The 64,963-nt window shown below is 48.1% G+C and overlaps 1 protein-coding gene across 1 annotated transcript; it reads right to left on the bottom strand.

Moving 5' to 3' along the window:
- Positions 1-6,788: 6,788 nt before the first annotated feature.
- Zdhhc18 (zinc finger DHHC-type palmitoyltransferase 18) lies at positions 6,789-52,145 on the bottom strand. The gene is made up of 8 exons (XM_004671218.2): positions 51,841-52,145; positions 44,972-45,132; positions 14,708-14,857; positions 13,266-13,403; positions 13,105-13,153; positions 12,510-12,612; positions 9,492-9,604; positions 6,789-8,170 (listed from the first exon to the last, which is right to left on the bottom strand). Exons 1-8 carry the CDS (start codon positions 52,143-52,145, stop codon positions 8,053-8,055), a joined length of 1,137 nt encoding a protein of 378 aa, XP_004671275.2. The 3' UTR covers positions 6,789-8,052.
- Positions 52,146-64,963: the final 12,818 nt, after the last annotated feature.

Genomic DNA, 64,963 nt, shown 5'->3' with positions numbered 1-64,963 from the left:
TCGAGGTAGGTCTGACTCTGGTCCAGGCTGACCTGGAATTAACTCTGTAGTCTCAGGGTAGCCTTGAACTCATGGCGATCCTCCTACCTCTGCCCTCTGAGTGCTGGGACTAAAGGCATGTGCCACCACGCCTGGCATTGTTTGTTTGTTTTTTCAAGGTAGGGTCTCACTCTAGCCCAGGCTGACCTGGAATGCACTATGTAGTCTCAGGGTGGCCTGGAACTCATGCCTCTGCCTCCTGAGTGCTGGGATTAAAGGCATGCGCCACCATGTCCAGAAAAATTAAGAGCTCCTCCCCCGCCTCCCGCCGCCCTGAGGAAGGGTCTCACTCTAGCTCAGGCTGACCTGGAAGTCACTCTGTAGTGTTAGGGTGGCCTTGAACTCCCAGTGATCCTCCTATCTCTGCCTCCCTAGTGCTGGGATTAAAGGCATGTGCCAACATGCCTGGCTTTTTTTTTTTTTTTTTAAGATTTATTTTTATTTATTAGAGACAAAGAGAAAGGGAGAAGAGACAGAGTGAGTGTGAGAATTGGTGCACCACGGCCTCCAGCCACTGCAAATGAACTCCAGACACATGCATCACGATGTGCATCTGGCTTATGTGGGACATGGAGAATCAAACCTGGGTCCTTAGGCATCGTAGGCAAATGCCTTAACCATTAAACCATCCCTCCAGCCCCAGTTTCTTTTTATTATTTTATTTTTTTAATGTTTTTATTTATTTATTTGAGAAAGAGACAGGGAAAGAGACAGAGAGAGGGAGAGAAAAAGGCACATGAAAGCCTCCAGTCACTGCGAATGAACTCCAGATGCTTGCACCACCTTGTGCAACAGGTTTATGTGAGTACTGGGTCCTTAGGCTTCGCAGGCAAGTGCCTTAACGCTAAGCCATCTCTCTAGCTCTAGTACATTTCTTTGTCATTTGAGACAGTATCTCACATACCATAGCCCAGGCTAGAATTTGCTGTTAGCTCAGGCTAACTGAAACTCACAGTGCTTCCCCTGTCTCAGCATCCTGAGACTTTCATTGATGTACAATAACTTTATACTCCTAAGCGTCATGAGCTGTATGATCCCTGAAGCAAAATTAGAGAGGAGCAGACACTAGATACAAACAGCAGACTTCAGGAAACATCTTTTGTTCTTTTATTAAAACTTTTAGGGGGTTGGAGAGATGGCTTAGCAGTTAAGCGATTGCCTGTGAAGCCTAAGGACCCCGGTTTGAGGCTCAATTCCCCAGGACCCACGTTAGCCAGATGCACAAGGGGGCGCACGCGTCTGGAGTTCGTTTGCAGTGGCTGGAGGCCCTGATGTTCTCATTCTCTCTCTCTCTCTCCTCCTCTTCTCTGTCACTCTCAAATAAATAAAAATAAACAAAAAAATAAAAAAAAAAAACTTTTAGGAAGCCAGGCGTGGTGGCGCACGCCTTTAATCCCGGCACTAGGGAGGCAGAGGTAGGAGGATCGACATGAGTTCAAGGCCACCCTGAGACTCCATAGTGAATTCCAGGTCAGGCTGGGCCAGAGTGAGACCCTACCTTGAAAAACCAAAATAATAAAAAAGTACTAACTTATAGAGTATATCTTCCCCCTCTTTTTTAAAATTTTAAAATTTTTATTCATATTTATTTATTTATTTATTAGAGTCAGAGAGAGGGAGAGAGAAAGCAAGAGAATAGGTACGCCAGGACCTCCAGCCACTGCATATGAACTCCAGATGCATGTGCCCCCTTGTGTATCTGGTTTACGTGGGACTTGGAGAATCGAACCTGGGTCCTTAGGCTTTGCAGGTAAGCACCTTAACTGCTAAGCCATCTCTCCAGCCTCCTTTTTTTTTTAGGTAGGGTTTTGCTCTAGCCCAGGCTGATGTGGTACTCACTATGTAGTTTCATGGTGGCCTCAAACTCACAGCAATCCTCCTACCTCTGCCTCCTGAGTGCTGGGGATTACAGGCATGTGCCAGTACACTTGGCCCCTCTTTTCTTTTTTGCGGAACTGGGTTCCTGGAAGTGAGTTTGAATGGCAAACCAGCCTTAATACAGGGGTACGCCAAGCTGCCCCGTCCCACTGGGCATGCACAGTGGAGAAGAGGGCACTCTGCCCATCTTCCCTCTGCAGACAGACGAATGGTCAGATGCGCTCAGCACAGACTCCTCCCGCTCCATCTAGAGCACACTCCTGTTGTCAGCAGGCCCCGAGCCCTCATGGCCCTTTCTCTGCACTACTCATCCACCCTGGGCTTTCCCAGATCCTAGGAGAGACCTAGAGATCCCCAGACACTTGGGAGCCTGAGCATTTAAGAACTTTAAAAAAAAAAAAAAAGTTTATTTTTATTTACTTGTTCGAGAGCAACATAGAGAGAGAAAGAGGCAGATAGAGGGAGAGAGAGAGAATGGGTGCGCCAGGGACTCCAGCCACTGCACACGAACTCCAGACACATGTGCCCCCTTGTGCATCTGGCTAATGTGGGTCCTGGGAAATCGAGCCTCGAACTGGGGTTGTTAGGCTTCACAGGCAAGCGCTCAACCGCTAAGCCATCTCTCCAGCCCTTAATTTTATTTTTATTTGTGTGTGAGAGAGAGAATGAATGAGGGGGAGAGAGAGAGAGAATGGGTGCACCAGGGCCTCCAGCCACTACAAATGAACTCCAGACGCATGTGCCCCCTTGCGCATCTGGCTTATGTGGGTCCTGGAGAGTCAAACGGGGATCCTTTGGCTTTGCTGGCAAATGCCTTAACCGCTAAGCCATCTCTCCAGCCCCATTTAAGAACTTTTAAATCCGAGAAGGGCACCTTCTCCTCCTGCCTCTTTTTTTTTTTTTCCTGGTTTAATGTCTTTATTAAACATTTAATTTAGTTTTTTTTAAACTTTTATTAGCATTTTCCATGATTATAAAAAAAATCCCATGTTAATTCCCCCCCCCCCATCCTCCTGCCTCTTAAGCCAAGAGCCTGGTAGGGGTTTCCAACAAGGTCCCAGGCCTTCTGCGCACGTCACTCATTCCTCCTCCTTCACCAAGGCCAGGCTGCCTGACATGGCCCGCTCTGGCCTGTAGATCCTGACTCAGTTCCTGTCTCAGTTGCCTCCCTTTGCCTCAAGGCCTTCACTTCCCAAGTCCAGAAGCCTGGGCATGCAGGAGGCAGCAGGCCCTGGCAGAGCACAGGGCTCTACATCAGCTGCCTGAGTCAGCAGGACAGGGGCTGGAGGTGCAGTCAAGGGGGCTCTCCTCATCCTGCTCGCCACCTCCCCACCTTTCTGGAACCTCTGACTGTACCAAGAGGGTGTTGGCTAGATTCTAGAAAGAATCTACCATACCTGGCAAAACCTTCTTTTCTAGGAGTTTCCGTTCTTAGATATGATCTAATTCAACAGGTGACCAGAGAAGGTTCCTGACTGCTGTGAATAAGAGCCAGTAATGTAGCTGAGAGCTCTCTCTAATAGTTGCCTTTGGGGAGGAATACTGGACTACTTTTAGGTGATTCAATTGTTTTTCTTTCTCCTCAAGGCGCTGCTGTGTGGGGTACCCCAGTGCAGGAGATGGTTTGGAATTTGTGGAAAGAGAGTGGAATGAGGTCAGAGTGTAGGACTGCATTCCTGTTTGGTTCTAAGAGGTCTTGGGCAGGTCCCTTCCTGCCCCTGGGCTTCAGTCTCCCCAACAGTACCAGGAGACTGGCAGATGCCCCCCATTCATGACCTTCTCCAAGTTTAGGGCTTCTCTAAAACCCTACCTTCCCCTGCTCTGACTCATTCCTGGGTTAATGCTGGTCTGCCAGCCGGGCGACCTTTCCCGTGGCTGTTTCTTCATCTTCATTTAAGGTGAACAAATGGCACAGCGCTTGGCAAGCTCTGATAAACAGAAGCAGCAGTTAGGTTTCAGCTCTTTTTTTGGTTTTTCGAGGTAGGGTCTCACTCTAGCCTAGGTTGACCTGGAATTCACTCTGTATGCTCAGGGTGGCTTTGAACTCACGGCTATCCTCCTACCTCTGCCTCCCGATGTGCACCACCACGCCTGGTGGTCTCAGCTCTTTTAATTAGTTAATTTTGTTTTTTCCAAGTAGGGTCTCACTCTAGCCCAGGCTGACCTGGAATTCACTATGTAGTCTCAGGGTGGCCTCGAACTCTAACTCTGCCTCCCTAGTGCTGGGATTGAAGGCATGCACTATCGCGCCTGGCTTAGGTTTCAGCTCTTTACAGTAGAGTACAGTGTGTGGCCGCAGAAGGGGAGACTGCTGCCCTGGGATGGGCTCCATATGCACGAAGGTGATCCGGCTCAGAGTTTAACCTACTTCTGCCTTGGTCTAGGAAGGTCTTTGAGAGTTCAGAGGTTAGCTAAGGTCGGAAGGGCTCTGGGACAGCCAAGGGATTCTGGAAGGCCAGAGCTACGACTGCTGGCCTCTTGCCCTATGTCTCTCTTGGTTTCACTGGATCTTCAGGGCAGCAAGTCCCAGCTAGATGACAGCTGGAGTAAGGGTGAGCAAATGCTGGCCTGCATTCCCACTCACAGTCCCCAAAGTAAAATGGCGCAGACACTATGGCAAGAAGATGGGACCTTTATTCGGTTACAAAAGGTACAAGACAGCAGAGAAAGACCCCAGCGCTGGGCTCAGCTGATTTTCCCAGGCCTGGCCAGTTGGTTTCCTTGTGGTTCCTTAGAATATGGGGCTACACAGCCCTTAGTGCCTGGGGCCAAGGATACAGGCTCCCTCCTCGAAGACTACCTACTGGGGGAAGGGGGTGAGGCGTGGGAACAGTGTCAAGCCCATTGTGCTTAGAACAGTCACCAAACTTGTTCAACAGCGTCATCAACACCCCAGACGGCTTCTGAAGAAACCTGCTCAGCTTGACTATGGCTCTGCCTGATTGGTAGGGGGAAGCTGTGTGGCAAGATTCCTGAAGAGTCTTGACACCTCACCAATCTGAGGAAGGGGCAGCAGGGGAGGGCGAGGTTCAGCATCTTGTGACAGTATTGTGCTGAGATTGCATTATGGCTTTCTGCACTCTGGCCAGGGAGGAGTGGGAATGGGGACTACTAAGAGGCCAGCCCCTGTCCCCTGTGGGGGCTCTAGAGAGCACACAGACGGGGCAGGCTGGGGGGCAGACCCTGTAGGCACAGATGGTGGCAGGCTGGGCCACAGGTTACTACGCAGGTGAAGGTGCTGGGTGCCTGGCTCCCCCCAGGCCAGTCCTGGAGAGGCACAGAGCTGTGGTCCTCAGGAGGTCCTTCAGCCCCTGCACACACTGCAGATCCCGGCAGGATGGCAAAGAAGGAGAAGAGAAAGGGTTAGCAGGACGAATGGGAGGAGAGAGGTGGCTTGTAGGGGCCCACGGTGGCTGGTGACAGGGGCTGCTGCCACCGCACCTGCCTGTCCCCTGGAGAAGGGCCGGGGCTCAGGCAGCAGGCAACACAGCAGGAGAGAAGACAGGCGGGTGAGAGAAAGCTCAGCAGGGACAGGAAGCAGGAGCGTTAGTGCCTGCGGGCCCTGCACACCACCAGCACGCCCCAGCCCCTCAGAGCCTGCGCACCACCCTCCCCAGCCTCACCCTCTTCCCTTCTCTTCCAGAAGGAAGCTGCTCTGAGGGAAACCGCTTCCTCAGTCCAGACAAGGGCAGGACTAAGTCTTCTGCTTAAAGTCAACCCTGGTGACCTGCCACCGCCAGCACACACACCACACCACACACCAGACGGATGGATGGACTCCATGGGGTTGGTGAGGCATGCGATGAGGAGGAGACGGTGTGTGAGGGGAGTGGGCAGTGCTGGCCGACAGGCAAGATACAGTCTTACCAGCTAACCCTCTGCAAAGAGGCCTGTTAGCGCCCCTCAGGCTGTGCAGGAGATGGCAAAGTCCTGACAGGTGTCCTCCTGGGGGAGATACCAGAGACGTGGGCCCAAGTTATGAACTGCTCTTGGGCTGCCCGGGTGGGGACCCTCACACTACAGTCTACTGCCTTAAGCATTTTCTTAGCTGAGTAGTCACTAGGGTTCAGGGTGCAATGTTAGCAGGGGAGAACCACTCTGGAGACTCCAAGCCCTGGAGAAAGAGGAGACAGGTGACCCTGTGTAGTCAGCCTCCAGTGGACCAAGCTTCAGCCAGGTGAGGGGAACAGGAGCCGGGGTCAGTGAGCTGCCTGCCTTCTCTGTCTCTCAGGGAAGGACCCAAATCTGTCTGAATGAACCCATGAATGTGATTGGAGCTGGGGCCTCAGCAGAGCAAAAGCAAACAAAAACCAAACCAAAGCAAATTGGCTCTTAAAGAGTTTTATTACAAGCAGAACAAAGAATACTGGCTTGAATAAAAGACAGGCAGGTGGGAGAGCCCTTCTCCAGCCAGCTTCTTCCCTACCTCGAAGGGCCACCACTGCAGGATGGCCCGGGGCTCTCAGGGACCAAGCTGTTCTTCCCAGGAGAGACCCTCTGGGACCACCTCTTCCAAGCCCTGTCTGTGACCCACTGGCCTCTGGAGTGAGAAAGGGCAAGTTCTAGTGACTTCCTATGTCATCTTCCAAGAGCTTCAGCCCGTCGACAGTGCCAGAGGGGCAAGACTGTCCAGTCTGGTGAGAAAGTACAGCTCCTAGCAGTGCAAGGCCGTGCTCTGAGCTTCCGGCCGGCGGGCGCTCACCTGCTGACCTACTCTGCTCCTTCACTCCTTCTCCTCACTTGACACAAGCACCTTGTCCTCTAGTCCCTGGCACTGGGGCCACTCAGAGCAGAGCATGAGGAGGAGGTGTGGCTTGTACGACAGCAGGCGTTCCCCAGAGCCATCACCCCACCCACCCCACCCAAGCTCAGCTTGTCTAGGCAGGTGCCAGCTGGAAGCCTGACCTGGCTGCTGCGTGACAGAGTCCCAAGCCCCTGGTTGTCCAAGGTCCATGAAGGAAGAGTTAAAGAACGAGGGCTGAGCCCCGCGAGTCCAGGGGTCTTGTGTCCAATGCACATGCTCCCCATCCTATAGCTCCGGCTGCTTTCGAACCCAAGGGGGAAGCAGGCAGCCTAGGGGGTATGGGGCCAACCACCACACTTATACAAGGGCACACGCAAACACACACATGTGTGCGCACACACACTCACAACATACTCATTCACAGCTAGAAGGTCTCTTACAACAATAAACTTGTCAAAATCAATTAACCCTCTGGTAGCCTTTACTTGGCACTGCACAGGTAGCAATGTGGCTGACATTTTTTTCATGTTAAAAAAAGGCTATGTAGAAAAGAGGTCTATAAAATTGTGCAAAATACCCAGCATTAATAAACCCGTTTCAAGTATTGCCAGCATGAGCATAACCTGCCCACCCCCTAGCCCTGACTTGGTGACGAGATGGGGGAAGGGCTGGCAGAGGTCCCTTAGACAGCCTCCGTGGGGAGGGCAAGGTCCCTCCCTTCCCCCTGCTCAGTCGTGCTGCTCAGGACTAGAGCAGCTGAGGTTCTGGGGGTCTGATTGGCTGGTTTGGTTTCCTGATACAGGTTGCCCCATCTCCTACCCCAGCTCACTCCACTGGCACCTCAGTTCTGTACTATTGGCCAAACCCATACAACCCCCCACCCAAGCCCACCAAAAGCCCACTCTAACAATGATCATCACAAAGGGAGCACAGGAGGAGCCCCTAAACCAAAGTGGCCCACGGAGCTGTCCTCTCCACCACCCGTGATCCAAGCTGGTTGCTCAGTGGTTTCCTGAGGTCCCTGGCTCAGCAGAGGCCTCTCATTCAGTTCACACCCTCACTCACGCAGGGTTTGCCTAGGCACAGGCAGAGACTTGACACGGTCCCCTTGGTGGCCTCCAGATACTGTGGCTCTCCTTCACTCCCGCCACGGATCACCTGGGGGACCTAGGGTCCAAGGCTGTGGGAACCTGGGTTTAGGGAGCAGAGGGTACAGCCATGGAGCAATTCAGGGAAAGCCACGCAGGGTGGGAAATAAATACGAAAAGACTTGAGTCTTTGGCAGCTCTGCTTCCCTTGGATGGCATGGGGAGGGTCCCGGCAGGTGTGAAAGGTGGCAGGTGGGTACGAAGGAGTGGACAGGCCAGCAGGTGGCAGATGCTGAGCCACGTTCAGGGGTGGCCTCCTACCATGGTGGTGTCCGGCTTGGCTCCACAGGCTGGCTCATCACTTCTGATAGGCGAGGGCAATACAGTGTCAGACTGCACAAATCCTCTCCGGTCAATCAGGCTTCCAAAACACAAGCAGAGGACATGTGAGGGCTGTGCATAATGCTAGCTGACGTAGTCCGTGTACTGGCCAGCGGAGACCCAGTTCTAGAAAAGCTGGGGAAAGCAGCTGCTCTCTATTTAGGGGATCAAGGCTTTCTTGGAAGGCCCCTCTGCTTTCTGGGCATCTGTCTTTGGCCACATAATTTATTCATTGATTTGGTTTTATTTATTTTTTGTTTTTTCGAGGTAGGGTCTTACTCTATCCCAGGCTGATCTAGAATTGTAGTCTCATGGTGATCCTCCTATCTCTGCCTCCTGAGTGCTGGGTGGGTGGTTTTATTTTTATTTATTTATTTTTGTAGCTAAGGATGACACCTTTTTTTTTCTTTTTTTTTTTTGCAGTAGGGTCTCACTCTAACCCAGGCTGATCTGGAATTCACTTTGTATTCTCAGGGTAGCCTCGAACTCATGGTGATCCTCCTCCTCTGCCTCATGAGTGCTGGGATTAAAGGTGTGTGCCACCACGCCTGGCAGGATGACCCTAACTCCTGATTCTCCTACTTCCACCTCCCAAATGTTTATTCACTGTTAATTCCATCTGACCCTCATGTCTGTCTGCCAAGAAGCTAGGTTGCAGGGTGGGGAGAAGCAAGGAAGAGCCAGCATTTGGAGACAGAAAGAGACCTAATGTCCAGGTGACCTAAGTGAGGAGGCCGTGTCCTAGCAGTGCCCAAAGCACTTTAAGCCCCGTTCTGGAGCTCTGCTGCCCTCTGCTGTCAGTAGGGACAGGGAGCTTCCCAGCAGGAGTGAGCCCCCAGGATTCCCATGAACCAGGAGAGGGTGGCCACCCCATAGTGTGCAGCCATCAGCAGCAGGAAGGGCGAGTCACCCAAATAGACCCACAACATTTGTGGTATCCTTGAGAAGTAGGACTTGAGCTAGAAGCAATCTTGTCTCAGTATCCCTCCCAGGTGCTGGGATTGCAGGCGTGCGTCACCATGTCCTGTTGTACTTTTTTTTTTTTTTTCCTATGAGTACATGGGACTAAAAATGACAATTTAGCTGGACGTGGTGGCACACACCTTTAATCCCAGCACTCAGGAGGCAGAGATAGGAGGGTCGCCATTGAGTTCAAGGTTATCCTGAGATCACACAGTGAATTCCAGGCCAGCCTGAGCTAGAGTGAGACCCTACCTTGAAAAACAAAACAAAACCAACCTTCCTCAGAAGGGACTGTGGACAGAGGGTATCTGTGGTGTGGGGAGAATCCCCAAACCTACTTGAGGGGTACAGACTCACAGGGCCACCATCCCTGTGACCTCTGATATGCCCTGGCTTACCTGGGAGGTAGGGGGCCACAGAGCACAGCACAGCAGTTGGTGATAATACTTTTATGGCTGTAGGGGTTGACAGAGGCCTCCCCGCCCCTCTTGCTGGACCACGAGCCTTTGATCTGCAAGAGGAAAGTTCTGGGTCAGCTAATTCCCCTCTCTCCTTTTTACCCCTTTTGCGCCCCCTCCGCCCCAGCGCTGGGGACTGAACCCAGGACCCTATGCATGCTAAACACGCTTTACCACTGAACCCCGCCTCCTCCTGCATGGAAGGCCATCACTTGAGCACTAAGCTACACCCCAGCCCAGCTGCCTCGTGTTGCTTCGCTCTTCTAGGAAGGTGACCTAGGGGCCATGGAAAACAAGCTAATTCTGAAACCCGTTCTGGGTAGACTACTGGAGGGGACATGTCTTCAACACAGGCCATTCAATGAAGCTGTGAGGGACTGCTGGATGTACGGGAGCATGTGGCAGATGCAGCTTAGGAGCCCCAACTAAGAAGACAAAATCACAGAGAAATCTCCAGAGACAGCCTGTGAGCAATCCCTCCTCTTGCTGGCCACCTAAGGAGAAGGGCAGCATTGAGGGCAAGGGGCTGCGTCACCCTGACCCCGCCATGTACTTAGCTACATGACCCTGAACAGACAAGACGATCACTTCTTGGAGTCCGTCCTCATTAAAAACAGAGGCAGCAGGTGGTAGGGCTGATGGCCCATCGCTAGCTCTGTCAAGTCTGCTGTTGAGGGCTCAGTGGGAAAGAACCTCCCGACTAACCCACAGCGTGCTCCACTTACTAGTCTAGAACACTCCTCTCTTGCTTAAGCTCTGGTAAGATCCTGCCCCCAGAAAACCACTCTGGGAGATACTGCTGATGTCACTTCTGCTCAGACCAACCACCAGCACTGTGACGTATGTTCAGGTTTGTTTCCCCAAATGAGAGAATAAACTGATGGAGTGTCTTTTCTTTCTTTTTTAAAGTTTTATTTATTTGTATGCAAGAATAAAGAGCTAGGAGACAGACAGAGAGAATGGGTGTGCCAGGGCCTCCAGCCACTGTAAACCAACTCCAGATGCATGCGCCACTCTGGGCACTTGGTTTTACATAGGTCCTGGGGAATCTAACCCTGGTCTTCAGGCTTTGCAGGCTAACACATTAACTGCTGAGCCATCTCTCCAGCCTTGCAGTGTATTTTCTTTTCCATGCTACCACTGAATTACATCGCTGGCTCTCTTTTTACTGTTTTGTTTGTTTGTTGACTTAGGGTCTCACTCTAGCCCAGGTTGGCTTCAAACACTTATAGATCAGACCCAAACTTTCTTTTTTAAAAAATACTTTATTTTAGCTGGGTGTGGTAGCACACACCTTTAATCCCAGCACTGGGAGGCAGAGGTAGGAGTGCCATGAGTTCAAGGCCACCCTGAGACTACATAGTAAATTACAGGTTAGCCTGAGCTAGAGTGAGACCCTACCTCAAAAAAACAAACAAAAAAATATTTTCTTAAATTTATTCATGGTGAGGGGGAGGGAAGGACAGAGAGAGAATATGGGTGTTCCAGGGGCTCTAGCCATTGCAAATGAACTCCAGAAGCATATGTCACCATGTGCATCTGGCTTACATCTCTCTAGCCCTTTTTACTTTTCTTTTCTTTCTTTCTTTCCTTTTTTTTTTTTTTTTTGGTGTTTTGAGGTAAGGTCTCACTCTAGTCCAGGCTAGAATTCACTATGTAGTCTCAAGGTGGCCTCAAACTCAAGGTGATCCTCCTACCTCTGCCTCCCAATTGCTGGGATTAAAGACGTGCACCGCCATGCTTGGCTCTCTTTTTTCTTTTTTCCAAGGTAGGGTCTCGCTCTAGCCCATGCTGACCAGGAATTCACTATGTAGTCTCAGGATGGCCTTGAACTTATGTGATCCTCCTATTTCTGCCTCCTGAGTGCAGGGATTAAAGGTGTGCACCACCACACCCAGCTTCTATTTGTTTTTGAGGTAGGATCTCACTCTAGTCCAGGCTGACCTAGAACTCACTCTGTAGCCCAAACTGGCCTAGGGCTCACAGCAATCCCCTTTCCTACTACCTCAGCCTCCTGAGTGTTGACATTAGTCATGAGCCACTATGCCTGGCTGCATCCTCCTATCTCTGCCTCCAAAGTAGCTGAGATTATAGGCTTGTACCACTAGGCCTGATCAAACTCATGTGTTCTTTCTCTTTCTCTCTATCTGTCAATATCGATCTATATAGTCCAGGCTGACCCCAAACTAATGATCCTCCTGCCTCAGTCCCCTAAGTGCAGAGACTGCAGGAACACAGCACCATGCCCAGCATGGAATTGCTTTTCTGTTGGATGGTGGGTCTGATCAGTATCATGCAGCAGGCATGATGAACACACTCCTGTTTGTTTTTAGTAGTTTGGAGGATAAACTGGGGAAGTTGGGACTGGTTCAGGACAGGCACAGTGGGTGTTCAGACAATGCCACTTGGTGGTGGTCTGGACTGGCACAGTGGGTGTTCAGACAATGCCACTTGGTGGTGGTCTGGAGGGAGAAAGGCAGGAAGGACCAGGAGAGCCACATGTTTCTGTCCTGGCTGTGCTTCTCAATACAGACCCCTCCATAGCCCCCATCACAGCTCTGCTCTGTGCAGCATGGTAGAGCAGAAAGCACGACATGACTTCTGAGCACTGATCCCAGCTCTACGTGCCTGGCAGTGGGGCTCTAGGCCACATCTCTCAGCAGTCCAGTAGAGAATAAGGATCCCAGCTGTCCTGCCCCAAGCTTGGTGAGAGGCCCCAAAGAGACATTTAGTAGCCGCACACTGGCCAGACCTGAGCATTGTGGTACAGGCTCTGCTTCTGCGGGGTTGTGAGAAAGCAACCAGGGAGCCTGCGCCGAGACACAAAGCCTCTCGGGGTCAGTCCGTGAGCACCAGGAGGCCTAGCCACCCGACTCCTCCACCCTGCACCCCTGGCAGTGTGCCAAGACCGTGCTTAGCTGCCCGGGACTCCCTCAGCCCTGTCTCGGCCTTACTCACGTCTTCGTTAGTGGTCAGGTTGGAGGCGACGAGGTAAGTGTGAAACCCTGAGAGGCCCAGGATGGACCAGATGGAGAAGAAGCAGATCACCAATTCCAGCACGGTGGGGCAGTCAAGGACACGCGTGGGGTGGAAGGGAGGAGCCCCTGGGCACTGTGCTCAACCTTTCTCCCCCACCCTTCTTTGGAACTATTTCCCAGAGAGGCAACACATTTTGGGACTTTCCTGTGGCAAAGTTATCAGCAGGTTCACTTTCTGGGCCCCCAGGACTGGGAAAGCAGCCCCCTCAAGAGCAAATAAACACCAGGGTGATGGGTAGCAGAGGGAAGTGAAGATTGCAAACTCATAGCCTCGGGCATGACATGCTCCAGGGGGCTTAACACCTTAAAGGACACACTCTTCTAGGCTCCTAAAGACGGGGACGGTACCTCGTCAGAATTCTTGGTCATAACCCATTTAGGATTGTTTCTAGCCCTGGTGAGGACAGCAGCAACTGCAGACTGGATTCTAGAGGACAGACCATTCCTCTCTGGAGGCCCTGTCCCCGTGAAGGGACCTCAGTTCCCACCTATGTCGACTGTCTGGAAAAGGATATCTTGCTGGTGTCTCCTTCAGAGTGGAGAGGAAGTTGCTCCTCTGAGAGCCTACGAAGGAAGGAAAGGGGAGGACACCGGTCAGGGAGTCGGTGACCACTGCCCTGTGCTAGGGCTGACCTTCTGGCCAGCCCTCACCCACCCCTACTCTCTGCCAACTCACGCAGTGTCAGGTGGGTGACCACGCAGGCAAAGATGAAGGCCGTGAGGAAGGAGAGGGAGAGAATGAACGCGTAGAAGAAGCGGTAGTTTCGTCTCCCGACACAGTTGCCCACCCAGGGGCAGTGATGGTCAAACCGTTCTAGAATGGAGGGGAGGGACAAGATCATGTGGGTCTGCAACCTGCGCAGGTGGCTAGAGGGTCCTCCCACCCACATCAGGGGTCCTTCTACCACTCACCCTCTCCGTGTCAGCTGATTCCTGTCTGTTAGGACATACCCGACACCTAGTCCTCAAACACCCATGCCCATCCACTGTCTTACACATTCTTTGCCAACTCTTGTGTTCAACGGTAACTCTTCCTTCGGACCACATCTGCAAAGCCAGTCCCTTAAAAGGTCTCCTCTGGCCCTGAACTAGGTGAGGGTCTCCTGTCATCTTTCCTGTTGCTCCTCTTTTACACCACATTTCCAATACACAACATACGTGTGTTGACCTGGTTAGTCATAATTATGGAACTGCTTCACTGCAGTCTGCACTGGAAGCTCCTTGAGAGGCATGTGGTGGCTTCAGAGCCTGCTGAATGAGTCTCCAAGGCCCAACACAGGGCCTGGTACAAAACCCCAGAAAAAGTGCTCGCTGCCTGACCTGCTACCCCAGCTACATGTGCAGAGCCATCAACCCTCGCCCCTGCTCTGGAACTAAGGCCCAGGGAAGGGCTGGGCCACTAGGTAACTCACAGAAAGCTGGCACCAGAAGCCAAGAGAGAGGGCTGAGCTCATACCAACACTAAGTCCTGGGGGTGGGGTCACACCCAGACTAGAGGAAAGTCTCTGTGGGAATGTGGGTCACAAGCCCGTTGCAGGCCTTACGTAGGTGGGGCAGACTCTCGGGGATGAATGATGCCCACTGAGTCACCCACTTACTGCCCGCTGTCCCTGCTCAGGGTGTGCTGAGCTGGCATGATGAAGTCACTGCCCTGGGAACTATGCACTGTCACCATGGCTCAGCTCCTCTGGGTCCTTACAGTCTCCCTTACAACACTTTCCCAAGGGACCACCCTTCGTGGCCTCTGAGGAGCCAGGTGAGGGGATAAACTGAGAACTGCAGTGTGGGTGAGGACCCAGCTTCCACCTCACCTCCTCCAGATTCTCTCCCTCTCCAGCTCTCTGAGTTAGATCACTCCTTTTATGATATAACTGCTCTAGTCTCCTAGGACCACTGATCTGAGGACCAGGTTGAATGAAGCCAGGAGGCAGGTTCAAGCTCCATCTGTCCCACATCTCAGAGCTAAGGAGACTCACAGCCTCTCCCCAGTCACAGCAAAGGGTGAACCAGACGTCCTGTCCAGCCATGGGTATCTCAGACACTGGCCTCCTTGCCGCATGTGTAACCACCTGTCTCCAGGGCTCAGTCTCTCGGAGAACCCTGTGGCCTCCCACTCACCCACACAGTTGTCGCAGACGCTGCAGTGCGAGGTCCGGGGTGGCCGGAACATCTTGCAGGTGAAGCAGTACTTTAGCCTTACCATCTGCCCGTTGATCATCACCTCCCGCGTCCGAGGGGGTGGCCGGTACGTGGAGCTGCCTGTGTTGTCTAAGAATGGGAAGAGAGAGGTGGGGCTGTCCAAAGCAGTCCATGACTCTGGAGAGCCTCTGCTGGCTGCCTGGGACTGAGGAGCTGCAGGGAAACTGCTCCCAGAAACAAACAGAGGTGTGTTTGTCCTTGGCCTAATACAGGGACAAATATTACAAACTGTTACTAGGTCTAAGGCTTCCTGAAATTATGCTAAAACTTCACCCAGCTGCTGGCCTTCCTCAGCCCTGAGAAGGGCTGTCAGGGAGGAAGACTCTGGGAAGATTAGTGAGGTTGTGTGCATCCACTGAAGCCTAGAACTAGTCGCTAATGTATGGAAGGTTCAGGGGGTAGCTGACCAAGATAAACACCCTGGGGAACTATGCGACATTAGCCGGTGTGGTGGCGCATGCCTTTAATCCCAGCACCCGAGATTGAGATTGCCGTGAGTTCAAGGCCACCCTAAGACTTAGTGAATTACAGGTCAGCCAGTACTACGCAAGACTCTACCTTGAAAAACAAAACAAAAAAGAGAGAGAATATGGGACAGTCACAAGAACACTAGCCTGACCTCTAAACAAGGCCACTGTTACTTATAAAAAGTGGGTGTGGGGCTGGGCGAAATGGTGCACGCCTTTAATCTCAGCATTTGGGAAGCAAGGTAGGAGGATCACCATGAGTTTGAGGCTACCCTGAGACTACACAGTGAATTCCAGGTCAGCCTGAGCTAGAGTGAAAGCCTACCTCCAAAAATAAAAATAAAAACAGGGCTGGAGAGTGGCTTAGTGGTTAAGCGCTTGCCTGTGAAGCCTAAGGACCCCAAGGCTCGATTCCCTAGGACCCATGTTAGCCAGATGCACAAGGGGACGCACGTTGTCTAGAGTTTCTTTGCAGTGGCTGGAGGCCCTGGTGCGCCCATTCTCTCTCTCTTTGCCTCTTTTTCTAGCTGTCTGTTGCTCTCAAATAAATAAATAAAAAATACCAAAAAAAAAATTAAAAAATAAAAACAATAAGCCAGGTGTGGTAGTGCATGTCTTTAATGCCAGCACTCGGGAGACAGAGGTAGGAGGATCGCTGTGAGTTTGAGGCCACCCTGAGAATCCTTAGTGAATTTCAGGTCAGCCTGGGTTACAGTGAGACCCCACCTCAAAAAACCAAAACCAACCAACCAAACAAACAAAGTGTGTATGGGGGGGGGGGTTATGAGGAGATGGCTCAATGGGGAAGAGTGCTTGCTATACAAGCATGAAAGCTTGGAGAGGGTCTGATCTGTCCTGAGTTCGATTCTCCAGTGAGCATGTAAGTAATGCCTGTAACCCCAGTCCTGTGGGGAGCATAGACCGAAGAACCTCTGGGGCTTGATGGTCAGCCAGTCTGACTGGAAACAGTAGCTCCAGGTTCAGTGAGAAACCCGTTTCAAGGAAAATACATGGGACAGCAATAGAGAAAGATAGTGAACATTTCCCTCCAGCTTCTGCAAGTGTGAGCATGACGCAAACACAGCTGCACATACATACAGGCGCACACCTCACCACACATCACACACACACACCCATACACACCCAAGTGGTGGTATACGCCTTTAATCCTAGCACTTGGGAGACAGAGGTAGAAGGGCTGCCATGAGTTCAAGGCCAGTCTGAGACTACACAGTGAATTTCAGGTCAATGTGGGCTAGAGCCAGACCCTACCTCAAAAAAAAAAAAAAAAAGTGTGGGGGGGGAGCTGGAGAGATGGCTTAGCTATTAAGTCACTTGCCCGCAAAGCAAAGGACCCAGGTTTGATTTCCCAGTATACACGTCAGCCAGATGCACAAGGTGGCACATACATCTGGAGTTTGTTTGCAGTGGCTAGAGACCCTGGCTCACCCATTCTTTTTTTCTCTCAAATAAGCCAGGCATGATGACACATGCCTTTAATTTCAGCACTCAGGAGGCAAGGTAGGAGGATGGCCATGAGTTTGAGGCCACCCTGAGAGTACATAGTAAATTCCAGGTCAGCCTAAGCTAGAATGAGACCCTGCCTCAAAAAAAAAAAAAAAAAAGGGAAATCCTCAAATAAATAAAACAAAATATTTAAGCGGGGGGGGGGGGGTGTTAATTCTAGCTTTCAAAAGGCAGAGGTGAGTTTGTGGCCAGGCTAGGAGCTACAGAGTGAGGTTCATGTCAGCCTGGGCTAGAGTGAGACCCTACCTTGGAAAAAGAGGGAGGGGGTAGCAAGCAAGTGGTGGCCCATGTCTGTAACCCTATCACTATAGAGGCAGAGGCGATAGATCTTGAATTTGAGGCCAGTGTGGTATATAGAGCAAAATCTTACTTCAATGACCTATTGGCGATTATTGATATTAGATGGTGAGTTGGTTTGTACTAATTATTCCATATTTTCTGTGTACTTAAATTTTTCTGGGTTTCTTTGGTTTTATAATATATTTACTTTCAAAGGGAAAAACATTTAGACAATTTAAATACAAGTCCAACAGAGTTGACACCAGTCAGTGATGATGTCACAATGTGTCCTTGTTTCTAGACACTTGCCAGTGCTACCTGATTCCTCTCTCAGTGAGGAAGGGGCTCTGATAACTTTATTCATATACATCCTTCTTTTCATTTATTTATTTATTTATTTGAGAGGGAAAAAGACAGAGAGAGAGAGAGGGAGAATGGGCCTTCAGCCCACTGTAAATGAACTCCAGATGCATGCACTCCTTTGTGCATCTGGCTGACGTGGGTCCTGGAGAGTCGAACTAGGATCCTCTGTCTTTGCAGGCAAATGCTTTAACTGCTAAGCCATTTCTCCAGCCCCCCCATATACATCCCTCTTATCTGCAATGGAATCTACAATTTCTTTTTCTTTTTGTTTTTTGTTCTTTTTAAAAAATATTTATTTATTTGACAGAAGGAGAGACAGACAGAATGGAAACAGCTGCTGCAAACGAACTCCAGATGCGTGCACCCCCTTGTACATCTGGCTAATGTGGGCCCTTCGGGAATCAAATCTGGGTCCTTTGGCTTTGCAAGCAAATGCCTTTACTACTAAGCCATTCCTCCAACCTTTTTGTTCTTTTGTAAAAAATTTATTTTTATTTACTTATTTACCAGAAACAGATGCATGTGCAACCATGTGCATCTGGCTTACGTGGGATCTGGAGAATTGAACCTGGGTCCTTAGGCTTCACAGACATGCACTTAACTGCTAAGCCATCTCTCCACGACCACCACCCCCTTTTTTTGAGGTATGGTTTCACTCTAGCCTAGACTGACCTGAAATTCACTATGTAGTCTCAGGGTGGCCTCGAACTCACAGTGATCCTCCTATCTCTGCCTCCCGAATGCTGGGATTAAAGGCTTGTACTACTACACCCGCCTCCAGAATCTACAATTTCTTGTAGAGATGTTAACTTCTCTGCATCTATATCAGGAATTTCAAATTCAACATCTTCCATGACCATAATAATCTCCTCTTGGTCCACACTGTCTAAGCTTAGGTCTTTCATAAAATGGGAACTGATTGAGAGCTTTTCAGGGTCAATCGTGTCACAGAGTTTTAAAACATACAGAACTCAGTCCTTGATCCCTCTAATGTCAGAGGAGGTGCGTTGCTATACTGGTGATACTGGTGACCCTCCCTGGATCCTGGTACTTGGGTAAGCACTGAGGCCGGCTGTGTAGCCCCAGGATTCATCTGAGTTCCTGCATGTTTTTTTCTTTTCTTTTCTTTTTCTTTTTCTTTTTCCTTTGTTTTTGTTTTTTGAGGTAAGGTCTCACCAGCCCAAGCTGACCTGGAATTCACTATGTAATCTCAGGGTGGCCTCGAACTCACAGCAACCCTCCTACCTCTGCCTCTCGAGTGCTGGGATTAAAGGCGTGAGAAACCACGCCCAGCTTCTTTTTTTTCCCCCCAATATTTATTTATTTACTTTCAAATAGAGAAAGATAGAGAGGAGAGAGAGAGAGAGATATAGGGCCTCCAGCCACTGCAAAGGAACTACAGACACATGTGCCACCTTATGCATTTGGCTTTACATGGGCAGTGGAGATTCAAACTCACGTTCTTAGACTTTGCAGGCAAGTGTCTTAACCACTAAGCCATCTTTCTAGCTCTAAATATTCTGTTTTTGTTTTTTTGGAGGGGGAGAGAGGTTTCAAGGTAGGATCTCCCTCTAGTCCAAGCTGGCCTGAAATTCATTATGTAGTCTCAGGCTGGCCTAGAACTCACTGAGGGGTGCCACCACTCCCGGCTCTGTTTTTGTTTTAGTAAGGCAGGGTCTCTCACTCTAGCCCAAGCTGGCTTCTAACTAATGGTGATTCACCTACCTTAAACTACTGAGTGCTGGGATTAATGGTGTGGACCACAATGCCTGGCTATCTTTTCTTTTAAAATGTTTTATTTATTTGAAAGAGACAGACAGACAGACAGATAGACAGAATGGGCCACCAGGGTCTCTAGCCACTGCAAATGAACTCCAGATGCATGCACCTTGTGCATTTGGTTCATGTGGGTATTGGGGAACCGAACCTGGGTCCTTAGACTTTGAAAGCAAGTACCTTAATCACTGACCCATTTCTCTAGCCCTCTTTTCTTTTTTTCCCTTTAAAAAAATTTTATTTATTTATTACAGAGAGAGAGAGAGAGAGAGAGAGAGAGAGAGAGAGAGAGAGAATGAATGAATGAATGGGCACACCAGGCCTCTAGCCACTGAAAACGAAATCCAGACGCACGTGCCACCATGTGCATCTGGCTTACATAGGATCTGGAGAATCGAACCTGGGTTCTTAGACTTTGCAGGCAAACACCTTAACCGCTAAGCCATTTCTCCAGCCCTTTTCCCCTTTTTGTTTCTAAAACTCCAGATGCATGAGCTACCTTGTGCATCTGGCTTATGTGGGCACTGGGGATTTGAACCTGGGTCCTTAGGCTTTGTAGGCAAGTGCCTAAACTTCTAAGCCATTCTCCAGCCCTCTCTCTTTTTTTTTTTCCCCCTAGTTTTTTAAGGTAATTTATCACCCTAGCCCAGGATGACCTGGAATTCAATATGTAGTCTCAGGGTGGCCTCAAACTCCTGACGATCCTCCTACCTCTGCCTCCCAAGTGCTGGAACTAAAGGTGTATACCACCACACCCAGCTTTTTCTTTTAAAAAAAAATTGTATTGCGGGCTGGAAAGATTGCTTAGCAGTTAAAGTGTTTACCTGTAAAGCCAAAGGACTTTGGTTTGATTCCCCAGGACCCACATAAGCCAGATGCACAAGGGGGCGCATGTGTCTGGAGTTTGTTTGCAATGGCTGGAGGCCCTGGTACGCCCATTCCCTCTCTCCCTCTTTCTCTCAAATAAATAAATAAAAATAAAGCTAAAAAAATTTTGTATTTATTTATTTGTAAGCAGAGGGGGGAAATGAATGAATATGAATGAGCATGCCAGGGCCTCTAATTACTGTAAACAATTCCAGACACATGCGCCACTTTGTGCATCTGGCTTTATATAGGTACTAGAGAATCAAACCCAGGTCATAAAGCTTTGCCTTTAACCACTAAGCCATCTTCCCAGCCCCCTCCCACCCACTCTTTAAGACAGGGTCTCACTCTGAAACTCAGGCTGGCCAGTCACTATGTGGCCCATGTTGGCCTCAAACTTGCAGCAGTCTTCCTGATTCAGCCTCCTGAGAGCTAGGACTACATGCTGAAGCCACCACACTTGGAGAATTTTCATAATGAGTAAGTTAGTTTAAAAAAAAATGAAGATATAAGCCGGGCATGGTGGCGCACGCCTTTAATCCCAGCACTCGGGAGGCAGAGGTAGGAGGATTGCCATGAGTTCAAGGCCACCCTGAGACTACAGAGTTAATTCCAGGTCAGCCTGGACCAGAGTGAGACCCTACCTCGAAAAACCAAAAAAAAAAAAAAAAAAGAAGATATATTCATACACACATACATATATATATGGGCTAGGAGACTCTCAATGTCATAAAAGGAATATCTATATATTTTGAATATTTTATTTGTAATCAGAGAGGCAGAGAATGAATGGAAGCACCAGGGCCTCCTGTCACTATAAACGAACTCTACACACATGTGCACTCTGTGTATCCAGCTTTACACGGGTACTGGGGAACTCAGGCCATCAGGTGCCTTTAACCACTGAGCCATCTCTCCAGCCCCTAAAAAGAATTCTCTGTCTCTCTCTGTTTCCAAACAAATACAAAAAATCAGCCGGGCATGGTGGGGCACGCCTTTAATCCCAGCACTCGGGAGGCAGAGGTAGGAGGATCACCGTGAGTTCCACATAGTGAATTCCAGGTCAGCCTGGACCAGAGAGAGACCCTACCTTAAAAAAAAAATCATATTTACTTATTTATTTGTGAGAGAAAGAGACTGTGGGTATGTTAAGGGCTACATGAACTCTAGATGCATGCAAAACTGGGTATTTTGTCTAGCTGTACATGCATACTGGGGAACTGAACCCAAGCAGTAGACTTTGCAAGCAATCATCTTTAACCACTGAGCTATCTCCCCACCCCCATAAAAGGAATTTTGGCCCTAAATTATTCTATAGATTCAACAAGAGAAGTAAAAAAATATCTCAGCATGCATTTCCTATGGAGATAAACAAACTCATACAAAAGTTGAGGGTGGCAGTACATGCAAGCCTATAATCCTAGCACTCAGGAAGTTGAAGCAGGAGGAATGCCACAAGTCCAAGGCCATCCTGGGCTGGAGTGAGAGCCTGTCTTAAAAAAAAAAAAAATCGCATGAAAAAGCCAAGGACCATGAATAGCCAGGGCTCTGCTGAAGGACTTGTCATGCCACATACCAGTGATATGACAGATAATACAGAGCTTAAGAAAACTTTTCACGCAAAGGGTAAAAATGCTGATCCACGGAACAGGAGAGAATCCAGAAACATACTTAACATGTGATTTATGACAAAGGCAATCTTGCAGTGCAGTGAAGGGAGATGGTCTTGCTCCTATATGGTGCTGGGCTACTAGAAATTAAAGTAGAGAGGGAAGTGCTTCTGCTTCCCACCAATCAAAATTCAAGTCCAGGACTGGAGAGATGGCTTAGTGGTTAAGATGCTTGCCTGTGAAGATTAAGGACCCAGGTTCGACTGCCCAGGACCCATGTAAGCCAGATGCAAAAGCAGTGGCTAGAGGCCTTGGCATGCTCATTCTCTCTATCTGCCTCTTCATCTCTAAAAGAAATAAATAAATACATATTTCTATGGATAGTATTTTTATTTTATTATTATTTTGGTTTTTCGAGGTAGGGTCTCACTCTAGCCTAGTCTGACCTGAAATTCACCATGGTGATCCTCCGACCTCTGCCTCCTGAGTGCTGACATTAAAGACATGAGCCACCACGCCTGGCAGATAGTATTCCCCAGGAGCCATGTTAGCCAGATGCACAAGGAGGTGCACACATCTAGAGTTTGTTTGCAGTGGCTGGAGGACCTGGCGCACCTGTTCTCTCTCTCTCTTTCTCCTTCCCTCTCTCTTTCACTGTCAAATAAATAAATAAATAAATAAATAAATATAAAAAGACAAGGAAAAAAAAAGGTTACAACAATTCATTAAGCCTTTTGACCACAGAGAACCAATATCCCCCAAAGCAATGGCTCCTTCCCAGATAGGATGTATAACTCAGATGGGGCTGCCTGTGACTTCCAACTTTCAACCGTGTTCCAGCCATACCTTCTTCCAGATAATCTTTCCAATTTGTCTGCTGGGGTGGTTTGATTCAGGTGTCCTCCCATAAACTTGGGTATTCTGAACACTAGTCTCCCCAGCTGATGGCAAATGGACATTAAAGCCTCCTGGAGGGAGTATATAGTTGGTGTTACAGCCAGTGTCCCCTCGCCAGTGTTCGGCACTCTCTCCTATGTTGGCCAGGTGATGTCCAACCTCTGCTCATGCCATCATTTTCCCCTGCCATTACGGAGCTTGCCCTAGAGTTTGTAAGCCGAAATAAACCCCTTTTCCCCAAATGGTGCTCTTGGTTAGGTGATGTCTACCAGCAATGTGAACCTGACTGAGTACCTATTAATATGCAAGGCACCATTGTGGGTGCTTGGCATGCATCAATTAGGCAAACATATCCCAACAGCACATTTCCAAGTACCAAAGAGTCTTTTGCTAGGCTATTTCACATAACCTTGATAACATGTATTTAAGATGGAACTAAGTGTTTTAGCACTTCCTCCTTAAAACAGAAAGCAAGTAAAGACAGGTATGTTTGGGGGCGGGGGATCAGGCCAGGGGACACACTCTGAAGCCTCTTTTTTTCACCAACTGGTTGTTACAACACTGAATCATGGGCTGGAGAGATGGCCTAATGGTTAAGGTGCTTGCCTGAGAAGCCTAAGGACCTGTGTTAGACTATCCAGATCCCACGTAAGCCAGACACACAAGGTGGTACATGTGTCTATAGAGTTTGATTACAGTGGCTGGAGGCCTTGGCATGTCAATTCTCTCGCCTGCTCTCACTAAAATCAGGAACAAGACAAGGGTGTCCACTGTCCCCACTTCTATTTAATATAGTTTTGGAAGTCTTAGCCATAGCAATAAGGCAAGAGACACACATAAAAGGGATACAAATTGGAAAGGAAGAAATCAAGTTATCATTATTTGCAGATGACATGATTCTATACATAAAGGACCCTAGAGACTCTACTAGCAAGCTGTTAGAGCTGATCAAAACCTACAGCAATGTAGCAGGATACAAAATAAATACACAGAAATCAGTAGCCTTCATATATGCTAACAACAAACACACAGAGGATGAAATCAGAGAATCACTCCCATTCAAAATTGCATCAAAAAAAATAAAATACCTTGGAATAAACCTAACCAGGGAAGTAAAGAATCTATACAATGAGAACTTTAAAACACTCAAGCGAGAAATTGCAGAAGACACTAGAAAGTGGAGAAACATCCCTTGTTCCTGGATTGGAAGAATCAATATTGTGAAAATGGCAATCTTACCTAAAGCAATCTACACATTTAATGCAATCCCTATCAAAATTCCAAAGGCTTTCTTCATGGAAATAGAAAAAACAATCCAAAAATTCATTTGGAATCACAAAAAACCTCGAATATCTAAAATAATACTGAGCAACAAAAAAGAGGCTGGTGGTATCATCATACCTGATTTTAACCTATACTACAGAGCCATAGTAACAAAAACAGCATGGTACTGGCACAAAAACAGACATGTAGATCAGTGGAACAGAATAGAGGACCCAGATGTAAGCCCAAGTAGCTATAGCCACCTGATATTTGATAAAAATGCCAAAAATTCTCATTGGAGAAGAGACAGCCTCTTTAGCAAATGGTGTTTTGAAAACTGGATAAATATCTGCAGAAGGATGAAAATAGATTCTTCTCTCTCGCCATGCACAAGAATTAAGTCCAAATGGATTAAAGACCTTAACATCAGACCTGAAACTTTGAAACTGCTAGAGGAAAAAGTAGGGGAAACCCTTCAACATATTGGTCTTGGCAAAGACTTTCTGAATACAACCCCAATTGCTCAGGCAATAAAACCACAGATTAATCACTGGGACCTCATGAAATTACAAAGATTTTGCACCGCAAAGGACACAGTGAAAAAAGCAAAGAGGCAACCTACAGAATGGGAAAAAATCTTCGCCAGCTATATATCTGATAGAGGATTAATATCTAGGATATACAAAGAACTCAAAAAGTTAAATAATAAGGAATCAAACAAGCCAATCAAAAAATGGGCTATGGAGCTAAATAGAGAGTTCTCAAAGGAAGAAATACGAATGGCATATAAGCATCTAAAAAAATGTTCTACGTCACTAGTCATCAGGGAAATGCAGATTAAAACTACATTGAGATTCCATCTCACTCCTGTCAGATTGGCCACCATCATGAAAACAAATGATCATAAATGTTGGCGGGGATGTGGAAAAAAAGGAACCCTTCTGCACTGCTGGTGGGAATGCAATCTGGTCCAGCCATTGTGGAAAACAGTGTGGAGGTTCCTAAAGCAGCTAGAGATTGATCTACCATATGACCCAGCTATAGCGCTCCTAGGCATATATCCAAAGGACTCATCTCATTTCCTTAGAAGTACATGCTCAACCATGTTTATTGCTGCTCAATTTATAATAGCTGGGAAATGGAACCAGCCTAGATGTCCCTCAACAGATGAGTGGATAATGAAGATGTGGTACATTTATACAATGGAGTTCTACTCAGCGGTAAGGAAAAATGAAGTTATGAAATTTGCAGAGAAATGGATGGACCTGGAAAGTATTATACTAAGTCAGGTAACCCAGGCCCAGAAAGCCAAGCACCACATGTTCTCTCTCATATGTGGATCCTAGCTACAGATGACTGGGCTTCTGCGTGAGAATGAAAATACTTAGTAGCAGAGGCCAGTAAGTTGAAAAGGAGACATAAAGGGTGGAGAAAGGAAGGGAGGAAGATACTTAATAGGTTGATATTGTATATATGTAATTACAATGATTGTAATGGGGAGGTAATATGATGGAGAATGGAATTTCAAACGGGAAAGTGTGGGGGTGGGGAGGGAGGGAATTACCATGGGATATATTTTATAATCATGAAAAATGTTAATAAAAATTAAAAAAAAAAAAAAAAGGCAGGGGTACCAGGCTTGGTGGAGTATGCCTTTAATCCCAGCACTCAGGAGGCACAGATAGGAGGATCAGTGTGAGTTTGAGGCACCATGAGACTACACAGTGAACTCCAGGTCAGCCTGGACTAGAGTGAAACCCTACCTTGGAAAACCAAGATAAATAAATAAATAGGACTGGAGAGATGGCTTAGCAGTTAAGGCACTTGCCTGCAAAGCCAAAGGACCCAGGTTCGATTCTCCAGGACCCACATAAGCCAGATGCACAAGGCAGCACATGTGTCTGGAGTTCATTTGCAGTGGATGGAGGGTCTGGCGTGCCCATTCTCTATCTGTCCTCTCTTTCCCTCTCTCAAATAAATAAAAAATAAATAATATTATTATAAAAAGGGGGTGCTAGAGAGATGGCTTAGCAGTTCTTGCCTGGGAAGCCTAAGGAACCCAGTTTGAGGCTCAATTCCCCAGTACCCATGTAAGCAGCCAGATGCACAAGGTGGCACATGCATCTGGAGTTCATTTGCAGTGGCTGGAGGCCCTGATGCACCCATTCTCTCTCTGTCTCTGTCTCTCTCTGCTTCCTTCTTTCTGTCACTATCTAATAAATAAACAACAAAAAAAAATTTTTTAAAAAGGCAGTCTGCTGAGCTTATCTCAAAAAAAAAAAAAAAAAAAAGACTAAGTCACTTGAACTATGAACCCCTGATTTCTCATCTGTAAAACAGGACTAACAGGAAGAATGTTGAATAAACTTTGTATTTTTTTTTTTTAATTTTTCAAGGTAGGATCTTACTCTAGCTTAGGCTGACCTGGAATTCACTATGTAATCTCAGGTCGGCCTTGAACTCATGGTGATCCTCCTACCTCTGCCTCCCAAGTGCTGGGATTAAAGGCATGTGCCACCATGCCCAGCCTAATTTTGCATTTTTAAAAAAGTATTATTTATTTATTTATGAGCAGAGAGAGAGGATAGAGACAGAGTAAGAATGGGTGTGCCATGGCCTCCAGCCCCTGCAAACAAACTCCAGATGCATGCACATGTATCTGGCTTTATATGGGTACTGGGAAGTCAAAACCGGGTCGCTCAGCTTTGCAGGCAAGCACCTTAACTACTGAGCCATCTCTCTAGCCCTTGCTTCTTTTCTTTTTGTTCTTTCCAGGTAGGGTCTCACTGTAGCCCAGGCTGACCTGGAATTCACTATGTAGTCTCAGGCTGGCCTGAACTTACAGTGATTCTCCTACCTGTGCATCCCAAATACTGAGATTAAAGGCATGAGCCACCATGCCCAGCTTCTTCCTTCTTTTAAAAAATTATTTAGGAGGGAATTACCATGGGATATTTTTTTATAATCATGGAAAATGTTAATAAAAATTTAACAAAAAAAAGGCAAAATAAATAAATAAATAAAAATTTATTTAGGGGCTGGAGAGATGGCTTAGTGGTTAAGGCACTTGCCTACAAAGCCTAAGGACACAGGTTCGATTCCCCAGTAATCAAGTAAACCAGATGCACAAGGAGGCACATGCATCTGAAGTTTGTTTGCAGTGGCTAGAGGCCCTGGTGCACACATATTCTCTCTATCTATCTATCTCATGCATGCACACAAAATAAGTAAATAAAAATTATTTAGCCAGGCGAGGTAGCACACACCTTTAATCCCAGCACTCAGGAGGCAGAGATAGGAGGATCACCATGAGCTCGAGGCTACCCTTGAGACTACATAGTGAGTTCCAGGTCAGCCTGGGCTAGAGTGAGACCCTACCTTGAGGAAAAAAAAAAAAAAAAAAAAAGAATCAAAATTTAGTTATTTGCAAGCAGTGAGACAGAGAGGGAGACGTGTCACTTTGTACATCTGGCTTTCATGGGTACTGAGGAATTAAACCTGCATCGCGCTTCATAAACAATTACCTTTAACTGCTGAGCCATCTCTCCAGTGCTCTCACTTCTTTCTTTTCTTTCAAGATAGGGTCTTATGTAGCCCAGGCTGCCAGACTGGCATCACATTTGCTGGGTGGTCTTCTATTCATGATCCTTTTGCTTCCATCTCCCAGATGCTGGGATTACAGGCTTACCTATAATCACCTGGCTTGAATCCTGTATAATTGGTTGTGTGTGTGAGACAGAGAGAGATTGGGGATTAAACCCAGAGTTTTGAACATGCTAGGTAAGTTAGCTTTCACTGAACTGCCTCTCCAGCCCTACCATGACCTTTTAAATTGTACTCAAAGACCTCAAGCCTGAGCGTTGGAAATCTGTGCTCCTGTCCTGGTTCTGTTGTGCACTAGCTCTGCAGCTTTGGGGAGATCACTCAACCTCACTGAACACCTTTTAGCTGTAACACAAACATGCGGAGGGTAATCCTACCTCGAGGACGTGGAATCGGGAGTAAAGAAGGTTTGTGTGCCAGCTGTGATGCCTTGCACCTGTAACCCCAGCACTTGAGAAGCTAAGACAGCAGAAGGAGTGCAAGTCTGAGGCCAGGCTGGGCTATATTACAAGTCTCTGTCTCAAGAACACAAGCAAGAAGCTAGGTGTGGTGACTCACGCCTTGAACCCCAGCACTTGGGAGGCAGTTGTAGCAGTTGGAAGAATACTTCCCCAGCATGCAAGAGGATCTGGGATCCCCAACACTGCATAAGATGAACATGATGCTGCACACCCGCAGCCCCAAGAATCAGATGTTCAAGGTCATCCTCTGCTGCACAGGGTGCTGGAGGCCAGCCTGGGATACATGAGATCCTGTCTAATAAACAACCAAGCACCTTTAACCACCAAGCCATCTCTCTAAGCAACCCGTCTAACACACAAACAAGCAAGCTTTTCCTATCTGTCTTAATCCCTTCAATTTACAGATGAGAAAACAGACTAGACAGCTTAAGGAATTTTCCTGAAGTTTCACTTTGGCTAAGGCAAGAGACCTAACAGAGTATTGTGGTTTGATGCTGAACTGTTCCTCCCAAGCTTGCACTGAAAGCTAATTCCCCAGCAGGTGGCACGATTTAGGAGGTAAGGCGTGGCCCTAGTTACAGCAGCTCTGGGCCTCCAAGGCTGCTGTCATGGGAGGAGCCTCTGCCATCTGCTCTTGCCGCCAGGAACTCCACCAAGCCACTGTTCTAGCCACGATGTACTTCTGAAGCTATGAATCAAAATAAATCCTTCCACTCTTAAGTTGCTTGTATCAGATATTTTTTCACAGCAAAGAGAAAAGTAGTATCGTCTCTCATCTGACACCTTCCTCTCCCTCATCCCTGCCTGGCCAATTATCAGGTGTATGTGTTCTTTTCCTGGTTGAAGGCCAGGCCCATATCGCCAAACAGCTGCTGTGGAAGACACTCTGCTCCAAGCCCCTGGACTTTGCCTTGTACACACTGCTGCATTCTCTTTAACCCATCCAAGTCAAAACCCTTCACTGGCATCCTCAAAACACAGGATCATGCCAGACGTGGTAGCACATGCCTTTAATCCCAGCACTCGGGAGGCAGAGGTAGGAGGATCACTGTGAGTTCAAAGACACCCTAAGTATACACAGTGAATTCCATCCACGCCAGCCTGGGCTAGAGTGAGACTCTACCTCGGAAAAAAAAAAAGAAAGAAGGATTCTATGTGAGTGTTTCAGGGCCTTTCATATTAGTGTCTGTTTAGTCACCTTATCCTTGCTGGGAAAAAATACCTGACCAGAAGCAGCTTATGGGAGAAGATTTATTTTGTCTTATAGTCTCGAGGGGAAGCTCCATGATGGCAAGGGACAGCATGGCATGGGCAGAGGCTGAACCTCACGTCCATGCCAACAGCAGAAGTGAGCAGGCTCTAGTGAAGGAGAGCTAAGCTTGCCTCCAACACACCTCTTCCAACATGGCTCTGCCTCCCAAACTGCCATCAGCTGGGGAGCAGACATTCAGAACACATGAGTTGATGGGGAACACCAAAACCTCCTTTCCCAGCTTTTCACCCATGCACCTTCCCTGAGAAATCAATGGGGCCACGGTCTTCCTGTTTCTGTCTCCACCAAGACCCCAACCCTAACTCCTTTATCCTGGTCACCAGGACCCACTCAATCCCAACCCAACAGCTTCTCCGGTCACTTCAGCTTCAGTGGACCCTCCTGCTTCCCACAACGCACCCTAACACACTCACTGCTGTTCGATGCTGTGATGGACTCTTGTGTGCATCTCACCTGTCTAACTAGGCTGGCTACCTTGGAAGCAAGGGCAGTGTAACACAAACACCTAAGAACTACAAGGCAGCAGGCAAAGAGGAAGAACACACACATACTTTGGGTTGAAGCAGGCCTGGGGTTCAAATCCTGAACCCTTCCATTTGAGTTTCTTATCCACTATTTCACCTGTAGGAGCAGTGCCAACTCTTTGAAGGCGGTATAAGGATCAGAAGTGGCACGTGCCCTGGAATCGGGGCTTGGTAAGCACCTATGAGAGCCACAAGACACAGATGCTTTGAATTTGACAACAGTGGCTGGAATCATACCTACTTGCTACTGAGGGAAGTCCTTTCACCTCTGTGAGCCTGTTTCCTCTTCAGTAAAACAGATAAGACAAGCGGGGCGTGGTGGCGCACGCCTTTAATCCCAGCACTGGGGAGGCAGAGGTAGGAGGATCACTGTGAGTTCGAGGCCAGCCTGAGACTACATAGTGAATTCCAGGGCAGTCTGGGGTAGAGTGAGACCCTACCTCAAAAACTATAAGCTTCACAGGGTTGTGGTGAGTGAGACCTGAACAAGATGTAAAGATGGTCCTGGGCACAGTGCTGAAATCTTGGGAGCCATTGACCTTGGTCCTAACCAATAGGCAGAACTCCTTGTTCTTTCCAAGGCTGCTGATGCTATACCAACCTAGACCCCAAGCCTTTCCCACCACCCCCAGGTTCTCAGCCCCAGCCGCCTGAGTGCCGCCTGCTATCTCCCAAGGTTGGACACAGGCTATGCAGCCAGTAAGACATGACTAGAATCTCTGCCGAGCCACTTACTGGCTGGGAGAGGAGGATCAAGTCATATAAAATCTCTGCTTGGGGGGAGGGACAGAAAGAAATCTACCTCAGAAAACTGTTGGGAGAATCAAGTAAGATTTCACCAAGTAAGTTTAGCAAAGTGTCTAGAACTTAGCAAGAGCTTAGTAAGAAATTGTTTATCTCTGGTTTGAAATACTTGGGACCAGAAGTATTTTGGATTTCAGACTTTTTTGTTCCAATTTTGCAATATTGGCATATGTATAAGAGGTATCTGGGGGCTGGAAAGATGGTTTAGTGGTTAAGTGCCTGCCTGTGAAGCCTAAGGACCCCGGTTCAAGGCTCGATTCTCCAGGACCCACGTTAGCCAGATGCACAAGGGGGCGCATGCATCTAGAATTCATTTGCAGTGGCTTGAAGCCCTGGTGTGCCCATTCTCTCTCTCTCTCTCTCTCTCTCTCTGCCTATTTGTCTGTTACTCTCAAATAAATACAAATGAACAAAAAAATTTAAAAAAAAGAGGTATCTGGAAGATGGAACCAAAGCTACACATGAAATTCACTTATGTGCCACAGAAACCTTATACACATAGCCAGGAGGTCATTTTATGCAGTTGGTTTTAGTGCACCTGTGTTCTGACTGCTCCCGCCATATCAGGTTTTCTCTCAGCACTGAAAAGTTTTAGCACTAACAGAAATTACTCTAAGTCTGGTTGATTTCCAAGGGGTCTCAGGACACAGGAGAGCCCAGGTCTCTTCCCCAAGGCAGGGAGGAGGATTCAAACAGCTCAGGCAGCAAGGCCTCTCCTCTCCAGAAGTCTGTAAAAGAGGAAACGGAGTCCTACACCTGCGACCTTCTTAGGCTGCCGAGAGCCAGAGAGGGAGGTGAGGAAGGTCTCACGTCAGCGCAAAGGCAGCACCAGGTACAGGTGGAGTAGCTGGAGCCTGATGAAAGGAAGACTGCAGGGAGAAAGCTGGAGAGACGACTCAGCCGTTAAGGAAGCTTTCAGGACAGGCGAGGTGGTGCACACCTTTAATCCCAGCACCCAGGAGGCAAAGGTAGGAGGACTGCCAAGAGTTCAAAGCCACCCTGAGACTACATAGTGAATTCCAGGTCAGCCTAGGGTAGAGTGAGACCCTATCTTGAAAAACCAAAAAATAAGGAGGCTTGCAGGAGCAATGTTAACCAATAGCCATGGGACACCTGGCCTCAGAACCCTCTCAGCTCTCCCAGCAGCTATTACCAGTGGCCACTTGTTGGTCCTTGGAGCAAGGCCACGGGCCATGCCTGACCAAAGGTTTGGCCTTTTAAGCTTCAGTAGGGAAACGTGATTGCCAAGGTGTACTGTCACCATCTCACGGCCTCACAGAGAGTCCTGTGCAAGGGAAAGGGATGCACGCCCACATTTCACAGATGGACACCAAGTTCGCTCCAGTTGTAAATGGGGGTCTGTAATTAAAGTCCTTGTCTGCCAGGCAGCATTTGTTCATTGCTTCACACACAAGTGCCTACTATGTGCAAAAGACTACCCAAGAGAACCAGGGTGTAGTTTTCCCAGCAAGAATGAAGTCCTGTGTTTGAGCTCCAACACTGGACACCTTGGCAATCACCTGTAATCCTAGCACTGGGGAGAGGGAGACAGGAGAATCAAATTCAAGGTCATGCTTGGCTACTTAGTGGATTCAAGGCCAGCCTACGGGAGGAAGACACTGTGTAAAGCTGAAGCTACTGGGTAAGGAGCACATTCATACTATAGTACAAGGTTTGTTCAGTCTGCACCTGCCTGGTGCATCACAGTTGTTTGAAGCAAAATCTTAGCTCAAACAGGCCTCAAACTCCTGATCCTCTTGTCTTAGAGCCCCCTGAATGAAATATTTGTTGAAGGAAAAAGAATAATTCTGAGCCTGGTGTGGTGATGCATGCCTTTAATCCCAGCACTAGGGAGGCAGAGGTAGGAGGATAACCATGAATTTAAGGCCACCCTGAGACTACATAGCCTGAGCTAGAGACCCTACCTCAAAAAAAAAAAAAAAAATGCAGTGACAAGATCCTGAAGCACATGTATGTACAAATATATGTATACACCACAAACACATGCAAATATATAAATAAAAAGTTTTTTAAAAAAGCCAGGCATGGTGGCACACACCTTTAATCCTGATACTTGGGAGGCAGAGGTAGGAGGATCACTGTGAGTTCAAGGCCATCCTGAGACTAGAGTGAATTCCAGGTCAGCCTGGGCTAGAGATCCTACTTTGAAAAACAAACAAATAACAACAATAGGAAAAAAGGTGCTTCCTAAGGGAATCTAGGATTCATTTCAAAGCTCTTTCTGCTATGGCAGGAAAAAATGTCATCATGCTGATAAGGTGTTTCTGACACATTTTATTTTGTCTTCTTTTTCTTTCAAGGCAGGGTGTCACTCTTGCCTAGGGTAACCTCAAACTTACTACATAGCCTAGGCTGGCCTCAAATTCACAGGGATGCTCCTCTGCCTCTAGAGTGCTGGAATTAAAGGCATGCACCACCATGCCCTGATCTTTTTTGGTGTTTTCAGACAGGGTTTCCTGCAGGTCAGGCTATGAAGAATGACCTTGAACTTCTGATCCTCCTCCCTCTAATTCCCAAGTGCAGGGATTACAGGTGTGCAGTATCCAGCCTGCTCCCCCCACCCTTTTTTTTTTTTTTTTTTTTCCTTAATGCTGTACTGGGGCTTGCTTTGTGCACGCTGGGCAAGGACTCTACCAACTGAGCCACACCCCAGCAATAGTTTTCCAGATGGAAACCGCGGCCTCTGAGTGGGAGATTACAAGGAGGGGGTTCCGCCTCTCCCAAGGCATGTCTGAGAGAAGAAAATGAATTTCCCCAAACCTTCCTCATGATTAAGGGGCTACTGTAGGATTCCACATCCTAAACCAGTCCAAAGAGCGAGGACAGGGGGCCAGGGTGGAACTCATGCTAGGCAGGTGACCTACCACTGAGCAGTCCATCACTGTCTCAGCTCTAGAGAAGGCATACGTGAGGGAGGCCCTGACTGCCTGCTGCCCTGTAGTCATCACCTGCGGAGAAACAGCTGTAGAACTGGTCTCCCAGCTCTCAGTACCAGCTCAAGGTTAACCACAGAGCCAAGGCTTCAGTCCAATGGCACCTGCCACCATGGGGTGATTTGGAACTGGCCTGATTTCATTTTGAAACCTGGCATGGGTACTTATCAGCCTGTGACTTTGAAAAAAGTACAGAGCCTCTTGGAACCTCACTTTTTTTTTTTTTTAATCTATTCATTCATTTATTTAAGGGGGTAGGGAGAGGAAGATAGAACGGGTATGCCAGGGCCTTGGCTACTGCAAACAAACTCCAGACGCATGTGCCACATTGTGCATCTGGATTTACATGAGGATTGGGAAATCAAAGCTGGGTCCTTTGGTTTTGCTGATAAGTGCCTTAAATGCTAAGCCATCTCTCTCAGTCCCTCAGTTTCATCGCTTTTTTTTTCTTTTTTCTTTTTCTTTTCTTATTGGCAATATCCCATGGTAATTCCCCCCCACACTTTCCCCTTTGAAACTCCACTCTCCATCATATCCTCTCCTCCTCTCAATCAGTCTCTCTTTTATCTTGATGTCATCATCTTTTCCTCCTATTATGGTCTTGTGTACATGGTGGCAGTCACTGTGAGGTCATGGATATCCGGGACATTTTGTGTCTGGAGGAGCACAATGTATGCAGTTCTATCCTTCCTTTGGCTCTTAAATTCTTTCTGCCACCTCTTCCACAATGGACACTGAGCCATGTAAGGTGTGATAGAGATGTGACAGTGCTGAGCACTCCTGTTACTTCTCAGCACCATGGTGCCTTGTGAGTCACCCCAGGGACTGGGGAAATTGCTCACTGATTAACGGTGTTTGCTACAAAAGCCTGCCAGCCTGGGGTTCTCAATTTCCCTCTACCCATGTAAAGCCAGATGCACAAAGTGGCATATGTACCTGGAATTTGTTTGCAGTGGCCAGAGGCCTTGGCATGCCCCATTCTCTCTCCTTTTCTCTATTTTCAAATAAATAAATAAATAAAAAATGCTGGAGCCAGGAATGGTGGCCCATACCTTTAATTCTAGCACTTTGAAGGCAGAGGTAGGAGGATCCCTGTGAGTTTCAGGCCAGCCTGGGAATAGAGTGAGTTCCAGGTCAGCCTGAGCTAAGCCTGAGGGTGAGACTCTACCTCAAAAAATAAAAATTAAAAAATAAAAAATAAAGGGTTGGAGCCAGGCATGGTGGCGCCTACCTTTAATCCCAACATTGGGAGGCAAAGGTAGGAGGATCACTGTGAGTTCAAGGCCACCCTGAGACTACCTAGTGAATTCAAGGTCATCCTGGGCTAATGTAAGACCCTACCTTGAAAAACAAAAAGCAACAAAAAACCCACAAAATAAAATGAATAATAATATCATAATATCAGCCTTGTAAGATTTTATGCAAATGAGACAATATAATGTTAAGGTCTAACTCATAAGTAGTCAATTGCTGATGTTGGTGTCTATATATCTTAAGAATATAGAGGGGAAGGGCTGCAGAGATGGTTCAGCAGTTAAGGCATTTGCTGATAAAGCCTAAGGACCTGGGTTGGATTCCCCAGTACATACATAAGCCAGATGCACAAGGTGACACATGAGTCTAGAGTTCCTTTGCAGTGTCTAGAGGCCCTGGTGCCCATTCTATCTCTATCTGCATCTTTCCTTTTCTATCTACCCCGCTCGGTCTCATAAATAAATAAAATTTTAAAAAATAGAGGGAGGGGAAGTGAGGCATGGTGACCTTTGATCCCAGCACACAGGAGGCTGAGGTAGGAGATCACCTATGAGTTCAAGACCAGCCTGGGCTAAAGTGAGACCCTGCCTCAAAAAAACCAACAATTAGCTGGGCATGGTGACACAGGCCTTTAATCCTAGCACTGGGGAGGCAGAGGTGGGAGGATGACCGTGAGTCTAAGGCCACCCAAAGACTACACAGTTAATTCCAGGTTAGCCTGGACTAGAGACCCTACCTTGAAAAAAAAAAAATTGATGGGCTAGAGAGATGGCTTAGCAGTTAAGGCACATTGCCTGCAAAGCCAATGGACCCAGGTTTAATTCCCCAGGACCCATGTAAGCCAGATGCACAAAAGGTGCTGCATACATCCAGAGTTCGTTTGTAGGCCTTGGCACACCCATTCTCTTCCTCTCTGCCTCCTTCTCTCTCTCTTTCAAATAAATTAAATATATATATTAAAAAAAATCAGCCAGGCATGGTGGCACATGCCTTTAGTCACAGCACTCGGGAGGCAGAGGTAGGAGGATTGCCGTGAGTTTGAGGCTACCCTGAAACTACATAGTGAGTTCCAGGTCAGCCTGGGCTAGAGTGAGAGCCTACCTCAGCAGACCCCCCCCAAAAAAAGAACCCAGATAAAATAACTATTAAAAAAACAAAGCCGGGCGTGGTGGCGCACGTCTTTAATCCCAGCACTCGGGAGGCAGAGGTAGGAGGATCACCATGAGTTCAAGGCCACCCTGAGACTACATAGTTAATTCCAGGTCAGCCTGGACCAGGGTGAGACCCTACCTCGAAAAACCAAAAAAAAAAAAAAAAAAAAAAACAACAATTGGGCTGGACAGATGGCTCACCAATTGAGGTACTTGTCTGCAAAGCCTGAAAACCCGGGTTTGATCCCACAGTATCCACCTAAAGCCAGATGTACAAAGGGGCGCATGCATTTGGAGTTCATCTATAGCAAATGGAGGCCGTGGTGTGCCCATTTTCTGTCTCTCTTCTTTCTCTCTGCTTGCAAATAAATAACTAAAAACGTATAAAAAACATCAAAATGAACAAAGAAAGCAGAGGAGCTGGGCATGATGGTCTGAGCATTTGGGAGCACAGAAAAGAGGGCTGCTGCGAGTTCAGGACCAGACGGCGCTGCAGTGTAAGATTCCATCCCCAAACCAAAGCCAAAGCCAAGGCCAAGGCTGGGAGCTACAGCGCAGCCTAGCATGCAAGGAGCAATGGGTTCCACCTGCGCACTGCATAAACCAGGCACGGTGGTAATCCTTGTTTGGGAGGTAGGGCAGGAGGATCATAAATTCAAGGCAATTCTCAGCTACATAGTGAGTTCAAGGCCAGCCTGGAATACACAAATAAATAATAATAATAACTAACAGCAAAACAAAAACGTGTCAAATTACCAGAAAGGAGAGGGCCAGCTCACCTGGGGAGGGCAGTACAGTGCCCGCAAAGACCGCCCCACACAGGGTGGCTGGGGCCTGGGAGAGTGGGAGGAAGTCAGGAGGGGCGCTAAGGCTGGCCTCCTCCTACGGACTCCACCCCTTCAGGAAGTTTCCTGCCATGACTGAGCAACAATGAATCATGTGATGAGAAAGTCATTCCCTTTTCAACTCTCTTTCTAGCTTTTGAGTCACAGAAGGGAAAGTCTCAACCTATCATACTGTGACCCCCCACATGCCTGTACGTGACTATTTGTAGGCACTGTGACCACCGGGTTGTTTTTGCTTTACATTGTCTTTATTCGTAGCAAATGGGCACAGCCTTGCATTTCGCTTCAGTGCCAGCACTCAGAGGTAGGAGGAGCGCAGTAAGTTTGATTCTGGGACTACAGAGTGGGTTCTAGGTCAATTCAGGTTAGAATTAGACCCTACCTCAAAAAAAAAAAGATAGTCAGGCGTGGTGGCACACACCAATCCCAGTACTCGCAGGCAGAGGTGGGATTGCCATGAGTTCGCGGCCACCCTGAGACTACATAGTAAATTCCAAGTCAGCCTGGGCTAGAGTGAGACCCTACCTCGATAAACCACAACAAAACTAAATAACAACAACAAAAAAGAGAGGGCTGGCCGGGCGTGGTGGCACACGCCTTTAATCCCAGCACTTGGGAGGCAGAGGTAGGAGGATCACTGTGAGTTCGAGGCCACTCTGAAACTCCTTAGTGAATTCCAGGTCAGCCTGGGCTACAGTGAGACCCTACCTCAAAAAACAAAAAAAAAGAATAAAGAAAAAAAAAAGAGAGGACTGAAGAGATTACGTGGCGGTTAAGATGCTTGCCTGTGAAGCCTAAGGACCCAGGTTCAATTCCCCAGCACCCACATAAGACAGATGCAGAAGGTGGCCCATGCATCTGGAGTTCTTTTGCAGTGCTACAGGCCCTAGAATGCCAATTCTCTCTATACATCTGCCCCCCCTCAAAAATGAAACAGATAAAATATTTTTAAGGTTCTAAATAACATACATTTATTTGTTTGTTTGTTTGAGAGAGAGAGGGGGGGAGAGACAGAGAGAAAGAGAAAATGGGCATGCCAGGGCCTCTAGCCACTGCAAATGACCTCTAGATGCATGTGTCCTCTTATGCATCTGGCTTAAGTGGTTCCTGGGGAATCAAACCAGGGTTTTAAGGAATGCCTTAACCGCTAAGCCATTTCCCCAGCCCACAAATAAATATATATATTTTTTAAAAAATGCATTCTGCTGGGCTGGTGGCACACACCTTTAATCCCAGCACTTGGGAGGCTACCCTGAGAATATGAATTCAGCCTGGGCTAGAGTGACAGTACCTTGAAAAAACAAATCAAACAAACAAAGATGCATTTGGGACTGGAGAGATGGCTTAGTGATTAAGGCGCTTGCCTGAGAAGCCTAAGGACTCATGTTCGGCTCTCCAGGTCCCCAGGTCCCACGTAAGCCAAACACAGAGTGACACAGGCGCATAAAGTCACACATGCGCACAAGGGGGCACACACATATGGAGTTCGATTACAGTGGCTGGAGGCCCTGATGTGCCAATTCTCTCTCCCATTAAAAAAAAAAAAAAAAAAAGCCAGTCTCAAGCTGGGCGTGGTGGTGCACACCTTTAATGCCAGCACTCGAGAGGCAGAGGTAGGAGGACTGCTGTGAGTTTGAGGCCAGACTGAGATTACATAGTGAATTCCAGGTCAGCCTGGGCTAGGGTGAGACCCTACCTGAAAAACCTAAAAAAAAAAAAAAAAAAAAAAAAAGCCAGTCTGTTGGGCTTGTTAAAGAAGAAAAACAGAGGGCTGGAGAGATGACTTAGCAGTTAAGTGCTTGCCTGTGAAGCCTAAGAACCCCGGTTCAAAGCTCAATTCCTTAGTACCCACGTAAGCCAGATGCCCAAGATAGCGCATGTATCTGGAGTTCGTTTGCAGTGGAAGCCCTGGTGCACCCATTCTCTCTCTCTCTCTCTGCCTCTTTCTCTGTCTGTTTTCTCAAATTGAAATATATATATACCTTTCTTTTAAAAAGAGAAAGAGGGCTGGAGAGATGGTTTAGCGGTTAAGCGCTTGCCTGTGAAGCCTAAGGACCCTGGTTCAAGGCTCGGTTCCCCAGGTCCCACGTTAGCCAGATGCACAAGGGGGCGCACGTGTCTGGAGTTCGTTTGCAGAGGCTGGAAGCCCTGGCGCGCCCATTCTCTCTCTCTCCCTCTATCTGTCTTTCTCTCTGTGTCTGTCACTCTCAAATAAATAAATAAAAAATTTAAAAAAAAAATTTAAAAAAAAAAAAAAAGAAAGAGGGCTGGAGAGATGGTTTAGCGGTTAAAGCATTTGCTTGCAAAGCCAAAGGATCCCCTGGTTCAATTCTCTAGGACCCACATAAGCCAGCTGCACAAGGTGGCACATGCATCTGGAGTTCATTTGCAGTGGCTGGAGGCCCTGGTATGCCCCCACTCTCTCTCTCTCCAGCTCTTTTTCTCTCTCAAATAAATAAATAAAATATATTTGGAAAAAAAAAAAAAGAAAGAGAGAAAGAAAGAAGGCAAGCAAGCTGGAAATAGCTGGGCAGGGTAGTGCATACATTTGATCCCAGCATTTTAGAGGCAGAGACAGGAGGTCACCATAAATTCAAGGCCAGCCTGGGACCACAGAGTGAGTTCCAGGTCAGCCTGGGCTGAGGTGATACCCTACCTTGAAACACACACACACAGATGTAGGAGAGGAGGAGAAGGAAAATAAGAAAAAAAAAAAAAGGCTGGGGCTGGAGAGATGGCTTAATGGTTAAGGCACTTGCCTGTGAAACCTAAGGACCCATGTTCAACTCTCCAGATCCCACTTAAGCCAGATACACAAATGTGAGGCAAGCACAAGGTTTCACATGCCCACTAGGTGGCACAAGCATCTGGAGTTCAATTTCAGTAGCTGAGGTCCTAGTGTGCCAGTTCTCTCTCCCTCTCTCTAAAATTAAAAAAAAGCCGGGTGTGGTGGCACACACCTTTAATCCCAGCACTCGGGAGGCAGAGGTAGGAGGACTGCTTTGAGTTTGAGGCCACCCTAAGACTCCATAGTGAATTCCAGGTCAGCCTGAGCTACAGTAAGACCCTACCTCAGAAAAAAAAAAGAAAAGAAAAGAAGACTGGGGAAATTTTGAGTTCTGGAAAGGCAACGGTAACTGAAGGGAGAGACCAGGCAGGCATTGAGGGTTTGATCAGCCATGTCCTGACCCAGCCCAGTGGGAAATGAGGAAGGTCTGTCCTTGGAGTCTCATGTCTTTCTTGTCTTCTAGAAGACCAGATAGCTGCTGGAAGCAATGTTACTATTCACTACTTTCCAGAGCCTGCAGGGTGATACAGCTTCATGATCCCTAGTGGGACAATCTGGATCTTGGATAAAGGTGATCAATTGCTCTGGACTATCTGGGATGGCTTGTCAAGACAAGATTTTCAGTGTTAAAACAGGGCAGTTTGGGCAAACCAGGAAGAGCTGGTCACCCTGCCACAGTCTGTCCCTGTGGGACTAGTGTCAGCAGCTGCTGGCTGGAGCTGCAGTGAGGAGTGAACACTGCCTGCAGAGCCTCAGGACCAGGGCTAGCCCACACCCCATGACCCCAGAGCCAGAGAGGCCAGGCACCACAGCCGACCTTTCACAAAAACACGTTCTCCTCAGTCAGACGCCTCCTAGCCACATCCCTAAATCCATACTTGATTCTAGCTTAAGAATTCAATGGTCAGACTGGAGAAATGGCTTAGTGGTTAAGGCACTTGCCTACAAAGCCAAAGGACCCAGGTTCAATTCTCCAGCTCCCATATAAGCTAGATGCACATGGTGGCGCATTTGTCTGGAGTTCATTTGCAGTGACGAGAGACACTGGCGTGCCCATTCCTCCCCCCATTTCTAATACATAAAATTAAAATTAAAAAAAAAAATCCAATGGTCCCTTCAGTGCCAGAGATGGGATACCTTCTAGTGAGTTGTTGGCCAGGGAGGACCCTAATGCCCCCTCAAAAGAAAACACTACAGGCCATTGCCAAAGCTCTTGGTTTCCCAACAGGAATAGATGGTAAGATTCTATTGCTGAAGACTCCACATACTTGGGCTGCAAGGCCACTGAATTCTGCTGGAGCTGAGCTGAAAACCTCCTCCATGTAGACCAGCTGACAAGACAGAAAGCTGGAAAAAACAACACTGCATGCAGTTCAATGAGAGACAGAAAATCACCAGAGGAGATAAACAACAGTGGACACTGCAAGCTTAAATTTGGCCAGCCAGGCCAAATGAGCCAACAGGTGCAATAATGGCATGTCTGTTATGGGGGAAACCAACTGCTCTCTAATTGGACTGGAGGCCCACTCCATGGGAGGGGAATATATCCCTGATACTGAAAACTTAAAACAGGGGCAGTCATGAGCCCTAGGGGTGTGACGTCTGCTGCTGTTTAGCTAAATGTATATACTATGCTCACCAAACTGCCTGGTGAGCACTTCTCTTAATGTTCATACCCACGTATTAATGCTACTCTCACTTCTGGTTAGAGAAGCTTCTCTTTTCAGATGGGGGTGACCTTGGGATGACTTAGAAGGCAACATAGTACTGAGAAGAAGTGACAGAGCAGTGCTCAGCACTGAAATATCTCTATCACACCTTCAAAGGCTCAGGGTCCATTGTGGAAGAGGTGGCAGAAAGAATGAAAGTACCAAAGGAAGGGTAGGATTGCTTACAATGCACTCTTCCAGACACAAAATGGCCTGGTTATCCATGACCTCTATAACATCAAAATAAAAGAGAGGCTAGGCATGGTGGCGCACGCCTTCAATCCCAGCCCTTGGGAGGTAGAGGTAGGAGGATCGCTGTGAGTTCGAGGCCAGCCTGAGTCTACATAGTGAATTCCAGGTCAGTATGGGCCACAGTGAGACCCTACCTCGAAGAAAACAACAACAAACAAACAAATTCAATGGTCCCAATGATGCCACTTTCTGTCTTAACAAGTACCTTTAGCTAAGCCATCTTATTTACCTAACCCAAGTCTTAGGCCTTGACATTCGTATCCTACCATACTCATTTCCACACCTTCCTTCCAACTGTGAACTCCTTAACTCTCTGCAATACTTTGCATGTTCCAGCCGACGGAACCTGCCCAGTGGTCCCATGCCTGCTCCTTCCCACACTGTATCCTCATGGCTGTTCTATCTGCCTGCTGGGCTCTCTTGAGCTTCCTGTGCTTGAATTCCACTCAGACTTCAAGGTGAGGCTCCACTTCCACCTCCCCAGGTCCTGATCTCTCCTTCTGTCTTATGCAGTCCAAGACAGCCACTCAGACCTTTTCACTTTGCATTCATCTGGACTGGAAACCCCCAGAAGGCAGAGTGTGTATCAAGAGATTGAGCAAGTTCAGGGTATAGGCAGAGTGTAAAATATCAGATGCCTGTCCCCCAGAGCGAGTCGGTAAGTACAAACAGTACACAGCTGCATGAGCCATGGCAAGCCCTCACAATCATCCCTCAGGCAGAAAGGAGCGCCTTCCCAGAAGCGCCTATTCTTTGCCCACCCACATGGTAATAGGATAATAAGACACTTGTGTCCTTGCCTTCACAGCACAGCAGAGAGGAAAATTTCATCATGATTATCATGCAGCACAGGGACAGAAAAGGAAGGAGAATGCACGTGGGAATGTGTTACAGAGGGCCTGGCCTGGAATACGGGTCACTGCAGTGTAGACTAAGAATCGAGAGGATGTGTCCCAACTGGCTCCGAGTCGACACTGGCACACCTGACCACCAGGGTTGCCCTCACCAGATGTTGTAAAGATTTGTGGGGCTGATGGGTGGCCAGCACTGGGCACACAGTCAAGCTCTCCATAAACAAGAGGATTACTGCAGTCACTACTACCCAAGCAGCTCACAGGAGGCCGGGGTAATCTAGGCAGCCAGGCCTCCGAGCCTGGCACAGCTGGACAGTAATCCTGCCTCAGGATTAGCCTGACTGAAAGGGAATGGACCCAGGTCAGAGAGAGGGGCACTACGTAAGGAATAAACCCTGGGAGGGAGGCTGGCAGCAGTGGGTGAGGGGAAGGAAGCTAGAAGGGAGAGGAAGGCTTCGCCGTGGGTGTGGCGGGGTAGTCCTGGGCAGGGGAGAGAGACAACAGACAAGGCGTCTACTCTAGCCCCTCCCAACCCGCTCTCGGGAATTAGTGAAATGATTTCCAGTGACGGATGCAGCTAGGCTCTGACATTTACAGGTCACTAGAACTCTCCAGGCGTTTAAAAGCCTGTGTGAATGCAGCCTTCTGAGGGGAAGGAACCAACCATGACCGGAAAGCCTGAGGTGTGCAAACAAGCGTGTCATTTCTCAGCAGGAAGGAGCAGGGGTGGAGCAAACTAAGATTAAGGCCTGGGCTTTGGGGCACCCCCGCAGCGAGGGGAGCTCTCAGCAGTCTGGGGGAGTCAAGGGCCACCTGTGGGCCTCTTGAGGACGGGTCCCCCCACTACCCAGCCTTCCCCACTCTGAGCCTTTGCCTTTACTGTTTGCAGAACCTCATCTTCCTAAAAGAGCATTCAGCGTTTATCTCCTAGAGGCCTGGAATCCCTTAATCTAAACTAGCCCACGCCCCACACTGAGCCCCTCACATTCTTGGCTCATCCCAGTCTGTGCCTCTTTGTGTATACATCGTCTCCTGTCTCCTTCATAACCCTCTGCCAGCGCTGTTTATTTATTTAGTTTTTTTTCAGTTTTATAAGGTAGGGTCTCGGGCTGGAGAGATGGCTTAGCGGTTAAGCACTCACCTATGAAGCCTATGGACCCCGGTTCGAGGCTCGGTTCCCCAGGTCCCACGTTAGCCAGATGCACAAGGGGGCGCACGCGTCTGGAGTTCGTTTGCAGAGGCTGGAGGCCCTGGCGCGCCCATTCTCTCTCTCTTCCTCTATCTGTCTTTCTCTCTGTGTCTGTTGCTCTCAAATAAATAAATAAATAATGAACAAAAAAAAATTAAAAAAAAAAATAAGGTAGGGTCTCACTCTAGCTCAGGCTGACCTGGAATTCACTATGTAGTCTCAGGGAGGCTGACGGCAATCCTCCTACCTTGGCCTCCTGAGTGCTGGGATTAAAGGCATGTGCCATCATGCCCAGCTTTTTTTTTTTTAAGTTTTTATTTTTATTTACTTATTTGAGAGAGAGAGATAGAAAGAGAGAGGGAAAGAATGGGTGTACCAGGGCATCCAGCTGCTGCAAACAAACTCCAGACACACGTGCCACCTTGTATACCTGGTTTACATAGGTCCTGGGGAATCAAACCTGGGTCCTTTGGCTTTGTAGGCAAGTGCCTTAACCACTACGCCATCTCCACTAAGCCATCTCTCCAGAACTATTCATTTATTTTTAAAATTAATTTGTTTTGGTTTTTCGAGGTAGGGTCTTGTTCTAGCCCAGGCTGACCTGGAATTCACTATGTAGTCTCAAGGTGACCTTGAACTCAGGATAATCCTCCTACCTCTGCTGGCATTAAAGGTGTGCTTCATCACAACCATGTCCTGTTTATTTTTTGTCTTTTTTTTTTTTTTTGAGGTAGGGTCTCACTCTAGCACAGGCTGACCTGGAATTCACTATGGAGTCTCAGGGTGGCCACAACCTCATGGCGATCCCCTCCCTCTGCCTCCCAAGTGCTGGGACTAAAGGCGTGCGCCATTCTGCCTGACTCCTCCCCTAGTTCTTGTCCTCTCTTCTTCTCTGATATCTTAGCCAATTTAATTACTTGCTTGTTTGCTGTATTTTTCCTGCCCTGGATGTCACCTCTATGAGGACAGAAACGATTCCTGAGCTACTGATCCCCAGCATCTGGAGAAGCACATGGCACACAGCAAGGGCCCAATAAATGTTTCATGATTGAATGAGTGAATATACACAAACGTTTAAAAGAGCAAGGGCTCACGCTAGATGGCCTGGGGGTTACTCTTCTACGTACAGAGTAATCTTGAACCCTTTACTTAACCTCTCTGCGCCTCTTAAGCAGTAGAAGGAAAGTAACAACCCTACCTACCTCACAGGACTACTGGGTGGTTCAATAAGGTCAAGCATCTGAATAACCTTAAAATAGTGCCTGGTCCCCAGGAAACGCTCAGCTCCGTGCTGGCTGCCAGCATTTCTTGTTATTTGCTCTCTTATTTCTTATCTGTCCCCTCCTACCTCAGTGTCGGCTCCAGCCTGCCTTGCTCACTGCTGTATCCCCACTTCTAGCGCGGCGCTGGGAGAGAAAGGGCTAGGACCGCGGGGCGGGGGGACACAGCTGCAGCTGGGAGCAGGAGCCTCACCGATCTGTTTCTCCAGGGCAGCAGCTTCACAGACGGTGGCCCGGGGCAGGATGCCGGGGTCGGTGAAGCTCGTCTGCAGCAGGCAGCTCATGACGAAGAAGAAGAGGACGGCAGCGATGATGGGGATGGCGAGGGTGAGCTCACGGGCCAGGTAGGGACAGCTAGGAGAGATGGAGAAAGAATTCAGCAGGTACCGGGCTCCCTAGGACATGATATTATTGAATGTGCCTCTCTCTCTTCCCCCTTCTTTTATAAAAATGTATTCATCTGCAAGCAGACAAAGAAGAGAGACAGAGAAAAAGCGAATAGGCGTGCCAGGGTCTCCAGCTGATGATGCAAACTCCAGATGCATACACCATTGTACATCTGGCTTTACATGGGTACTGGGGAATGAAACCCAGGTCACTCGGCTTTACAAGCAAGTGCCTCAAATGCTGAGCCATCTCTCCAGCCTCTCTCTCCCTCTCTTTCTCTCTACCCCAATTTTTTTCTCAGACTAGACTGTAATTCTCTTTGTAGCCTAAACTGGCCATGAACTCCTGACTCTTCTGCCCCCACCTCCTAAGTGCATGCACACCACCACGCCTCGCTGCTTCTTTGTGGAGGTGTGTACCTGTCGCCCCAGCCCCCCCAGGCTGACAGAACATGACCAGGAGTTCAGGTCGTCCTTGGCCACACAGCAAGTTTGAGAACAACTTGGATTACATGAGACCGTCTCAGAAAGAGAGAGAGAGAGAACAAAGACAGAGACACACTAAGACTGACTCGTTATGCTTCCCAGGCTGGCCCTGAACCCCAGGAGCTCAAGCTATCCTTCTAGCCTCAAAGGCTGGGATTTCTGGTCACTGCTGTGCTGGACTTAGATTTTGGCTTTTTTTTTTTTTTTTTCCTTCAAGGTAGGCTCTCGCTCTAGCCCAGGCTGACCTGGAAGTCACTATGTAGTCTCAGGTAGGCATTAAAACTCACAGCAATCCTCCTGCCTCTACCTCCCACATGCTGGGATTAAAGGCATGCACCAACATACCTTATGAGATTCTGGAGCATTTTATTTTATTTTATTTCTTTGGTTTTCCAAGGTAGGGTCTCACTTTAGCCCAGGCTGACCTGGAATTCACTATCTAATCTCAGGGTGGCCTTGAACTCACAATTATTCTCCTACCTCTGCCTCCCTAGTGCTGGGACTAAAGGTATGCAATACCACACCCAGCTTCTGGCATTGTTTTTTTTAAAAATTTTTATTTATTTATTTATTTGACAGACAGAAAGAGGTGAGGAAAGAGAGACAGAGGGAGAAAGAGAGAATTGGCATGCCAGGGCCTCCAGCTGCTGCAAATGAACTCCAGATGCATGTGCCCCCTTGTGTGTCTGGTGTACATGGGTCCTGGGGAAATCAAACCTGGATCTTTGGGTTTGCAGGCAAGCACCTTAACCACTAAGCCATCCCTCCAGGCCCTGGCATTATTTTTATTTTGTTTTTTTTTTTTTTTGGTTTTTTGAGGTAGGGTCTCACTCTGGTCCAGGCTGACCTGGAATTAACTCTGTCATCTCAGGGTGGCCTTGAACTCATGGCGATCCTCCTACCTCTGCCTCCCGAGTGCTGGGATTAAAGGCGTGCGCCACCACGCCCAGCTACTGGCATTATTTTTAAAAATGTATTTATTTATTTGAGAGAGAAAAAGGCAAATAGAAAGAGAGGAGAGGGAGAGAAAGAATTGACGTGCCACAGTCTCTGATCACTGCAAACAAACTCCACACACATGTGCCACCTTGTGCATCTGGTTTTACATGGGTACTGGGAGATTGAACCTGGGTCCCTTTGACTTTGCCAGCAAGTACCTTGACCACTAAGCCGTCTCTCCAGCCCAAGATTCTGGCACTCTTCCCCCCAACCCTCTTTGGATTTTTTTCAAAGTAGGGTCTCACTTTAGCCCAAACTGACCTGGAATCCATTATGTAACCTCAGGGTGGCCTCAAACTCGTGGTAATCCTCCTACATCAACCTCCTGAGTGCTAGGATCAAAGACATGTGCCACCATGCCCAGCTTGATTCTGGCATTCTTAACCCCTGTACTTAGCTGCAGCCTCAGAATCCTTCTAGACACGGAGTTCCAGGAGCCACTACCAATGTGAGGCCCATCACTTGAGGTGCAGCATCCATAGCAATGTGATTCATTCATTCAGCCACTCACCCCACAAACACTTACTGAGGCCTTTGTGCCAGACAACTTTCAACAAACAGCAGGAATAGTGGCCATGAATATGACAAGAGTCCCTCTGCCATGTGGCTTACAGTCTACTGGGGGAAAGAGCTACGTCAACAGGGAATTGCCAAACAGGGTGATATGTGCTCTACAGGGGAAGGGAAGACAGCAGAACAGGAGAGGTTCCCCGGAGGAAATAATACTGAAGCCAAACAGGGAAAAAAGTCAAAAGAAGGTTGGGAGGGGGGCTGAAGAGATGGTTTAGCGGTTAAGGTGTTTGCCTGCAAAGATTTCTAAGGACCCAGGCTTGATTCCCCAGAACCCACATAAGCCAGGTGCACAAGGTGGTACATGCTTCTGAAGCGTCCATTCTCTTTCTCTCTCTCTTTTCTCTCTTTTTTTTTTATCTCTCTCTCTCTCAATAGATAAATGAATTAAAAAAAAACATATTTAGGGCTGGAAAGATGGCTTAGCAGTTAAGGCAATTGCCTGCAAAGCCAAAGCACCCAGGTTCTATTCCTCAGGACCAATGTAAGCCAGATGCTCAAGGGGGTACATGTATCTGAAGTTCATTCCCAGTGGCTGGATGCCCTGGTGCACCCATCTTTGCTCTCTCTCTTTCAAATACATATATTAATAAAGGCTGAGGAAAACAGCATGGTCCAGCTCTTGCTATTGTCATCATGGGGATGGGAACCTCAAAAGAGGTCTCAGGCCCCCTGACCCTAGCTGAGAGCTGCTTACACCTGTTGGATGTTCACGCTTCCTGCCACTAGGTCGGCTACCTACCACTGGGTTACACATCCCTGTTCCAGGTCCCTTAAGAAGTTCCAGATATTAGTGGGGCCATAACTTGATGATGAAGTGAACCTATCAGGGCTCTCTATGGATCTCTTCTTTACTGTCTCTCTACCATCCACCCGTAAGCCAGAGCCACCTTCTAGAAATGTAAAAGAGATCACGTCACTTCCCTGCTTAAACCCTCTTCTGGCTTCCTATTATATTTTGAATGAAATCCAAACTCTCAAGCATGGCCTTCTAGGCCATGCATATCCTGGACTTACTGAAGGCTTCTCTGGACTCATTCTTCAAAACTTCTCACCAATCACAACAGGCTCATGACAGTCCCAATAGCAACTTCTCTCTCTCTCTCTCTCTCTCTCTCTCTCTCTCCCTCTCTCTGTCTCTCTTTTTTCCTTCCCTCCTTTCTTTCTTTCTTTCTTTTTCTCAAGGTAGGGTCTTGCTGTAGCCCAGGCTGACCTGGAATTCACTGTGTAGTGGCAGGGTGGCCTTGAACTCCACAGAGATCCTCCTACCTCAGCCTCCTGAGTGCTGGGATTAAAAGGGTGCGCCACCATGTCTGACTGAGTCTTTCCTATTTCAATGCCTTTATACTTGTTGTATCTCTTCTTTATAATATTTTTCCCTCCCTAGAAGGACTTTCCTTGACAGCAGGTTTATACTTCAGATCTGACCCTGCAACACACTGGCCAGGCCCTTGGTGCCACCCTCATGGAAACTTACCCAGTTCATATATAACTAGGGAGATGGGGATATATTTGAAGTCTGACACTTGTAATCCTTTCAAGAAACACCAAGTCTGGGATGGAGAGATGGTTCCAGTGATTAAGGTACTTCCTTGCAAAGCCTAATGACCCACATTCAATTCCCCAGTACCCATGTAAAGCCAATGTACAAAGGGGCGCATGGATCTGGAGTTCATTTGCAGTGGCTAGAGGCCCTGGTGTGCCCATACATACACATACCACTCTCTATCTGTCTCTGTATGTGTGTCTTTATCTCTTGGCTTACAACTAAATAAATAAAAATATTTGTTTTTTTTTAAAAAAAAAAAGAAGCCAGAGGGAATATGATGGAGAATGGAGTTTCAAAGGGGAAAGTGGGGGGAGGGAGGGCATTACCATGGGATATTGTTTACAATCAAGAAGCCAGACATGGTGGCACATGCCTTTAATCCCAGTATTTGGGAGGCAGAAGTAGGAGGACCACTGTCAGTTTGATACCATCCTGAGACTACACAGTGAATTTCAGGTCAGCCTGGGCTAGAAAGAGACCCTACCTCAAAAATCTGAGGGGAAAAGTTATTTTGATGGGTGTGGTGGCACATGCCTTTAATCCCAGCACTTGGGAGGCAGAGGTAGGAGGACTGCCGTGAGTTCAAGGCCACCCTGAGACTACATAGTGAATTCCAAGTCAGCCGTGGGCTAGAGTGAGACCCTATCTAAAAAACAAACAAAAAAGAAAGAAAGAAAGAAAGAAAGAAACATCAAGTCCTAGGGGGGCCTCCTAAGCCAACAGGTAAATTCAAGGTCACTCAGCCAGCAACAGTAAACTGGGGTTTCCAGATTCCCAGCAAGTGATAAGCCATTCAACTCATCCAAATAGCACTTGCTTTACTGAGCACCTCAATACCTATCAAGCACTGACTGGCTCTAGGCACACAGGACACACAATAATCCAGAGAACACCTCACCTGCAAAGAGAATGAACTTGTGAGGGTTTGTCTACAGTGCAAAGGCCCTGAGGCAGGAGCCTGAGAGCCCTGGTACGCCCATTCTTTCTATCTGCATCTCTCTCTCTTTCAAATAAATAAATAAAAACCTATTTTTTTGAAAAAGGACTGGAGAGATGGCTTAGCAGTTAAAGTGTTTGCCTGAGAAACCTAAGGACCCATGTTCAACTCTCCAGGTCCCACATAAACCAGACGCACAAGGTGATGCAAGTGGCAAGGTCACACATGCACATAAGATGGTGCACGCGTCTGGAGTTTGACTGCAGTGGCTAGAGGCCCTGGTGTGCCAATTCTCTCTCTCCTCCTTTCTGATTTTAAAAAAAAATAAAGTAACCAGACATGGTGGCACACACCTTTAATCCCAGCATTTGGGAGGCAGAGGTAGGATTGCCATAAATTCAAGGCCACCCTGAGACTACATAGTGAATTCCAGGTCAGCCTGGTCTAGAGTGAGACCCTCTCAAAACAACAACAAAAAAAAAAAGCGCAGATGATCTGCCTACTGTCAGAGAGCCCAAAGTCCTTGCTTCCTTCCTGGCTGGGGTCAAAGCAATCCCCACCCATGAGGACATCCTGGCAGAAGCCCTGCTCTGAACTGACCATATCCCACACTGTGAAGGGTCACAGGGCCAACCACAGCCAGCATTACTTCCTCCTGCCAAAACCACAGCCTCAAGCATGAGTGGCCGGACAGCAGCCCAGCAGCCCGGGGTTCAAGGCACTTCAAGACACACCTAGGCACAGCCAAGCTGATCTGCAACTCAGCCCAAGGGCAGAGTGACACACTGGTGACCCAGAGCTTCAGCTTGTAAATTACCCCTGAACTTTTCATCCAACCTGACTCAGAAGAGAAGGGTGGAAAGGAGAAGCCAACACATAAGGGGAAACCCAAGGTTGCAGCCAGGCGATCCTTCTGCTAGCAAGGTACCCAGGGAACCACTGTTTGGTGAAGTATTAACAGCTGCTATTAAGTGTGAAAAGCTTACATATGTGATCTGGTACCAACCTCATGACAACCCTTGGGGGTGGCTGCTATTAAAGGCTCCATTTTACAGTAGAGGCAACCGGGTAGCTTAGAGAGGTAAAGTGACTGCCCCGAGGACATGCAGTTAGTTTGAGGTGGAGCTGGGATTTCGGCCAGATCTGCCAGCTCAAAAGATGGAGATCTTAACAACAGTGTACAATAAAAGAAACTGATCACAAGAAATGAAGAGAACGAGGAGGGGAAGATGGGGCTCACAGGGGTGGGTATGCAAGCGTGTGGGTGTGTAAGGCGCAAGGAATCACGTCTCAGGTGGCTCCAGCTGGAGGCTGAAAGTGGAGTGGAAATTTCTGATGCACACAAGGTAAAAGCAACGTGCGGCCAAACCCCTCCTTCAACCTCCAACCATAAGATGGTGTTAACTGTGTGGGCCAATCCCCGGCCATAGGGAAGTGAAGAGACCAAAAGTCCATGAGAGCAAACGGTCTGAGTGTACTTGGAGACATAACTGAAAAAAACAGGGAGCTGCAGCTAACCCTGATGTGGAATGGGCAGGAGGGATGTTCTCAAATGGCCACAAGGAAACAAAGCCAGAAGGTCAGGGATTGGGAGACATCTGGGGGACCCGGGTACACAGGGGATAGGAAGCTCTGCAGAAACTAGGAAAAGCGCTAGGGAAGAAGGGGGGGGGGGCCGAGAGGCCCCAGAGATGCTAGAGAGAGAGAGGGATGCCTTGGGGCTTAGGCTGAAGACTCCTGAGGAAATGCAAAAAGGAGAGAATCTGAGAGAGGAGTGGGGACCCTCTGGGGCCTTAGAGGGAGCCAAGAGAAGATGCCAAGGAAATTCATGGTTAAGATGACCACAGGCAAAGAGCACAGAAAGTTAGTTGTCTGGACAGAACGGAGAAGAAAGCTGCCTGCAGGGGTTTGGAAGGAGCGGCCTAGGCGGGACGTAAGGTGCCGGGGAGGCGTGGGGGTGGTGGGCACGGGAGGAGGAGCTGGCACGGGCAGGGAGCAGAGGCTGCAGGGGATGCGGGGGGCCAGGGCGAGCAGCCGGGAGCCGGGAGAGGGGAGAGGGGAGGGAGGAGGTGGGCAGAGAGGCGGGGAGGGCGGCGGGCCGGGAAGCGGGAGGCGGGGGCGCGCGGCGAACTCACTCGAAGACGAAGAAGAGGATGGTGGTGCTGAGGATGAGCAGCAGCGTGAGCGCGAACACGCCGCCGTGGCCGGCCAGCATGAGGCGGCCGCCGCAGTAGAAGCGGTTGCGGCCCGGGAACACCTCCCACTTACGCCGCGGACGACGGCCCAGGCTCCCGCTGCCGCTGCCGCTCCAGCGCGGGGCGGCGGGCGCGGGCCCCGGGCCCGGGGCGGGGGGCGCGGCGGAGCCGGAGCGGCGCGCCCCGGGGGAGGCGGCGGGCGGGGCGGCCCCGGGGCTGATCTGCTGGTACTCGCAGTCCTTCATGCGGCCGGCCGCGGGCTTCGGCTCCGCGACCCCGGCGGGCCTCGGCTCCGCGCCCCAGCGGGCCGGCCGGGCCGCTCCGGGACCGGGCCGAGCGGCGGAGGTGGCGGCGGCGGCGGCGGCGGCGCGCGGCGCTCGCTCGCTGGCCCGCTGGAGGCGGCCCCGCCCCCAGCCCGCCGCGGATGCTGCCGCTGAGGGCCGCGACCTCCCGCAGCAGCGCCCCCTCCGTCCGGGCCCGGGATGGCGCTGCCCGGGACCCGCCGAGCCGCGGCAGCGTCCCGGCAAAGCGCCTGCGCTCCCTGCGCGCTGCCCTCCGGGACCTTCTTCCGAAGCGTGCCAGTGGGTGCGCCCTCCCGGGCTTGCAACTTCTGGGGCAGTCAGACCACTCGTTAGCAGACCACTGTGTGCCAGGCTCTGTGCTCAGCGCTGGGATTCAAGGTGGTGGCCCAGATGTGATGCCAGGCCTAGGCTCGTCCCATGCTGCGGGTGGTGGTGGGGGGGTTGGGAAATAGGCGGCAAGTGGGCAGGGATGGGGTAAACAATTTGATTTGAAAGTTCCAAGTGCCAGGCTGGGAGGATGGCTTAGCGGTTAAGGCGTTTGCCTGCGAGGTCTGACGAGCTAGGTTCAGTTCCCCAGTACCCGCGTCAGGCAATGCACAAAGTGGCGCATGCTGCTGGAACTCGTTTTCCAGTAGCTAGAGGCTAGAGCCCTTGGCGTGCCGTTTTTCTCTTCTCTATCTCTGTGCAAATAATTAAAAAAAAAAAAAAAAAAGGCCGGGCTTGGAGGCGAGCGCCTTTAATCCAAACACTCAGGAGGCAGAAGTAGGAGGATCGCCACCCTGAGACTACATAGTGAATTCCAGGTTAGCCTGAGCTAGAGTGAGACCCTACCTTGAAGAAAAAAAGTGTGGCACCCGCTGCCTTCTCTCACTACCTCTGTGTCCTGCACCCAGATGCAACCCTGGAGTCCTAGGTAACCCTTCATCACAAAATCTGAGTCCATCAAGTGCTGCTGTGGAACAAATTAGCACAATATATTTGTTATTATTGCTTGTTTTTAGTATTTTATTTTTATTTATTTATGAGAGAATGGGCACGCAGTGCCTTTAGCCACTGTAAAACTCCAGATGCATGGAACATGGGTTCTGAGGAGTCAAACCTGGGTTTTTATGCTTCACAAGCAAGCACCTTAACCCCTAAGCCATCTCTCCAGCCCTTCTTATACTTGATCTTAGCCAAGAAGAGATTTCCAGCCCTTTTTAAAATTTAATTTAAGGGCTGGAGAGATGGCTTAGAGGTTAAGCGCTTGCCTGTGAAGCTTAAGGACCCCGGTTCGAGGCTCGGTTCCCCAGGTCCCACGTTAGCCAGATGCACAAGGGGGCGCACGCATCTGGAGTTCGTTTGCAGAGGCTGGAAGCCCTGGCATGCCCATTCTCTCTCTCTCCCTCTTATCTGTCTTTCTCTCTGTGTCTGTCGCTCTCAAATAAATAAATTAAAAAATTTAATTTAAGTTTTTAAAGAGAGAGCGAGAGAATTGGCGCACTAGGACCTCAGGCACTACAATTGAACTCCAGACTCTTTCGCCACCTAGTGGACATGTAAAGACCTTCAGCTTGCCTCACCTTTGTGTGTCCAGTTTACATGTGTCCATACCCGGCATTTATTTACTTTTAAATATTTTATTTTTCGTTATTTATTTGAGAGGGACAGAAATAGGCAGGGGGAGAGAGAATGAGTGTGCCAAGGCCTCCAGCCACTGCTAATGAACTCCAGATGAGTACGCCCCTTGTGCATCTAGCTTACATGGGTGCTGGGAAGTTGAATCTGGGTCCTTTGGCTATGCAGGTAAGCGCCTTAACCACTAAGCCATCTCTCCAGCCCTATTTTATTTATATATTTGCAAGCAAAGAGATATAGAAGACAGAGCCAGGCTTGGTGGTGCATGCCTCTAATGCCAGCACTTGGTCTGGACTAGAGAGATCTCTCTCAAAAAACAAAAAATGAATACCACTTTTTGTCACCTGTAATGTCTTAACATTTTATAATTTGGCGTGTTACTATCTCTCCCCTAAAACTACAGTCTTGGAGGCCAGTAGGCCTGCGCTGCATGTACTGAACTATGGGGGGGGGGGGGCTGTCCATGGTGATGCCAGTTTGGGCCCAGACCTGGCTGCGGAAGACATGGAGACGCTGCGGAAGCCAAGCGAGAAGGAATCCAGGAGAGAAGACCGAATCTAAGGTTGAAGAGCCAGCAGCAGTGGTTGAAGAAACAACTGTCCCCAAAGCTACAACAGCCGAAAAGAAAGCAGGGCAGGTTGAAGTTGATACGGATTCTCCTAAGTCCAGAAAAGTAAAGAAGCAAGAAGGGCCATCTCACAATGACATATCTTCTAAAATCAAACCTGCTAAAAAGAAGAATCTCCAGCTGGGCCCTTGGGAGGCAGAGGTAGGAGTATCGCCATGAGTTCAAGGCCACCCTGAGACTACATAGTGAATTCCAGGTCAGCCTAGAGTACGAAAAAAAAAAAAAAAAAAAAAAAACACGTGTGGAGCCTTCGAAAGATGATGTGGGTACCCCTAAGCCTAAGAACATGAAAAAGAAAAAGAAATGGATGGAGGAATTGGAGGGGAAAACCCCAAATTGAAGAATGGAGTCTCTCCTGAATCTGACTCCAGTGAAGCCATAGGTGAAGAACGTCGTAGTGAGGAAATACCTGCGGAACAAAAAGAAGGCGCTTTCTCTAATTCCCCGTTTCTGAAGAGACTATTAAGCCTCTCAAAGCCCAGAGGGTGAACTTCCTGTTTCCTACACAAGCCAAGACAGTCCACCGTGTGTGCAGTGGAAAAGAGTTAATTGCCGAGGCGCACAGGAACTGGGATGACGTTCACTTCGCGGTCCTTTGATGGAGAAACTCCCGGCACACTTCAAGACAGAAAACGAAGGCGGGCGTGGTGGTGCATGCCCTTAGTCCCAGCACTCAGGAGGCAGAGGTAGGAGGATCGCCGTGAGTTCGAGGCCACCCTGAGACTACATAGTGAGTTCCAGGTTAGCCTGGGCCAGAGCGAGACCCTACCTTAAAAAAAAAAAAAGAATGCACAGTAATCTTCTGTGAAACCAAGAAAGATGCCCAGGAGCTGTCACTGAACACATCTGTAAAGCAGGATGTCCAGTCATTACATGGAGATATTCCACATATTCAAAGGGAAATGACCCTGAAAGGTTTCAGAAATGGTGATTGAGATAGAGAGGGAATATGATGGGGAATGGAGTTTCAAAGGGGAAAGTGGGGAGAGGGAGGGCATTACCATGGGATTGTTTTTTTTTTTTTATAATCATGGAAGTTGTTAATAAAAATTTGAAGAAAAAAGAAAAGAAATGGTGATTTTGGAGTTTTGGTGGCAACCTGTGGGTTAGACACTCCTAAGGCTGATCATATATATATATATATATATATATATATATATATATATATATATTTTTTTTTTTTAATTGACAACTATACTTACAGACAATAAACCATAGTATTTCCCTCCCCTCCCCCACTTTCCCCTTCATAACTCTGCTCTCTGTCATATCCCCTCCCTCTCTCTCCATTAGTCTCTCTTTTAACTTGATGTCATCATCTTTTTCTCCTACTGTGGGGGTCTTGTGTAGGAATTAGTAGGTACTGCGAAGTCTTGGATATCAAGGCCAAAATCTGTCCGGACAGTCATGTAAGGAGTCATTCCTTTCCTTTGGCTCATTACATTCTTTCTGCCACCTCTTCTGCAATGGACCCTGAGCCTTGGAGGGTGTGAGATGTTTCAGTGCTGGACACTCCTCCATCCCTTCTTCTCAGCACTATGTTGCCTTTTGGGTCATCCCACACCTGGCAATTTTCACTTCATTCCTGTTCATGGCTGCCCATCAAGTCACAAATGGACTTGTAGGTTATAATTTTATTAGGTTATAGGCTAGAGAGATTGCTTAGTGGTTAAGGCACTTGCCTGCAATGTCTAAGAACCCAGGTTCAGTTCTCCAGTTCCCACATAAGCCAGATGCACATGGTGGCACATGCATCTGGAGTTCGTTTGCAGTGGCTAGAGGCCCTGGCACGCCTTTCTCATTCTCTCTCTCTCTCTGTCCCTCTCTCTGTCTCTAATAAATAAATAAAAATGAATAAAAAATTTAAAAAAATAATTTTATTAGGTTCTGTTCTTGCCCAAATACTGGTAATGCTCTAATAACAACCTAAACATTTCACAATTAGGAGAGAGGTGGATAGATACCACCTGGGTTAAAAAGATATGCTAGTTGCTTTCTCAGAAGGAACAGCCAAAATCTAGATATGGGCTATGGATTAGCATATAGCAAAGGATCATGCATAAAGTGAGAGGAAAGATGGGTAGGAATCTCAAGTAAAGTAAAATGTGACTCTGAATATATGCAGTTAACATTTTTTCAGGATCCTGAAATTTAAACCATGTTTTAAAATGTTTAAAAAGGGCTGGAGAGATGGCTTAGTGGTTAAGCACTTGCCTGTGAAGCCTAAGGACCCCGGTTCTAGGCTCGATTCCCCAGGACCCACGTTAGCCAGATGCACAGGGGGCGCATGCGTCTGGAGTTCGTTTGCAGTGGCTTGGAGGCCCTGGCGTGCCCATTCTCTCTCTGTCTCTCTGCCTCTTTCTCTGTCACTCTCAAATAAATAAAAAATTTTTTAAAATGTTTAAATGGGGCTGGAGAGATGGCTTAGCGGTTAAGCACTTGCCTGTGAAGCCTAAGGTCCCCAGTTCGAGGCTTGATTCCCCAGGACCCACGTTAGCCAGATGCACAAGGGGCGCACACATCTGAAGTTTGTTTGCAGTGGCTGGAGGCCCTAGTGTGTCCATTCTCTCTCCCTCTCTCTATCTGCCTCTTTCTGCCCCTCTCTCTCTCTCAAATCAATAAACAAAAACAAAAAAAAGTTTAAATGAATTTATTGGATTAGTCTGGGAAATTGTTATCATTTTTACTGTTTTCTACAATGAAAATATTTTCCAGTTTATCAGACAACATAGTGAACTTTTCAATTGCAACCCACTTTTTTATGTTGGAGCTGTCTGTGTAGTGATTTTTCTGCAGTTGTATATAAAATGTTTTTACAATAACATAAGTTGACGTATAATATATTACTTTATGTCATAATAAAGGTATTAATACTTAAAAAACTACAATGTTGGGCTGGAGAGATGGCTTAGCAGTTAAGCACTTGCCTGTGAAGCCTAAGGACCCCGGTTCAAGGCTCGATTCCCCAGGACCCACGTTAGCCGGATGGATGCACAAGGGGGCGCATGCGTCTGGAGTTCGTTTGCAGTGGCTGGAGGCCCTGGCGCACCCATTCTCTCTCTCTCTCTATCTGCCTCTTTCTCTGTCACTCTCAAATAAATAAATAAAAATGAGCCAGGTGTGGTGGCGCATGCCTTTAATCCCAGCACTCAGGAGGCAGAGGTAGGAGGATTGCCATGAGTTCGAGGCCACCCTGAGACTACATAGTGAATTCCAGGTCAGCCTGGGCTAGAGTGAAACCCTACCTCGAAAAACCGAAAAACCAAAAAAATAAAAATAAATAAATAAATAAAATTGAACAAAAAAAATTAATAAAAAAAACTACAATGTTAGTGTCACCAGTGACCCACTTATTGTGGTGTAAAGTGCTTTTTCTTATCAACACCCATGATTCCCAGCCCCTCTAACAAATAGGTGTGGCCATGTGACTAAATTTTGGCTAGTGCAGGTGAAAGGTGCTGCTCCAAGGTTGGCCCTTAACACTTCAAGGTTCTGACCTTTGTTCTTTTTCTCTTCTTCCAGAAGAATGGAAAAGAATCTGAGAATCTAGAAGGAGGTAGAGTCGCAAGATGGAAGGAATCTGGGCCCCTACATAATTGTGAAGAGCAGAACTCCTCCAAAGTGATAATTTAATTCTGATCTGAGCAACTTTTATTGTATAAGTTACTGAGTTTGAGGAATTGTTTGCTACAGCGATTAGCTGATACTTACCAAAATCAAAATTGGGACTGGGATTGGTGGCACTTACCATTAATCCCAACACTCGGGAGACAGAGGTAGGAGGATTGCTATGAGTTCAAGGCCAGCCTGAGACTACTGAATTCCAGGTCAGCCTGAGATAGAGTGAAACCCTACCTCAAAAAACCAAAGGTAGAGCCGGGCATCGTGGCGCACACCTTTAATCCCAGCACTCGGGAGGCAGAGGTAGGAGGATCGCCGAGAGTTCGAGGCCACCCTGAGACTACATAGTGAATTCCAGGTCAGCCTGAGCCAGAGTGAGACCCTAACTAGAAAAAACAAAACAAAAAAAAAAAAAAAACCACGTTGAGGATTGAGCTCAGGGCTTCATGCATGCTAGATAAGCACTCTACCAATAAGATATTCCCAGCCCCCAAGAGGTTTTTTTTTCAAGGTAGGGTCTCACTCTAGCCCAGGCTGACCTAGAATTCACTATGTAGTCTCAGGGTGGCCTCGAACTCACGGTGATCCTTCTACCTATGCCTCCCAATTGCTGGGATTAAAGGTATGCGCCACCACGCCTGGCGGTTGGGTAATTTCTACCAGCAATGTGAACTTGACTGCAATGATGGCGTGGAGAGATGGCTCAGTGGTTAAAGGCATTTGCTCGCAAAGCCTGCCAGCCCGAGTTCATTCCCTGACGCCCACAGAGAACCGGATGCGCAGCTCATTGGCAGCAGCAAGAGACACTGTCTGAAAGAAGGTGGAGCACAGACTCCTTGAATTGTCTGCTGACCTCTATACACGTGTTGTGGCACGCACACCCTCCTGACACAAATAAATAATAGCCGGGCGTGGAGTCGCACGTCTTCAACCCCAGCACTTGGGAGGCTGAGGTAGGAGGATCACTGTGAGTTCGAGGCCACCCTGAGAGTTACACAGTGAATTCCAGGTCAGCTTGAGCTAGAGACCCTACCTTGAAAAACAAAACAACAACAAAAACCCACCACAATTTATTTCTCAGTCCTTAGGCTGAGATCAAATGTAAAAAAGTGAATGCACGTGTGCATGGATGCTGAGTAGCCAAAGAAGCGGGCTGCGCGGGATGCTACACCGCTGTCTCAGCTCCCGGGCAACCTGTCTGCACTCTGCTTTTGAGATACTGGAGATGGGACTCTGCCAATAGGGGGCACTAGAGAGAGGCCGCCGAGCTGGACGAGGAAGAGATGCACACCTTCCTGCTACTTGAAGTTCCTGGAAGAGCAAGCCTGGCAGTGCTATTTCACCCCAGCAGTACCAGTCCCTTCTGATGCCGCAGCCAAATTTGGTTCTTTTTATTTTTTATTTTTTATTTTGTTGTGTTTTCGAGGAAGGGTGTTGCTCTAGCCAAGGCTGACTTGGAATTCACTGTGTAGTCTCAGGGTGGTCTCGAACTCATAGCGCTTCTCCTACTTCTGACTCCTGAGTGCTGGCATTCAAGGCTTGCGCCACCATGCCTGGCTTATTTATTTAATTAGCTAATATATTCATTTATGTAGCCATAGGGTCTTGTGGTGGTTTGAATATAAAACATCCCCCTGAGCTTCAAGTGTTTATGATCTGCGGCCCCTACTTCAGCCCTAGCTGGTGAAGCCTTTGGGAGGTAGATCCTTAGAGGTGGTGTGTCACTGGGGGCGGGCCTTGTGACATTATAGTCCAGCCCTTTTGCTAGCTTACTCTTGCCAGTCTCACCCTTGTGCTGATGTATGAAAACGTGAGCAGGACGTCTGAAACGTCCCCTGGAGAGTGTAAGCTGAAATGAACCCTTTCCTCCCCTAGGCTGCTTCTGGTTGGGTGTTTTTGTTTGTTTGTTTTTGTTTTCAAGGTACAGTCTCACTCTAGCTCAGGCTAACCTGGAATTTACTACATAGTGGCCTTGAACTCACAGAAATCCCCCTATCTCTGCCTCCCAAATGCTGGGATTAAAGGCATGCACCACCACTCCCGACTTTTTTTTTTTTTTACTTTGATTTATTTGTTTAAGAGAGAGAGAGGCAGATAGAGAGAGAATGGGTGCGCAAGGGCCTCCAGCCACCGCAAACAAACTCAGATGCATGTGCCACCCTGTGCATCTGGCTTACGTGGGTACTGGAGAATCGGACCTACTTAGGCTTTGCAGGCAAGTGCCTTAACCACTATGCCATCTCTCCAGCCCTGGGTGTTTTGCCCCAGTAAGAAGGTGACTGCTACAGGTATCACGTAGCCTGAGCTGGTCTTGAACTCAGTATGTGGCTGAGGATGACTTTGGTTCTACCTTCAGTTTCAGTGTGTTGCCACTATACTTGGTTTGTGTGGGGCTGGGGACCAAATCCAGGGCTTTCTGCATGTTACCTGGCATTCTACCAACTGAGCTACGTTGCCAGCCTGAATTCATAATTTGATGGTATGATTGGGAAAGGATGAGCGGTGGAACCTCATTGGAGGAAATAGAGGCAGAGGTAGGAGGCTCTCTGTGAGTTCAAGGCCATCCTGAGACTACATAGTGAATTCAAGTCAGCCTGGGCTAAAGTGAGACCCTACCTTGAAAAAAAACCTCTTGGGGGCTGGGAATATAGCTTATTGGTAGAGTGCTTATCTAGCATGCATGAAGCCCTGGGCTCAATCCTCAATGTTCTATAAACCAGGCAAGACAGTCCACACCTGTAATCCGAGCATTCAATGCCCCGACCAGCAGGACCTAGTTATTCGTGAGGGCACCAGGAGGACCTTAGCCTGCAAAGAAAATGGGCGAGAGAGGGGAATGGACTCAGGCAAACCAACGCTTGTCGAGAGTCGTTTATTCAGCCAGAAGGCTCATCTTTTAAAGTCAGTTTTAGGTAGGGGAGGGGTAAGGGGAGTAGAGGGTGAGACAGTACAGAATCTTCTTGCACAAGGCATGGATCATATGGAAGGGGGTCAGGGCGACCTAGGTGGTGGAAGGTTACAAACTCTTCTTGGCCTCAGGCCAGAGACATTGTGGTTGTTCTGAGAAGTCAAAACTCAGGGGCCTTGATACTGCAGGCGCAGAGCAGAATGTTTATTCTTTAGCCAGAATGCAGCAGGGGTGGAGGAGGGGGTAAGGGAAAGATGAAGGATTTCTTTAAGGGTGGTCCCCAACAATTCAAGTGATAGAGGCAGGAAGAGCAGAAGTTCAAGGCCAGCCTGTGATATATAAGATTCTGTCTCTCCCACTTCCCCCCTCCCAAAAAAAAATCAGGGCTAGAGAGATGGCTTGGGTTCGATTCCTCAGTACCCACATAAAGCCCGATGCACAAAGTGATGCATGCATCTGGAGTTGTTTTGCAGCAACAGGGGGCTCTCTGGAGCCCCCATTCTCTCTCTCTCTCTCTCCCTCCCTCATAAATAAATAAATACTAAAAAAAAAAAAAAAGGGGCTGGAGAGATTGGCTTAGTGGTTAAGGTACTTGCTTTTGAAGCCTAAGAACCCAGGTTCAGTTCCCCAATACCCACACAAGCCAGATGCACAAGGTGGCACATGTATCTGGAGTTCATTTGCAATGGCTGGAGGCCCTGGTGCAACCATTCTCTCTCTATCTGCCTTTCTCTCTCTCAAATAAATAAATAAAATATGTGGAAAATAGCATGGCGTGGTGGTGCAGGCCTTTAATCTCAGCACTCAGGAGGCAGAGGTAGGAGGATCGAGGCCACCCTGAGACTACAAAGTGTGAATTCCAGGTCAGCCTGGGATAGAGTGAAACCCCTACCTCAAAAAACCAAAATAAATTAATTAATTAATAAAATAAAAATAAAAAACAAACCCGTCTCTGTGACAAGTGTATATGCATGGATTCATTTGGTTCTGTACGGTTTCTGTCTACATGTTAACACAATCTTGCAGTTAGTGTGTAAATTATTTTTTTTCCTTTTTTTTTTTTTTGTTGTTGTTTTGAGGTAAGGTCTCACTCTAGCCCAGGCAGATAGGAAATTCACTGTATACTTTCAGGGGGCCGAGAATGTATAGCAGTCCTCCTACCTCTGCCTCCCAAATGCTGAGATTAAAAATGTGTGCTACCACACCCAGCCCATCCATCTAATTAATATGATTTATCTATTTGAAAGGGAGAGAGACATAGACAGAGAATGGGCATGCCAGGGCCTCTAGTCACTGCAAAAGAACTCCAGACACATGCACCACCATATATATTTGGCTTATGAGGGTACTGGGGACTCAACCTGGGTCCTTAGGCTTCACAGGCAAGTGCCTTAACTAATCAGTCATCTCTCTAGCTCCCATCCACCTTTTTTTGAGGTAGGGTCTCTCATTGGCGTGGAGCTTGCCAAGGCTAGACTGGCCGGCCAATGAACCTCAGGAATCTACTTATCTCTACCTAGCACCTTGTGCTAGGACTATAAGAGCATGACCACTTTTAAAAATTTTTTGTTTGTTCATTTTTTGATGTAGGGTCTCACTTTAGCCCAGGCTGATGTGGAATTCACTCTGTACTATCAGGGTGGCTTCAAACTCATGGCAGTCCTCCTAACTCTGCCTCCTGATTGCTGGAATTAAAGGTGTGGGCCACTACGCCAGGCCTTCTTTTTTTTTTATTTTTATTTATTTATTTGAGAGCAACAGAGGGAAAGAGGCAGAGAGAGAGAGAGAGAAAGGGAGAGAGAGAGGGAGAGGGAGAGGGAGAGGGAGAGGGAGAGGGAGAGAGAATGGGCACACCAGGGCCTCCAGCCACTGCAAACGAACTCCAGATGCGTGTGCCCCCTTGTGCATCTGGCTGTGGGTCCTGGGGAGTCAAGCCTCGAACCGGGGTCCTTAGGCTTCACAGGCAAGCACTTAACTGCTAAGCCATCTCTCCAGCCCCTTCTTTTGTTTTTTTGAGGTAAGGTCTCACTCTAGCACACAAACTGGCTTATGCATCTGGAGTTTGTAGCAGCTGGAGGCCCTGGCATACCCATTCTGTCTCTCTTCTCTCTCTGCTAGAAAATAAATACATGCAATATTTTAAAAATATATTTTTATTTGAAAGAGCAGAAAATGGGTGTGGTGGTTTGATTCAGGTGTCACCTATAAATTTAGGCATTCTGAATGCTAGAGAATGATGGCAATTTGGAAATTGACGCCTCCTGGATACAGTGTATTATTGGGGGCCGCCTTATGGATGTTATAGCCAGGGTCCCCTTGCCAGTGTTTGGCACACTGTCCTGTTCCTGTTGACCACCTGATGGTGAGGAGGTGATGTCCATCCTTTGCTCATGCCATCGTTTTCCCTGCTATCATGGAGCTGCCCCTCGACTCTGTAAGCCAAAATAACCCCTCCTTTTGTTCCCCCACAAACTGCTCTTGGTCAGGTGTCTTCTGCCAGCAATGTGAACCTGACCGCAACAATGGGCATGTCAGGACCGCCTGCTGTTGCAAAGGAACTTCAGACACATGAGCCACTTTATGCATCTGGTTTTGTGTGGGACGTGGGCAGTCAAACTTGGCAAGCAAGCGCCTTAACAGCTGAGCCATCTCTCCATCCTTTTTGCGGTTTTCTGAATCAGGAGGTAGCACAGTCGACAGGAGGGCGTCTAGGTCTAGGAGGACATAGGGAAGGGCTTGGGAGCAGCAGACCCATGAAGCCTAGGGAGGCTCCGCGGTCACTCAAGCTCTGAAGCTCGAGCCTCGCTGAGCTGCAGAGGACCCACAGCTCTTGGGAGCTGACCCTACCCAGCTGGCTGCTCGCGTCTCTGGGTGGGGTGCCACGCGGCTGGACCTGCCCTTGCTGGAGGAGGGAGCCCTCAAAGTACACTCAGCGCTGCCACAGGAAGGAACTTCTATTGACGAGAGGGGGGAGTTCGAGGAGGTGGTCCTCGCAGGAACAGGAAGCAAGTCCCTCCCTTCCTCCTCTGCGCTCACTATCGCCCTCTGGTGGCCTTTGCTGGCAGAGCCACACACAGAGTCTGCTGACCACAGTGCCCATGCAGCTCCTGGAAAAAAATAAACAAATGAACGTGGAGCTCAGAAAAAACTTAGTAACTAGCACAGGTGTCTTATAAAGTCTCCCCTCAAAAAAAAAAAAGAGGTGGTCTTAGGGCTGGTGAGATGGCTTAGCACTTAAGTGCTTGCCTGTGAAGCCTAAGGACCCCCATTCAAGGCTCGATTCCCCAGGACCCACATAAACCAGATGCACAAAGGGGCTAATGTGTCTGGAGTTCGCTTGCAGTGGCTGGAGGCTCTCGTGCACCCATTCTCTCTCTGCCTCTTTCTCTCTCTCTCGCTCTCAAGTAAACAAATAAACTAAACAAAAAACAACAACAACAAAAAAAAAAAGAGGTAATCTTAGGTGAGAATTTGCTGATTTCCAAGGTAAGATGGAAGGAGGACAGAGAAAAGCTCAGAGACCATGGACCAGTCAGGGAAGGAAAAGCTGTCTAGATAACAATAGTACAAGATAGGACAAGAAAAAAAATCTTGAAAAGTCATGCATTATCAGCCCTTACACTGAGGCAGAGGCAGGTGGATCAGGAGTTGATGCCCATGCTTGGTTACATAGTGAATTCAGGGCCAACCTGGCTATAACATAATACCCTGTTTAAAAAGGGGGGGCTGGAGAGATTGCTCAGTGGTTAAGGCACTTGCCTGCCTAATAACCTGGATTTTATTCCCCAGTACTCACGTAAAGCCAGGTGCACAAAGTGGTGCATGCATCTGGACTTTGTTTGCAGTGACTAGAGGCCCTGGTGTGCCCATTTTCTCTGTCTTCACTCTCTCTTTCTCTGTTTGCTAATAATAAATAAAATATATTTAAAAAATAGAAGGCTGGAGAGTTGGCTTAGCAGTTAAGGTTCTTGCCTGCAAAGCCTAATA

Source organism: Jaculus jaculus, chromosome 5, assembly GCF_020740685.1.
Source record: "Jaculus jaculus isolate mJacJac1 chromosome 5, mJacJac1.mat.Y.cur, whole genome shotgun sequence".
In the NCBI taxonomy this organism is placed as follows: Eukaryota; Metazoa; Chordata; class Mammalia; order Rodentia; family Dipodidae; genus Jaculus; species Jaculus jaculus.
This window is presented reverse-complemented; position numbering and strand designations above follow the sequence as displayed.

Bases quoted from the DNA above. Each gene is read 5' to 3' on its own strand.
- Zdhhc18 (XM_004671218.2), bottom strand. From the start codon at position 52,145: ATGAAGGACTGCGAGTACCAGCAGATCAGCCCCGGGGCCGCCCCGCCC. The intron at 45,133-51,840 runs GTGAGTTCGCCG...CATCTCTCCTAG, and splicing joins ATCCTCTTCTTCGTCTTCGA to CTGTCCCTACCTGGCCCGTG. The intron at 12,613-13,104 runs ATATCCTTTTCC...TGACTGCCCCAC, and splicing joins CTGAAGGAGACACCAGCAAG to CGTGCTGGAATTGGTGATCT.